This window comes from Ruditapes philippinarum, unplaced genomic scaffold, assembly GCF_026571515.1.
Source record: "Ruditapes philippinarum isolate M1 unplaced genomic scaffold, ASM2657151v2 ctg3916_1_1_1_1, whole genome shotgun sequence".
Lineage (NCBI taxonomy): Eukaryota > Metazoa > Mollusca > Bivalvia > Venerida > Veneridae > Ruditapes > Ruditapes philippinarum.
In genome coordinates this window covers 13,309-75,136 of record NW_026865752.1, presented here as the reverse complement: position 1 = coordinate 75,136, position 61,828 = coordinate 13,309, and the positions used below count along the sequence as shown (strand labels likewise).

The 61,828-nt window shown below is 32.1% G+C and overlaps 3 protein-coding genes across 4 annotated transcripts; all 3 read left to right on the top strand.

The window, feature by feature from the left end:
* Positions 1-22,675: 22,675 nt before the first annotated feature.
* Positions 22,676-38,091, top strand: LOC132730175 (uncharacterized). The gene is made up of 5 exons (XM_060716032.1): positions 22,676-23,009; positions 23,473-23,656; positions 24,397-24,498; positions 36,283-36,414; positions 37,498-38,091. The coding sequence occupies exons 1-5, from the start codon at positions 22,676-22,678 to the stop codon at positions 37,760-37,762; spliced, it is 1,017 nt and encodes a 338-aa protein (XP_060572015.1). The 3' UTR covers positions 37,763-38,091.
* Positions 24,511-30,397, top strand: LOC132730173 (uncharacterized). 2 transcript variants are annotated; one of them, XM_060716029.1, is made up of 2 exons: positions 24,511-25,414; positions 30,153-30,397. In XM_060716029.1, exons 1-2 carry the CDS (start codon positions 24,913-24,915, stop codon positions 30,251-30,253), a joined length of 603 nt encoding a protein of 200 aa, XP_060572012.1. In that variant the 5' UTR covers positions 24,511-24,912; the 3' UTR covers positions 30,254-30,397. The 2 variants fall into 2 exon arrangements, with proteins under 2 accessions (XP_060572012.1, XP_060572011.1); XM_060716028.1 differs by lacking the exon at positions 30,153-30,397 and adding an exon at positions 29,191-30,127.
* Positions 38,092-39,757: 1,666 nt separating the features above from the next.
* On the top strand, positions 39,758-41,840 carry LOC132730174 (uncharacterized). The gene is made up of 5 exons (XM_060716031.1): positions 39,758-39,947; positions 40,130-40,187; positions 40,541-40,733; positions 41,039-41,128; positions 41,584-41,840. The coding sequence occupies exons 1-5, from the start codon at positions 39,901-39,903 to the stop codon at positions 41,838-41,840; spliced, it is 645 nt and encodes a 214-aa protein (XP_060572014.1). The 5' UTR covers positions 39,758-39,900.
* Positions 41,841-61,828: the final 19,988 nt, after the last annotated feature.

Sequence of the window (61,828 nt, the reverse complement as noted above, 5' to 3'; positions counted from 1 at the left end):
AAGAAGAAAATTTACTTTTCAAAAGAGTTGCTGATTTTTGAAAGGGTGAAATTTTAAAACATATGTTACACCTTTAAATTTAAAAGTCAAAAATAAAACTCCCAAAAAATTAATTATTGTACAAATTAAAAAAACTTTTAGTAGGTTTATAAGGAAGTGGCTATCGAGGGGCCCGTACGGCACCCAAAGTTTTGGGCCGTAGTGAGTAAAGGGTACGCTGGGAAAGGCCGCTTTTTGGGCTACCCCGTAGGGGAAAATTTTTAAAATTTTAAATAAAAGTGAAAATGCATATTTTTATTTGAGCGAGGTTTTAACCCAAGAAACGCATAAATTTTTTGGATGTTAACTTTTTAGAGATTAATCGCCTTGATCGCTTTTAAAATTACCCTTTTGTCATCGCAAGAGGCAAAAAAAATACCCTTTCTTTTTTACCCCAAATTTGGAAAAAAATTTTAAACAAAATTTTGAAAATAACCCTTTTTTTGTTTCATTAATTTTTAATTTTTCGACAAACCTTTTTATGAAAAAAAAAAAAAACACTAAAAATGATTTTTTGTTGGGCTTTGAAAATTGCGAAAATTCCCAAAAGGGGTTTTTTTTGTATAGAAGTTTGCCCATAAAGGGAAAAGTTGCTTTTCCCGGGGTGAAAGGCATTCTAAAATTCTATTGTCAGTCCCTGGTTTTTTTTTAAATTTTAAGGTTTAAATTAATTGATTGACTGGGGTTTTTTTATTTTCGATATTTATCAAAACATTTTAAAAATTTTTTTAATTATTTTTGGGTATTTACCCTTTTTTTTTTTCTTTCAATGTTCTTTTTTTTTATTTTTCCCTCCAAAATTTTTTTTCCCGTCCTTTGTGCTTAAATAAAAAAATGTTTTAAATAATTATAAAATTTAAACAACAAATAAATAACCCAATGAAAATAAAAATTTTATAACGTTCGTTTCCATTTTAATTTTAAAAAATCCCGGGTAGGCTAACAATACGTACATTTGCTTTCCTGGTAGTTGTTCTTTGTTTTCACTTACGGCTAGAACTTTTGGCTACCCCGTACGTTTCTTTTTTATTATTACTATTTTATTTTTTTTTATATTGTTTCGTATTTTTTAACCCCTAAAAATTTTCCTCTACACCTTTGAAAAATTAAATTGTCTGTCCAAAACTTAAATTTTTATTAAAAATTTTTTCCTTTCGACAACTAGATTTTTTTCATAAAATTAAAAAATGTGGGGAAAAGACATCACGCGCACCTTTTTTAAAACGGCCAAAAACACAAACTGGCCCCGCTTACTGGGTTTGTAGAAACGGTGATTTAGCGATTTAAAATTTTTTTTTATCATTTGTTTAATAAATTTTTATTTGGGGGCAGAAAAATTTGCAGACCCTTATTATTTTATAGCATTCTTTTTTGAAATAAATTTTTATTCAAACCCTTGCCCTTTCCCCTTTTAGGTGGAAATTGTAAAAAGTAGTTTTTTGATTTCCCAAACTAATTTTAATTTTAAAGTTATTTTAACAAATCCCCAAAAACTTTAAAAAAAAATACCATAAGAAAAAATTTTATGTATAATTGGCAAAAAGGGTTTTTTTTTGGAAAAAACTGTAAACGTTTTAAAATTTTTTCTTTTAAAAAGTATTAAAAAATGAAAAAAAACTGATAAATTCCCAAAGCGAAAAGGGGCCTTTTATAACCAATCTTTTCACAATTCTTGATATTTAATATCAGTTTAAAATTGCAAAAACAGTTTTATACATGTCCCTGAAATATCAAATTTAAATCAAATTTTTTCAATGATCTTTTTACAAAAAAAAGAAAAATTTAAAAGGAAACTGAAATATTTGACAGTGGTTTTGGTGAAAATTTGGGGTTTTTTAAATTTCCCAAATTCTAATTGTTAAAACAGATGCCAGATTCTGTTTGGGATGCAACAAAATTTCCTTTTATTTTTCCTTAAAGGCCGGGAAACCAAAATTTTTATTAAAATGCTTTGGGCAAGTAATGAGGGGGGGTTTTTATCCTGCTTTTTAATCACAAATTTAACCCACTCTGTCCCCCATACAGCCTTTAATAAGGTTTGGGGAAATCATAATTCGAACTATTGAAGCCCTTTAAACATCTTTGCCCTTTCAGAACACCCCACTGATAATCTTTCCGGAGATTGATAAATAAAAAGCCAAACAGTTGTGATTGCCCCTCTTTTGTCTTGTGGGTTTTTTAAATAGCGATACCTGAAAAAAAAGGAAAGCAAGAAGTCAAAAATTTTAAGATCAGGGTAGTAGGATTACCCAATTTAATAGTATAATATAAAAATTTTAAAGGTGTTTTGAATTTTGGTTTTTTTTCCTGTCAATTTTCAAGCAAACCCAAATCCAAATGTTTTTTTGAAAAAACCCTAAAAATAGATTGTCAATCTTTTCTGTCTAGAGGGAAACCTTTCCACCATTTTGGGAAACATAAAAATATTTAAATATTTATCCCCAGCAGTTTCGGTGGTCTGCATTGGTCACAGGGGGATAAAATTTGTTCCCGGCCAGGTGACTTAGAGTTAAAAAACGAACCGGGAGATTTTCAAGAAAGATTACTGACCTTTTTTGAAATTGAAATTAAAAAAAAAGTTTTTGGGTAGTCTAAAAAAAACTGAAAAACCCATCACATAAAAAATTTTGGGGGTTTTGGGGCGACCGTTGTTTTCTTTGAAAAAAAATTAATTATTACAAAAACAGCGCGGGATTTGAAATAAAGCCTTTTAAATAAAAAAAAGGATATTAAAACACTATGTGAAATAAAAACTTTGACATGATGTCATTTGCCCCCCCCCCTTAATTTTAACATAAACTTTAAAAACCGTTTTTTAAGTGTTAAAACCAAAGGGCCCCCTCAAAAAAAATTTAAAAACTTTTTTAACATTTTAAAAATTTCCCTTATTTTAAAAATATGCGAAAAATTTGAATATTATATATTCGGGGTAGATTCAAACAAAATTTGAACTGTTAAATAAAACAATTTAAATGCTCGCCAGGGGGTTTTGCATAATAAAATTTTTAAATTCTACTGGTTAAAAAATTTAGTTTTAAACCTACAATTATTCAATACCCTCTATTTAATCTTTTGAATTTTTCGTCAACCCAATTCCCGAAAGTTGAAATAAAATCAAATATTTTCCCTTTATAATCATCAATGAAACTGGTTTGGGGAATGCAAAAATTAGAAAAAAATATAAAATTACTAGAAATGTCCCCCTAGAAAACAAGATAAAAAATTAAAAAAATTTTTTACTTAATAAGGGCAAAAACTTTTACTAAAAACCCGGGCCCGAAAATAATAAAAGTTACAACAATCATGCTGATCAAAAACCCCTTTAAAAGTTTCATGACTCCTGGGTAAAACTTCTTTTTACATGCGACAAAAGTTGATTTTGCACTTTTTTAATTTAAGTCAAGGGCAAAAAACTCAAAAAGATACTAAAATTTTCCGGGAAAAAAGAAATCCAAGGCACAACTAAACATGCTGATAAATTTCAGGGTTAAATTTTCCCATGTTTTCCCGGTCAAAATACTTTTGAGTTACTGCGCCCAAAAAATAAAGGGATAAAAGGCGGCCGAGGAAAAGGGGTTATCAAAATGCCCGTCACAAAAGGGGGGGCCAAAAATTGGCACTCTAAAACTTTACCATCTGTACCCGTTGATGGATTTTATTTTTTTTGGTTAATTTACATTTTGAAAAGGGAAAAGAAAAATTGAAAAAATAATTATGATACAAACACTTTTTTTTGTATAGGAAATAAGAAATCATTTATATTTTTAAATATATTTAATCACATAATTTTGCATGACACCAGGGTTAAAATAGATGTTATAATACATTTATGCTCTAAAAAAAAGGGCAAAAATTCGGGAGTCTTTTCCCTTTCAGAAACAAAAGTGATAAAAAGAAATTTAAAAAAAAATTCTAAATTTAAAAGGAAGAAATTTTCTCTTAAAATAAAAAATGTTGGAGTTTGAACCTTGTTATACATGTCGGAATAAGGAAAAGACATTTTTTATAAAATTTCTAAATTCATAGATCCTTTTAAATATAAAAAAAAGAAATTTTTTAAAAAATTTTTAAATAAAAAATTAAAAGGGACCACTGTTTTTTTTTGAAATGAGGGAACTGAAAATATTTTTTTTCCAGAAAAATTTGTACCTTTAAATTGTTTTTAGACCCAAATTTTTGTGAAAAAAATTTCAGATAAATTTGCCCCCTTTTTAGAAAAAATTTTTCCCAAATTGTAAAAAAAATTCCAAAAAAATTAAAGCGTTTAAACGTTTTTTAAACAACAAATCGATCTAAAAAACCCATAAAAATACGTTTTTTAAATTTTAAATTTTCAAAATAATATCTTGACTATTTTTTGTATATAACTCTTTTAAAGTCCCCAACCCCTTTTATGTAAAAAATTAAAATTTTATGTTTTAGGTTTTAAAAACATCCATCACAAATTTGAAGTTCAAAAAGAAAATTTCGCTTTTATTAAGTTTTTTGACGGGAAACACAGTTTTTTTTTCAGACTGACTGACAGAAAAACCACTCCCGACCAAAAAACCCTGTTTGAAATTTAGTCACTTAGTGCAACAAAACCCCAAATTTCTCCCCTAGGGGGCCCAAATTATGTTAAACCCTTTAAATTAATTTTACTGGTTTAAATTGGCGCGTTTTAAATAAAGATTTTTTGTAAATTTTTTTAAAAAACAAGGGGAATTTTTTTAAAATAAAAATTAAAATTAAATTTTCATGGGCTAACCGAAACAAGAAAAATTTTTTGGATCTTAAAAAAAAATTGTCTGTTTTAATTTGGGAGGGAATTGATTTCCATCTTAAAAATTTAGTTTTAAATTGTGAATAAATGACTATTCTGGTAAATGGGTATAAAAAACCCCATCTATTTTGAAACATGAAAAAAAGGGGCAAGGCAACCAGAGCATGGAACCGAAAAAAAAATTAAAAAAATTGTCTTATACCATTCAAACCATCTCATGTCTTCAGTTTGGGGGAACAAAATGGTGAATGGTGAACATGCCTAAAAATTTTTAAAACCCATATGTAAAGGGACTTTGAAAAAAATTTGAGGTGCAATCCCTTTTTTAAACCCCATATATTCTAAGTCAAAAAAGGGGCAAAATTTTGAAAAATGCTTGATAGAGTTCCCTCCTCCTGGCTGCGGGTTTAAGGGTTTGATGGTGAATAAGTGTGAAAAGAAACAAACCCTAAAATTAAAGGGGAATTTTGAGAAAAATTTGAGGTGGAAACTAAAACTTAAGAAAAAAATTCCCAAAGTAAAAGGGAAAAAATTCTGTAAAAATGTTTTAATAGAGTTACGTCTTCCTTTTTACATGTTTAAAGGCATGATATAATAAGTGGAAAAAGTAAAAACCCATTTTCAAGGATTTGGGGAAATTTTTTAAAAGGTGGAAACTCAAACTTATTAATAATTAAACATAAATTCTAAGTGCAAAAAAAGGGGACATAAATCTGTTCAAAATTGCTTGATAGAGTTACCTCCTCCTGTCTACATGTTGGGGGTAATGATGGTGAAAAGTGTGCAAAGAAATAAAGCCATATTGTCAAGTGGACGTTTTCTTGAAAATATTTGAGGTAATATGCAAACTTTAAAGCATAAATTCTAAGTAAATTCTAAGTCAAAAAAAGGGACATAATTCTGTCAAAATGCTTAATAGAGTTTACCTCCTCTTGTCTACATTTGGGGGGCATGAATGGTGAATAAGTCTGCAAAAGTAAAAAGGCCATATGTCAATGGACTTTGAAAAATTTTTTGAGGTGGTACGCAAACATAACAAAAATTCTAAAGTCGGAAAAGGTGGTACTTCAAACTTAAGCAGTAAATTCTTAGTAAAAAAGGGACATAATTCTGTCAAAATACTTAATAGAGTTACCTCCTCCTGATCTCCCAGGGGCCCGGAAAAATGGTGAATAATTTGGGGAAAAGAAACAAGGCATTTGTCAATGATTTATGAATATTTGAGGTGGTATTTCAAACGTAAGCAAAAAAGGTCTAAGTCAAAAAAGGGACAAAAATTCTGTAAAAATGCATAATAGAGTTCCCTCCACCTGTCTACAAAATTGGGGGAGGAGGGTAATGATGGTGAATAATTGAAAAATAACACAGCCAGATTCAATAGACTTTGAAAATTTTTTTAGAGGTAGCTATTTAAAATTGTTCATAAATTTCATTTTCTTTTAATAAGTTTTTTTTAAACTATAAAAAAAAAATAGGGAAAAAATTTATAAGTGGAATTTCTTTTTAAATAATAAAAAGTTTTTTTTTAAATTTTAAAAAATTTTTTATATAATTCAATAAGAATACTCTATTTATACTTAGGTTGTAAATGAAAAAAAATAAAACAAAAAAATTTCCCTTATAAAAAAAAACCCTTTTTCCCTGTTTAAATTTTTCCAAATTCCCTTAATTTTTCCCGGGCTTATCCTTTTTAACTTCCGGTTTAAATTTTAAAACCAAAAATTTTTTAATTTCCCAATTTTTTTCTTAAAAATTTTTTTTATTTTTTTAAATTTATAAACAACTGTAAATTTAAAAAAATTTTAAAAATTTAAATAATGTTTGTAAATTAAAGGGCCCAAACTATACAGAACATGTATAACATAGAAAAAACCCCCTTTTTGGGTTTTTTGTTAAGTGCCCAAATTTTAAATTTTTTTTCATTTAAAATTTTTAAGTTTTTTTTCAGTTTATTTTAACAAGGGTTTTTCCTTTGTTTTAATTCTTTATTTGGGTTTTGTTTTTTTGCCTAAAACCCAAACGAACCCCATTTCCGTCGTGTCGAAATCACATGAAAAGTTTTTAAATCCGAAAAATTTTTTTTCCCACGGTCATTTTTCTGTTTCCGGTGTAATCCCTCTCATTTTACGTAACTGACTGGGCAGATTTTCCGGGCACGGTAATAAAGTTCTGAAAATTTTTCTGCAGACATTTCTTTTCTCGCCCAAAACACACTTTCCCAATATTCCCCATGTCACGTGACAGTAACAATAAATTTTAAATCTAGTTTGGGATAAAGTTTCAACGAACATTAACAAATGACGGTGTTTGTTTTTTTAAAATTGTACTCCCAGGTAAGCCCAAAGGGGTAACTTTGAAAAAGTTGAATGTTGAAACAAGCCCAAATTTTCAATCTTTACAATCATGGCGGCAGTCCCAGTCAATTTTTACAGTCAAACCCCCTTAAATTTTAAACTTTTTCTTTGATTTTTAAAGCGGAGATAAAATTGAAAAAGTTTCCAGTATTTGTGAAATAACGTAAAGTCTTTAACACCCAAAATTTTTGTAAGTTTTTTTCTCGCGCAAAATTTTCCACCCCAGATTTTCTCATAAATTACCCATTTTCCCAAAACGAAAAAGTAACCTGTAAACGGGAAACAATATCCGGGTTATCTCACCCTCCTTCTCCCTACCCCATAAAATAGTGAATTTCTAAAATTATGACTGAGATCTGTGAGGAGAATAAATTTAATTTCCGAAAACTGCTGGAAAAGGTGAATGTTATATAAAGTGTTTTATTTTGGGTTTTTTATTTTTTTTTAAAAACAAACGTTGTAACTGGTCCTGTGCACGGTGTCCTTGTCAATGAAAATATCTTGTAAAACATAAATTTAGTATTTTTACTTTTTAAAAGGGATTTCTTTTAAACACCCTATGAACATTTCCTGTATGTTATACAATGGTGGGTTAACGGAATGTACAAGTCACCTGTCCTAGTTTTAGTCGCGTGTTTTTTCGTTTCAAAATTTTCAAGCATCCAATAATTTGATTTTCACACAAGGGGGGCCCCGATCCCTTCCCTTATAAATTCACAAAATTTTTTACATGGGCCCCGAAAATTGGCAAGTTCTACATTTTTCCCAGAACACTGTGAGAACTTATTATATGGGGCAAAATTTTTGTACTGTTTTTGTGGAAAACGAAAACTTTTTATAAATTTTTTCCTTAAAGTTTTTTTTCTATTTTTTGCAGTAAATTTCCCGGGGAGAAGACTTAATTTATGTCTTTTGCCCTTTTAGATATATATCAGCAACCAAATTTATCAAAAAACCAGCGTGGGTTTTTTCTTGTTTCGTTAAATAATGTTTGGTAAGCTAGTTTTTGTAATGATGTTATAAGACCCGAAAAATTTTTACAAAATTTATGACTTTTGAAGTAAATTTTGGAATTTCACTGGCGGCCCATTTTACGGATGGTTGAACTTTTCCGGGGGGTTTCTTTGACGTTCTTGATAAAAAATTCAATGATATTAGTGTAAATTTTATGTTTTGAATTTTCCCATAGGAAAGTTGTTACCCTAGGGGAAGCATATACATGAGGAGGAGTGGAATCCCCTTTCATTGCTCTGGCGGGGGTCACGAACCACTTTATTGAAGTTTCCCGTGTTTTACTCCCTTTAGTTTTTCTATCGTTTGGACCCGGTCAAATTTTTCCCTTTCGGGATTTTTTTCCAGTTGCCGCGTAGAAAACTGAAATTAAATTTAACCCAAATTTTACTTTTTTTTTTATTTGACTTGGGTTTTGAAAATTTCCGACTCCGGCTTCCCCGGGCGAGTTGTGTTAGGATAACACAATTATCACGTACCACCGATGTGGGGTTTTTTGCTGTTTTCTACGCTAACAGCTATTACCAGGGTGAGTCCATTCATCAAAAACCTTCCAATTTAAGCAAGCCCTTTTTCTCCCCTTAAAACTTCATTTAGTTTTTTCCCCTAAGAAAATTTTTAAACTAGTGATTTCAATAAGGAAATGCAAAAAAAAATTGCTGTTTTAAACATATCGTCAAAGTGAAAAAAAAAACAGAGGTAAAGATCTCTTAAGAAAACCCCAAAAAAGAACTAAACTTGATAAGCCCTTTAACCCTTAAACCTTAAAACACTTATTAAATGTATTGTTCTTTTGGGCGATGACCCTTTACCCCCCCTGATTGCAAGATATTTTTAAAAACCCGTTTTTCCAAAGCCCCCTCACTGATAGATAAATTTTGCTGATCTGCACTTCCCGGGTTTAAAAAAGGTCTTTTAAAGACTTTATCGGGGTTCCCCCTCTTCAAAGACAAAATTTGGGACTTCTTTTTTTTTCGGCGACTAAAAATTTTGGCATTTACGTAGAACCCAGCTAGAGGTGTCTTTTTTTCTTCAAAAAGCGGGGAGAGAGATATTGAACTCACTTTTTCTGTAGAATTTAATCAGGTGCCTTGAATTCTGAAAAGAGAGTAGAAAAAAATTTTTAAATCAAATGCTGAGGGGATCAAACTTCAAATTTTTTTATGGGTTTGGAACTAATAATGCATATAAGAAAAAAAGAATAAAAAATGTTTTTTACTATTGCGGGTGCTATGTTTTAAAATTAACAATGCCCTAATTTTAAAACCCAAAATTTGGTTTTTTTTAATTGATAAATTATATAAAAAAAGAAGTATTTCCCTCGGGTTTTGATTAAAAACTTGCGTGCTTGAAAAAACATTTTTTCTTCTTCCCTTCTGAAAACCCAAAAAATTGGTGGGGGAGGTGGACAAACTAAAAAAGAAAAAATTTTTTTTCTATAGTTCATTTTCATGAACAAAAACAAAAAAACGATATATGTTTTTAATGTTTGAACCGTTTTTTAAAAAAGATAAATTTTAATTAAAAATTTTGAAAACCCAAATTTTTTATCAGGAGGGGAAAAAAGAAGGGGGGAATTTTTTTTTCGAAACAGGAAACCGGAAAGAAATTTTCCCGATTTCCCCCATCATTTTTAATTTTTTCCTAATCCGGGAAATTCCTCGGCCCATTATTCATAATCAGCCTTAATAGGGCATTGGTTTTTATTTTTTCATCTGATTAACGGGCAAAGACACAATATAAGATTACTGTAGATTTTCGGCAAAAACCTTTTAGCATGTGATTTCATTTTTTTGTTTCTGTAATATACATGTAGCTTAACGCAATGGGGAGTACCACTAGCTGGTTTGTTCTATATTTCTGTAATTCTATTGAAATACTTAAAAAAATTAAAAAAAAAAAACTATGAAAACAGTTATCCACTGACCACTCGTATACTAGGCAATCACTTTAACAAGATGTGATTACGACTTATATACTGTGACTTTTAAGAAACATTATTTATATGAGCCGCGTCACGACAAAACAAACATAATGGGGTTTGAGACCAGCATGGATCCAGACCAGCCTGCGCATCCGCGCAGTCTGATCAGGATCCATGCTGTTCGCTATCGGTTTCTCCCAAATTTTTTAAAGGTTTTTTAAGCAAAAACATGGGTTGATCAGAAATGCGCGGAAAGCGCATGCTGGGCCCGGATTCCCTGCTGGTCGAAACCCACTTTTTCTGGTTTTGTCGTGAAAACGGTCATATATTCCATATTAATTATGTTTAATACATTTGGGCAAAAACCGAAGGTGGAATGAAAATTCAAAATTTAATTTTTATAATGTATTCATTTTAAAAGGTAATTTAAAAATTAAAATAAAAGTTTTTCTATCACGTGATTTATATGTAAAAACCCCGAGTGTTTAAACTTTGAAAAAAAGAAACGATGTTTAAAAAATTTTTACATTAAATAGTCTTTTTCGGTTTCAATTTTTATTGGGAAAAAGTCTGCAACCAGTTAAAAAATAAAAATTAAAAAAACATACTGGGCACTATGGGTTAAAAAGGTTTTGGGATTTTTTAACTTTCGATTTCCCTTTAAATAAACTTAATAAAACCCTTTTTTAAATTTTAAAAATCTATAATTCACTTAATTTTCGGTAGACTTATACTTGATATTGGGAGAGAAAAAACTTAGTCATCAACTTTCAGCATTGGATTGCTATTACATGCTTTAGTTAGCTTTTAGGGTGAGACCTAAAAAATACCATATACATACTGTTCAAGAATGATAGAGGATGTGTTTTAAAGTAGGCAAATACATGTATTCAATTTTTTTCCGCATTTTTTAATTTTAATGGCCAAAACACAATCCATCTTCGTTGCCCTTTTCCACCCAAACTTTGGATAAAGGACCTTGGACACAATAATTGACTATTATGTGAGAGGGACATTAAAATGTCTTATTGAATAATTGTTCTACTTTAAAAACGCGTTTCATCTGATGAGTCACCGTACTGGTGCTGACCAACCCATTGCTCGACCAATACTTTATTTGCGTACGATATCATTGCGTTCATTTAAGTGAAAAAAAAAAAACCGCTCGGATATTATGTTTAAAAACACCTGGTCGAGCACTGGTTAGCGTTGCTTTAAAAATAAAGTTTGGTTTAAAGGGCCTAAACTCCGTGGGAAAATTGGGATCCTGCTCTATTCATTAAAACTCTTTTTTTTATTTTTAGTTTTTAAAGGGGCCAGTTTGTAACAAAAATAAGTTTCCGAGTAATTTTTTTGTTTTTAAAGAAGTTTTTTTTGGAAATTTGTGAAATACTGGTTTAGTACTGGTACGGCGACTCTAACCTAAATTTTATGTTTACCTTCATTTTTCTGATTTTTACTTTTTTATAAAGATAATTTAAAAGTAAAAAAATGAAAAAGTTAAAAACTTTTTTTAAGGGTTTAAATTTTGTCCCGGGCCCCCTGCATGTTTGAAAACTTTTGTTTTTTTAGCGTTTTAACCCCCAGCTTTAAAAAAAATTGGGTGGGAAAAAATTAAACGAAAATGTTAAAAACAGTGGAAAATAATTTACATGTAACATTATAAGTCACCCAACAATTTGAAATAAAATAAAAAAATAAATTGTTCTCGTTCTGCTATCACTTCCATGACAAAAATAACATATTGTAAAGACATTTTTTTAAAACATTCAAAGCTAGAATAAACATAAATTTTCAGTAAATCAAATCTTTACCATTTCTATCACTAGCTACTGTATACTTAAGAAATAACATCGGCCCTGAGAGGTGTATAATCGGGTATTAACACCCGGTTTGGAGTTTTGGAAATGCGTAGGAATTGACCACGAAGGCCGTAGGCCTGAGTGGTTTTAATTTTTTCGCATCAAAACGACAACTTAGTGTGCCGAAACAAATTACATTTTAATGGATTGTGCAGCAAAATATGAAGTAGTATGCACTAAAATTTATGTTGGGGTCATCTTTCAGGTATTCAACTGATATTTTGAATTCCTGAAAGGTATTAATTTTTGCCATATAGACGTAGAAAAATTTTGAAAAAGAAAATAAAAAATCCCAAAATAAGTCCCTTTTAAAATTAGATGGTGTGAGTCCCCTTTAAGGTTTTTATGTCGTTGATCGACCCAAAGTCCAAATTTAGCAAATTACGTGATGTACAGAAAACTATTTTCCCATCTGACTCTTTGGGCTTCCTACCCGCCTGACTTACCTACCTGACTGCCTACCCGCCTAAATACCCATCTGACTGCCTACCCGTTTAAACTACATGCCCCGGGCTGCTTTCTTTCCTACCTGATGCCTACAAAGCATGAAATCCCATTAAATACAAAAAATTGCCTGCCTTCCCGCCACCCACCCACTACCTCCCCACCCACCATTTACCTACCTGACTTTCCCACCCGCCCTTTGGCCCCTAAGCCCCTTTGTACCGGTGAAAAGATAATGCTCCCTTTAACTTAATCTGTATATATTTTAACAAACCCAAAAAAGGGAAATGACGTTTTTTTGTAAGTGGGGCGACCCCCCGTTATTGTGTTGTATGTTTTGTTTGTTAGTGTTTACTCCCTTAGGTCGATTTTGCTTTTAAAAAATATTTTTTTCCCCCTTTCGATTGTTAATTTTTGGGAAATTTCTCGGGCCCCTACAGTTTTCGTGCAATAAGTTATTGTCCCTGTGATAATTGAAAAAAAAAATGAAATTAAAATTTTCACTTGAAGGGGAAAAACTGTTTCAAACATAAAAAAACAAAAGAAAAAAAACCGGGGTAACCGGCGGGCCGTGAAAAGTTCATTACAGTTTCCTTAGGTGAAGAAAAAGTGTGTAATAAAAATTTGGTTTGTTCATTCCCCTTTATGCATACAGTATCTTTAAAACTACATTTTAAAGCGTCAAAATTCAGGGAAAAGTGTGTGTACTATCCCTGAGTAACTAGAAAATATGACTCATTTGCCCTATTATAAGTTTTAGTTGTGGTCGTCAAACAGTTGAATAAATTGGTATTAGGGTTCTCGTATTTTTTGTAATCATTTTTTTTTTAAATCAATAAATCTAATAAATGGCGCCGTAACTTATATAAAGAGGGTTTGATAAATTTAGTTTGGTACACTATATTTTTTCTAGACATCAAAAGGACAGCTGAAGGGACGGAATTCAAAACACTTAATGGTCTTCAAAATGCATGTGGTCTGAAAAATACTTTGTACAATTCCAATCTTTCTAAGAACAAACTTTTTATTGATGTTATATCCTTTTAACTAAAACAATTTTAGCAATTACATGTTTTCATTTATTGGAAGGTCATTTGAGCCGTGCCATGAACAAAACAAACAGACCCAGCATGGATACAAGACCGCCTGCGCATCCGCGCAGTCTGATCAAGATCCATGCTGTTCGTTTTTCCCAACCCCCTTTCAAAATAGAGAAAACCCTAGCGAACGGCATGTATCCTGATCAGACTGCGCGGATGCGCAGGCTTGCCCGGATCATCTGGTTTCCCAAAAACATTTTGTTGGTTTTTTCATGAGCGGCACTTTTATTCTAGGAGGGTGGTTAATTTCCTTATTTAGTGTACAAGAATTAAAAAACTTTATATAAATTACATTCTTTAAAATAAATTTTACGTCTTCATTTTAGTTTGGCGGGTGAAGAAATCGGTGTACATAAAAAAAAAAAAAAAATAAAAAAATAAACCGCCTGGGGGGAGTCCAAAATAAATTTTTTCTACTCATCGGATGACAAAAAAGAAAAGAAATACTCCAACAAAACTTAAACAACATATTTAGAACGGAAGGGGAACGGAACATGATTTTTCCCGCAAAAGTCAATTAAAAAAGTACAGCAAACTGGAAATAAGGACCTCCAAAAAAGAAACATGCATGGCTTTAATGACAAAAAATTTTTTTTTAAGGAAGCTTTTAAATAAAGGGTTTAAAAAGTGGTTTTTAACTAAGGGGGGTTTTAAAAATCGGAGTTTGCTTAAAAAAAGGTTTGACGTTATCAATTTGAAAGCACATGCAAGCTTTTTAAGAAAAATTTTACTTGTTTTCATCCGGGTTTTTATAACGCTCCCTCAAAAAAACCCTAAAAAATGTTTAAATTCCTCTGTCTGCCTGCTTTTTTTTTTCATCTGAAGAATAATTGAAAATTAAAAATTTAAATAAACGTTAATAAAATTTTTGTTACTTTCCCAAAAATTGAAACCTTGTTATTGAATTTTGTGTTTAATAGAAGTACCCTTTATTTTTTCAAGTGCACAAAATTTCCAAAATTTGAAAAAAAAGGATGGTAGGGAGATTGTCCCCTTTCTTTTAAAAAATTTTCTCAAACGAAAACATTTTTGGGGCCTAATAGGGTATTTTGTCACTGTTTGAGGCCCCTGGAAAAAGCCGTCAAAACACGTCTATATGGAGAAAAGTTAAATAAAAAAATCAGGTTGATTCAGAAAAAAAATATGTTATCTTTTTTTGTTAAAAACATCGGCTTTAACAAAATATAACAAACAAAATTAATTCACCTCCATAGGTGACATAGATGAATAAATAATAAAATAAATAGAATTGTCAAAATATTGTAAAAGCATGGTACATAAAAAAGGTACTCAAATCGCCATCTACATTAGTATAATTGTGAATTTTTCCTTTTTTGGATTATTGAAGGAAATATAGCAGTTTGTATATTTGGTACTGTCCAACAATATTGAATCTGGCACTTCATTAACTTTCGTTAAGATTCATTTGGATAAACACAGGTATTCTTAACGAATATATTGATATAACTTGTTAAGCTTCACACATCAGTGGGCTGGGGTGTGTTGTATAGTTCTCTGGTTCTATTCCGTAACCAACCCACAACGATATGAGAGTTTCTTTTTTTCCCCCTTTTTTTGAGGCGGGGGGTTGCTTTACTAGCCAAGAATTAATTTTGAAACCGTTTTTACTATACATTGTGGTTTAAAGAATCCTTTAGGTTTTTTTAATTTAACAAATAATACATAGGCATTTGAGGGCAAAATATGCAAGTTTATGGACTGATTGGGTCGAACTGAGGAAAGGTATATGGGCCCGAAGTGCAACTAAGGCATTATATTATATACAGAATCTAAATCCTTTCATCCCTTTTTGTTGCTGACATTTTTACTATAATTTACTTTCAAATAATAATTTATTGTTTCAGTGTTGTAAAATATTTTCAAACCCTTAGTCGGAAATTATTATTTTCAAGCGATACAGCAAAAAAAAATCATGCTCTTCTTTTGTCATTCAATTTTTGTTAATTAAATTAAACAGGCAAAAAACCCCGAATTTAAGATTAAATATTACGTCATTCAGTCCATATAAGAATTATTGACCGCACCCGGACTGTATGCGGTTTATGGACCGGATGACGTCATATATAATATAGAAGGGTGTATGCAAATGAGGTATAATATTCACATATATCATTATATCATTTTTACTAAAAATTAATGCGAGTTTAAAATAGTCAAATAAATAATAAATAAATGGTCGCCCCGCAGTGGCGCGGGGCGAGATGCAAAAATTAAAAGGCGGGAGCGCTCAGCGAAAACAGGCTCATTAGCAGGGGCGCGAAAAGGCGGGTTGCGCTCATTAGATAATTAGTTTAATAAATGAAACGTCGCCCCGCGTCCCTGCTAATGTGCGTGTTTTCTCTCCGCGCCCTGGCCATTATAACTTGTTAATTTTCGACTTGTCGCTTGTCAGGGTCGCGGGCCGAAAGCATGATAGATAGATAGATATAATTTATTGACGTATACATATTTGTACATAGTCATAATACAAAAAAACATAATACATAAATCATAAGTCATGGTACGATCATATTGAAAACAAACATTGTTTAGCAAAAGTATATATGGAGAAAGTTCTTAAATCCATATTTAAACAATACAAAGTTGGCATTGCCCTAATTAATACGTTGCAAAATGACTTTCATATATTTAACATGTAGTGAATCAACGATTCAAAATACATGATAAATACCATACTGCCTCTTTTAATGAGCAAAATTATCATACACATACTGGTAAAAATAGTTTTTTAAATGGTAATATTATTAGGTCATATCGACGCTTAGTAGCAGAGATTATGTATTTTAGCAAGTCCAATTAATTCGGATTTATTTTTTGACTTCAAAAGCTGCAAAAATTTAAGCATACTCTGCCTTCTGTAAAATATGGCTTAATGAACTCCCTACGTAATGCAGTATAACAATTGCAAATGATAATAAAATGAAATTCATCCTCAATTTCTTGAATATTACATAATTCACATTTTCTTTCTGAACGAAGATGTCTATTAGGGTCATGTATCTCTCTGCCCCTATCTTTTATTTATGAGAAGATAACCTAATACGAGATTAATTTTGTCTGTAGGATTTAATGAATAAATTATCAAGATAAAATGCAGGTTCAAATTTGTCAATCAAATGTACATACAGATTAGACAAAAGTGGACTTGACTGAATGTCCGCATTTACCTTTTGTATAAAAAATCAACTTATCTACGTTTGAATATTTTCAACAAAACTCTTTTGACTGTATTGCAATGGGTTGAGCCATACATCTGTGAATCCATATTCATTTAAAATAGGAATGAAACTTTAGCTGCCCAGGAGTTATATACCCATTATCATAGGACTTATTGATAAATAAAAAGCAGACGTGAAGATATTATTATTGGAATGAATAATAGGTAACCAGAATCTTATTATTTGAACATATCTTTGAACATAAAGAGGATATGATTATCGGCCTAACTCCGAATAAACTGCTGCAGTACGTGTACTGTGTTTTACGCCTAACAATGACTTGCATAATTTCAAGTGAATCCTTTCTTTATCCTTAGATTTTTTAAAACCCCATATTCCACAAGAATAAATTAATGTTGAAGCAACAAATGCATCAAAGAGTTGGAGTGAAACGGAAGGGGTCACATCATATTTGTTAATATTAAACATTTTTGGATTTCATAGCTTTTCCTATAGCATACTGATAATGAAGTTGAAAAGACCCCGTATAATTAAAGACTACACCCAAATAGTTGAAATTATCAACAGTTTCTAATAAAGTATTATCGTATGACCATTTTTCATTTTTTCGGATGCTTCCCCTCTTCCTAAAAACCATTGTTTTAGTTTGATCAGTGTTGACCATCTAGGCCCATTTATCACAATAAAGCTTTAAATATTTAGATTCGATTGCAATTCTTCAATTGACTTTCAAAATATGACCATATCGTCGGCAAACAGAAAAATAATCATACTGATTGAGTACATATATCATAAAAAGTGAAACCCTTATCTTTATTATTATCATCATTCCCTAAGTATTGTTCTAGATATTCCAGAAATAAAGCAAACAAAATCGATGAATGGCACCAATCAGCCACCATAAATTACACAGGTAGCCCCTTATAATCGTTAAACAAAATCATGAAATGTCACATGTGCACATAGATGAATATGATCATGATGGTGTTGTCGCCGCTGCTCCTGCTGATTGATTATGATAATCATGGATAATAGTGATGATGTCAAAGATAATTTAGATGATGACGATGATGACGATGATAATGTTGATGATGACTAGATTAAGGAAAAACATGACAGGGCCTGCACTGACCAGAATTTTTCTGTAGCCAAATTTACCTTATTTATTTTTAATTTTGCACTCTATACAACAAAATTGGTTACAAATTAGCAAAATTCTGTTAGCAACTTGTCAATGAGCAACATTTCAGCTTTAGACAAAGTGAGCCCTGTATTGTTATGAAAATGATGTTCAGTTTCATAACAGTTTTCGTACATTAACATATTAGCATTTATCAGGAGTGAATACACCGGAAGCTTCTATAGTCTGTCCCATTAAAAATGGAAATGAATTTTTGCCTGGTATGAAATAACAAAACGACGTTGAATAAAAAATAAAACGTTTTTGTAAACTAAAAAAAAGTCACCCTCGAGATTTTTCAGGATTTTATTCTAAAGTGTCTACTTTTCTTGTGAAAGCAAATTTTGATTTCTCTATAGTAAATCTCTGTTGTTTATTTTCCGTAGCCATTGTCGAAATACTCTTCATTTGAAGATGAACGGGAGAAAGCACGTGTCATGTTTTTAAAATATACATGATGTTCTTGGGGTCGTTTCATGATAATTTTGCAAAGCTGGATCTACAAGATGTAACAATTTAGTTGCAATGTGTGATGTAGATCTAAAACTTTAAAAAAAATAAAAATAAGCAACAATAACACCGAGTCACATGGATTAGATCTAGAAATTGCACTTACTTTTAAGCTAAACAGAATCCCTATGAACTGTATAAACGTCACGGCAAATGTGCATTCTGAAGTTTCCTACATTGCCAGTTTCTATCCAGTTCCGTAGATCCCATTTTTTTTACTTTAAAACTCCTGAATGACATGACTCCTACACTTTTGATGCTCCAGATTTTTTAAACTGATAATCTGTCTCATTATTAAAACATTGTTCAATTTGTGGAATTATCTGGGTTAGCAAATGAAATATGTAAATGAAACACATCATAATTCAGCATGTTCCAAATCCATAATTCAAGAACGGCCCATCAATTTTAGTGTCAACATCACAATGCTTATGGATTCCTGACGAAAAAAAATTATAACGTCAACAACAATTGACGAAATATATGACGTAACAAAAATGCCTCGCGCTTTTTATGGATGATTCCAGTTGCGGCATTGACAGAGGGCGGTTAGGCATATGTAACTTCAAACAGATAATTTTAAGGGTTGAGATAAATTTGTCTTGATGACATTTAAAATAATTTTGTATACCCAGATTTTGCAACTTAACTGTAAAAATTACACCTTCAATACATGTATTAATAATATAAAACTTTTGATAACATTTAAATATAATTTTAAACACACTTAATTACATGAATCTACAACACGTCGCCTTATTCTAAAAATTTCCTAACTCCATTTTTACCAAAAATGAGATAACTGCACATTTATTTTAGTATTAGTTTGTTCTATCTCCAAAACAAAACTTGTGAAGATTTACGTCATACTTTTGTAGATATAGCGTCTGTATTTTGTTCTATGTCCAATGGAAAGCTTTGCTGTTAGCCTTTTTTCGTCGTATCTCCAACCACATGTAACACTTTTTAGGCTAATCTTTCGTGCCAGCCAATCAAGTTGAAAAAATATATGTCATGTGACCTGAAGGGGCCTGACAATATAATTGTTCTAACTCCAGTGATAACAACAACAATCGTATCTTAATCAGCCAGCTAACTAGGGAAAGTAACAGTTAAAAATGATTTCTGAAGCATGTAAGTAATATATTTTTAGCTTTTATACGTTTTATAAGTGAATTTATAGTTTGTATTAGTATTTGTTCATAGTATTATCATTATTTTATATATATTTCTCAAAGTTTCACAATCACATAGTTTCGGGATAACTATATTCGGATATTCGTATGAACTATTTGGAACCATTTGGAGTATCGAACATTGTTGTTGTTTAATTGTTAATGATAATATTTTGTCCATTTCAGGTCAGACTTACTTTACATTATCAGACGTTGTCCTTACAGAAATGTTGTCTCTTAGAACTTGTGACTGCAGTTAGCAGAACTTCCACAAAACTATGGAATTTTATATCAACAACATCAAGTCTGTGGGGAAGTTTTGACTTGCCATCAGTTTCAGATAAAATCATTGTTTTAAGTCTTAAAATATTCACAAAATAAATAGATATTTAACATTCCAATGGGATCGGAATACCACTGTCTTGTCAAAACATAGATTTTAAGTTTGCATGCGAGTTTCAGTGTTCTCCGGGTCATCAATGATTATATTTATTAGATAATAGCAGAATTCTTAAAGCACAATACGGCATGATCTAAAATGTTGCCGGGCTCGGTTTGATTTAGCCTGTTCATGGAATGTCCAGTATCTACGTTGTGCGACAAAAAACCAATATGGGAGATCGCAAAATTCACTGGATGTAAAATCTTGAAAACGACGATTTTGCAATTTTTAAAAGATTGTTAAGAACTTGAGCAGATATTTTTTCATACGTTGATATTAAACCACAAACAATACTTGAGACTTTGAATGCATGTGGTATTGACTTTTAATGGTGTTGAATTAAAAAGAATTATTGGTAACATTTTAACATTGATAGAAACGATGGCAAATGTAAACTATGTATATATAACTCTATTGAATCAGAATACCACTTCCTTTTATGTTGTCCAATTTATACTGTTACAAGAACCAAATATTTAGGAAACATTTCATGGCCTACTATACAAACATTTTCGACTACATGTATATTGTCCACTAAATAACAAAAACTTATTCTTAAATGTGCTCACTATGTTCATAATGCATTTAAGTTGAGGCAACAGTCTCTTGAAGATGGTAGCTGCTTCTTAATTAGTTTCATTCTTGTTCTCTTTTTGTTATATATTGTATGATGTAATGTTTTGTAACTATTTAACTTTTGGCCATATTTTTCATGATACTCTGTTAATGGCCGAAGGTAATGTTTATTTGCCGATTTGCCAATAAAATGAAATTGAAAATGGTAATATAATTTATATCTGTATCATTTAATCACAATATTAGAGATGGTAACAATTCATTTCATTTTTCATAATGGTTCAAAATATGTCAGTTTGTTTTAGCAAGTTCATTGATTTAAAAATTTTGTAAAATGTTTGTTTTTTCTTTTTTATGGCACAATTTTATATTGTTATTATCGAGAAAGGCCCACGTTGGAGATCACGTGAATGAATTTACACTTTGACATAGTAATTTACGAAGATAAAGTGATTCAGTGACAGCGGTTCAACCACTCTGGCTGAAAATGTTCTTTAGAATTGTAAAAATCTACTAATATTCTATAGTAAAATTATTACTCTTAAAAAAATGCTAACTCAAAAAGTATTTACAATTTTTAGCCTTACTTTGTCATATCTCCGCAAACTCATTTTTTAGAGTAATTTTTTAATCTAAAAATAAACATTTTTTTGGTCTATCTCCAAATTTTTTTTTTTAATTTTTTACAATTACTGCAAAATTATAAAGGTATATAACAAAGTGCTTTCATCACATGTTGACATCTATAATACCAATCCAGAAGTCCACACTGTTAGGAGTTATTAAATAAAAGTTACAACGTCTTGAACCTTTAACCCCTTTTTCCCAAAAAAGAGGAAATTGTAGATACACCATTTTTAGAATAGGGCGACGAACAGTACAATATTTTTTCCATTAATTACATATAACATTCGTTTTGATTTTATGTTTTTAAACTATTTTATATATTTCTCAGAAATAATTTCCCTACATATTATCTCGTTATTCAAGACTTCAGTAAATCCTACTCTTTTAGCTACAAAATATACAATACGCGGTATTTTTTCTGCCGCGAAAAATATGCTAGAACTATTGTTTTTTTCACTAAATATTTTCAAATTTTAGGAAGGCTAAACTGATTGAGAACGTCACTCGGTGTTTCTCTTTGACTCATATAAACATAATAATGATATGTTACACTTTGCGTCTACAAAAAAAAAAACAAAAAAAAACACACTTATTGTCGCTTATTGAACACTCCAATTTAAACTTACTCTTAATAATATCAAATCACTGCCGGTATTTCTGGACATTTTGTTGAATTGTGAGACGGAAAGTTACATCTGAAATTACGAGCTTAAAGTGTGCTGTATAGGCCTACGTTTGATTGCTTAAACTAGAAAGCATGATATTATTTTCTTATAATTTACATTTTCCTCGAACGCGAGTCTGTGTTCTCTCGTTAGCGAGGGAGTTAGATAAAGTAGACACTGTGGTTACAAGCAAACCAATGCTCAACGTATAGTGAATCAGTTTTCCTTTCTTTATATTTTTGTCAGATTTGCATGATAATGTAGTATTTGTTGGTGATTTCTTGTGAAAGTTTGAAACCTACGGAAAAGTTTAGCGCACGAACATCGCACCCGAAATAAGAAGGGTAACATATTTTTGTATCCCATCGAACCTGGTCAATTTATTTATTTTTGAATAGATACTTATGGACAGAATTCAGACTACAGAACTACAGAATTATAAAACATTAATTAGCGAAGAACCATTTTTATAGTCTTCTAGCTAGTGTTCCCGCTCCCCTACGACGCGTTGCGGTATTCAAGATGCGCACTTGATTGAAAAGCTATCTAATATCAAATCACTTCATTGTTCTTTTTCTCTAAAAAATATATATTAAACGACAGTATATCATGGTAATTAAGGTAGACCAACCCTAATGCCTTCGGCAAAGTTCGTTCGATGACGGTTATTTACGTGTTCGAATTCGGCTACGGCCGGGAATTTCCGTTAATTTCCGAAAAGAACGTGACATGTAAACTTCTGGTAAGCGGAGTCATGAGTTTACGCGACAAATATGGACGCTTTTCGAGTAAACGGAAAAGAAAATGTGGAAACATGTTATAGGTACCGATTTTGCTGATGAAATTAAAGACCAAACATCTGAATTACACAAGGAAAACAGTCAGACCTGGAAAAATGGTAGGCGTCTTGTGGAATTCGACGTTTTACTCACCAATCTACGATTGTGTAAATCGTGCCGACATGGACCTGTGCCGTTTATAGAAAATAATATATGTGGCGAACTACAGCAGGGACTAAGTGGCTACCTTTATGTTAGGTGTTCTGACTGCGGATATGTAAACCGTGTTGCCCACGGGAAAACACACCGTGTGAAAAGGAAGGGGATGCCCTGTTTTGATGTAAACACAAAACTTGGAACAGTTAAACAAATTAATTATGCGAATATCTTCAGTTTTGGTACTTTATAACCAATGTGTCACTTTTTACATTATGATACCTATGGAATTTTCATAGTTAGTAAGTAACACACGTCACCATTTTATGAAACTCGCATTGTTTTTAACTGTTAAACAATTAATGAAATTTTGATGTAACTTAAACACTGAGTAAGTTGGTTTCTTTATTGTTAATTCATTGATGATTATCTGTAAACTATTATTTGTATACGATGTATTTGATACGCTGAAGGGATTGATTATTTTGTACACTTTATATTCTTTTCGTCCTTGATCATTTCGTAACTAACAGTATTGCATTTTTATTATTTTATGACACAAGAAATTAGCTAGCAAGAAACCAAAAAGCTTGTAATTTTTGTCATAATTTTTTGTTGTGGTTGAATTTAATTTGCGTGTTTATATTTTCTAATGAATTATGTTTTCAGCAATGATTGATAGCTTAGGTGGACCCGTCAGAGTGAACAATGTCCTGTCAGCATTGAATTTGAAGACCATAAGCGATAAAAACTTGCAAAAGATGGAGAAACGTGCTGGTGAAGTGATTGAGTGTTTGGCAGAGGAATCGACTAGCACTGCTGCCAAAGAAGTGTACAGAAAGGAGATGGAGTAAGTACAAAGATATTGTATTATTGCACTCTCAGTTTTCTTCTTAAACCTCATTTTAATTTTTTTATGTATTTCATAATTACAAAGAGCAAACATAATATCAGTGACACTTGGCGTTTGCAAGGGCTGCTTTGATGTTTATAAATATATAAACATGAGGAGTTAGTTTCATATATTAAAAGGTATTCTGTCTCTGTTCTGTTTAGAGTGACTGTATAATATTTTGATTGTTAAATACAGCATAAAATTGTGCAATTGTTTGTTAATATTTTATTAAGAAATAAGTTATCCCAAATAGTGATTTTATCGCTCATTAACATCACTGATTGGATTTTGGATGCGAGGAATTTCATCACAAGGGCATAGCCCGAGTGCTATTATGATGCGCATCCGAACGGCAAACAGTAAATCAAGCGATAAAATCACCAATTTGGATATATTATTTTGATTTAAACACGACATCAACAAATAAATGCTGCCGTACCTGATATTTAGCTAAATTGCGCCTGATTTGTTTCCGTACTTATTTGCAGCACGTCACATTATTAATGGTAACGTCAGATTATTATGATAACGACACATGTCTAAATATAGAATGTCAACCTGTGATTTTATTGCATAAGAACACGTATTTTTGGTTGTTCTATGTTCAATAGGGAAAAATACGGGTTGTGTTAGAATATAAAATGATTAACACTTTCCAAAAATGTAAACATCTATTTTGACAATTGCCTTAACAGGGATATTGCCCATCAGGAATCAGTAGAAGCATTGACAGTTATGAAGGACATTATAGAAGACCTAGGAGTGTGTCCACTTCCTGATAGTTCTCCATCAGTAAGGTATACCTTTTGCTATTTAGAGTATTTTCGATTTATCTAAAATCTATTAATTACCGATATAATACAGAAATTTTTATTGGTTAATCTGTTGGGTCATTCTTTAGGTGTTTGTATTTTTCGGGTCACTGATTTAGTTGTATTCCTACGCGTTGTTATAAATTCAGTCATCTTTTCGCGGTCTTTACAGTTCTTAGACACATTTTGGTTGATACAGATCTTTTTTCGCTAGTCTGTTTATCTAGTTACCACAGGGTTTTACTGTGCCCGTCTTGTGCTAAAGAAGTTTTCATTTGTTTGTGGAGCGGTCTACATATATCACGATGAGTTAGAAAGTTGCAGGGACCAGTTATTTATATATTGTTTTTGACTTGCTTCTTATTAGGAAGGTAACTTTTTATTTGTTTGAATTGAACAATGCCTCAGGAAAGGAAATCAGAAAGGGTTAAAGATAACCCAGACTATAAAGCTTTGCATGAGGGAAGAGATGTTATAACACCTACTACAGATGTTACGAAAATTTCAACCGCCTCCAAATTAACTCTTACTCCCCCGCCAAAGAACCCGGATAAAAGCGGTGATTTTGATCCAATTGAACTTGAGAAAAAAGCTCTCAACGATAAACTTAAAAGTTTGGCAACTGCTGAAAAGCGTTTGAAAGAACAGGAGGAGTTATTTGCTTTACGCAGACAAGTTCACGAACGGGAATTATACATACAATCTCTAGAAAAATCCGTAGCGACGGTTGCAGGTGTTTCGGATGTTTCCAATTCGGATATGGGTATTGTCGGCGGTGCTAGGCCAAAGACGAAAATTCCACTAATTTCATCAGGATCTTCTACTGAGGTTCGTGGTTTTCATGGGACAGTTCTGGGAAGGAAAGGTACAACAGAGCAAGCTGACACATCTGGATCCAAAGGTACGACTCAGTTTAACATTAACACTCTTCGTGATATGCCTAATTTGAGAAATAAGGCAAGAAAAGAGCTCAAATCTTTAGGAGTAGTGCTTCATTCGTCATCTTCAGATTCAGATTCTTCTAATAGTTCAGAACGTTCAATCAGTTCTGGCTCTTCTGACGTGCAGGATTTTGACAATATTACCAGGAACAAAAAACATAAAAAACATAAACACAAAAATAAATCTGGTATCACTTCCAAAGCTTCAGATTCAGTTAAAGTCAAGCAAAAATATTCTCATTCAAACTTAAGATTTGATTTTGTTAGTAGAAATATCACTTTTGACAAATTGGAATTTAATCTTTTTATAGCTGGGGAGTTAGAGATAATATCTAATTCAAAAATTAATCCTGTTGAGAAAGAAGGGAGAATTTTGTTGCTTAAAAAATTGATGTATCTCAATTCATCTTATGAATTTTCAGTTATTAAATCCCTCTATGCAGCTATTTTGCGGGAAATAGAATTAGGATTAGGCAGTTGGGGTGATGATTTTACTTATGTTGAAACAGCCGTTTTGTCCAGGTACAGGATTCGAACCAAGAATCAATCTGAACCAGTCTTACAGTTGAGACCTCGATACTCCTCTTCTCAAACAAATGTTTTTCAATCAAACTTTGGAGGTCATGATGATACAAAAATTTGGTTTTGTTCAAAATATCAGAGGAATAAATGCTCCTTTAAGTCCTCTCATGTTGTTACTACAAAAAATGGAAAATCAAGATTTGCCAAACACATATGTGCTTCTTGTTGGCAATTAGATAAAAAAAGAGCTTGATCATCCAGAGTGTTCATCGGCATGTCCTCACGCATCTGGTTGACTATCAAATGGTCTTTGGTCCAATAGTTATTTTCATGGTAATGGAATAATTGATCTGTTTCTTCCTAGTTTTTGTCTAAATCCCCCTCATAGAGATGAGAAGAATAGTATTTCTTGTTTTTGTAAACATTCTTCCAAATGTGAGGTTTGTTCTTCAGTAAAGGTTAATTTGACGCAGTCTTCCCTTGACAAGGTTAAAATTCATAATGAAGTTATCGTTTCAGGTAAATTCAATTATGCAGGTTGTAAAATTCCAGTTAATGAAAAAATTGATACTCAGTTTATGAGAAGAATGTTGCAGGGTTATAATGACTTATTAGTCTGTGACTTATTGAAATTTGGTTTCCCAATTGAATTGAATCAAGATGATAGTTCTAAATTATTTTCTTTTCAAACACCAATTGTTAAAAATCATTCAGGGGCAAAGAATTTTCCTAAAGACATGGTCAAATATTTCAAAAAGGAGGCTTTACATGAAGCCATAATTGGTCCATTTAGTGATTGTCCTTTTTCAGATGGAATGGTTATTTCACCTTTGAACTCTGTGCCAAAATCTAATCCTAGTGAACGCCGTATTATTTTGGATTTAAGTTTTCCTAAGAATGGCAATGGAGTAAATAATTTTGTTTCTAAGGATTGGTATTTGGGAGAAAAAGTAGATTTAATATTTCCAAAAATTGATGATTTTGCTGCTTTAATTAAAGCTAAAGGTTCAGGGTGTTTAATGTATAAATTAGATCTTACTCGGGCTTATAGACAAATTAGTATATGCCCGTCCAGTTACAATCTTGTTGGTTTCTCTTGGAATGGTCACATTTTTTTGACACTGTTCTTTCTATGGGCTTGAGATCTGCTGCTCATATATGCCAAAGGGTAACAAATGCGTTTGCCTTTATGATGTATAATTCTTGTTTCTGTACATTAAATTATTTAGATGAATTTGGTGGTGCTGAGAATAAAGAAGATGCCTTTTTGCCTTTTCTCTCCTTAGGAGTTTATTGTTTAAAAGTGGTATTGAGGAAGCTTTCGATAAAGCTTGTCCCCCCTCTGAGATTATGGTATTTTTAGGGGTTTTATTTAATAGTCGGAAGATGACTATGGAAGTGACAGAAAAGAGACTTGCGGAAATTAGATTATTGGTAGATATTTGGTTATCAAAAAATACAGCTTCATTAAAAGAAATTCAGAAGTTGTTAGGTAAACTTAATTTCGTTGGAGCATGTGTAAAGTCTAGCAGAGTTTTCATAAACCGTATTTTAAACTGGTTAAGAGATTGTTATGCTAGTAATGAAAGTCACTCTGCTAATCATATAATCCCCCAAGAGGTCAAGAAAGATTTACTTTGGTGGTCTAGATTTCTTCCTTTGTATAATGGCATTTCTTTAATTGACTATGGAGAATGGTCACTAGTGGATGAGGTTTTCAGTTCTGACAGCTGCTTAACCGGTTGCGGTGGCATTTGCGGCAATCAGTATTTTCATTGTGTTTTTCCAGAATTTATTCTTCAGCAAAATTTAAGTATTACTTGCTTAGAAATGTTGGCAGTAGTAGTAGCTGTTAAGTTATGGTGTGTTAGATTGAAGAAAAAGAAAATTGTGGTGTATTGTGACAATCTCAGTGTATGTATATTGTTGAATACAGGGAAATCTAAAGTTGAATTTCTACAAAAATGTCTGCGTGAATTATGTTTGGTAACCTCATTATATGAATTTCAATTAAAAGCAGTTCATATAAGTAGCACTGAAAATCGTGTGTCAGATTGTTTATCTAGGTGGCATTTGGATGAAAAGTATAGGTCAGAATTTTATCAGCAAGTACCGTATACTTCTATGGAAAGTATCACTCTTGGTGATATTTTCTTTAAATTTCAATATGATTGGTAATTAATTTGTTTTTTCAGATTCAGAGATTAATACATTGAAAAAGGATCTCAGGCATTCTACAGCTTCTGCATTTGCAGTTGGTTCTAACAAGAATTTGAAAATTCAATGGGAAAGTTTCATTCTTTTTTGCTTGTATTTCAATTTGTGTTTTTTGCCAGCATCTACTTGTACTTTGAGGTTATACGCTCAATTTCTTAGTAGGTCATTTAAGTCGGTAGACAGTATTAGAAATTACATCAGTGGTGTTAAAACTCTTCATCTAATATTGGGTTATGATATAGATCATATAAATTCATATTTGTTGAATTTATCTTTAAGAGGCATCCAAAGACTAAATCCTCATCACATAAAAAGAGCTGAACCTATTACTTTAGATATTTTATTTTCTATTCATAAAGTTTTGGATTTTACAGTATCTGATAACGTAGTTTATTGGTGTCTCTTTCTTTTTGCCTTTTTCCTAGCTGCCAGAAAATTAAATCTGGTTCCTTCGTCTTCTCTAGATATTTATAAAGGAATGTTTCTTAATGCCAAACATGTGCATTTTCATGGTAATTATATTCTTGTACATTTCAACTGGTCTAAAACGATTCAATTTGAGGAAAGAAAAATCATTTGTCCACTTGTTAGATTAAAGGACAAAAGGATTTGTCCTGTTTTAGCATATGAGCGTTTAATTAATCTTAATATAGAACAGTGTAATGATGCATTGTTTTCCTTGTCACATGATTCTTTCATCTCTTATTACATGTTCCAAAAGAAATTGCGTCAATGTATTTCTTTAATAGGTTTAGACCCTAAAAAAATTTTTCCACTCATTCCTTTAGAAGGGGTTTTGCGACCTTAGCCTTTAAATCTGACATTCCACCTGAACATATACAACTAATTGGTGATTGGAAGTCAGACGCTTATAAGCTTTATCTTGAATTAGATTGGTCTGATAAAGTTAATATTCTATGTAAAATGTTTGATACCTTGGATGGTTAAGGTTATGTACATGTACAATAGAATTCATAGTGTCTCTTTACTCTTGCAGATATCACGGTCTACATCTTGTCAGATTCAATAGCTAAGAATATAGAGGGAATTAATCGTGCTGAAGTGATTCCTTTTCCGGGGATTAATTTGTGCAGATTAACGGCTAAAATTGACAAATTTCATGCTCTGGTGTCTAAACCTGTTACTATTATTCATGTAGGTACTAATGATATCCAATTTTATTCAGCTGATGAAATCATTAGTTTGTTTTGTAATTTAATTGCCAGAATTAGAAAGGTTTCTCAGACACATTTGATTTTTTCGAGTATCCTTCCTAGACCTTGTGATTATGATATTTCCCATTGTAAAGTCAAGGAGGTCAATAAGGGTTTACAGGAGCTTTGCAAACGCAAAAAATGTCAATTTGTAGCTTCCTACAGACCTTTTTATAGGTTTGGTCTCCCTAGGCGAGAATTATTTGCAGTTAGGGATAAAGGTTTACATCTTAATTCTGAAGGAGATGCTGTGCTCAAATCTGTTTTTATTAATACAGTGTCTCATGTTCTCAAGGGTAAATTTGCTATGTAATATATTTATTTTTCATAGTATGATGTTATTTTGTGATTGGTGTTCAAGGAAATATAGTTTGAGTTTGTAGAATATTATATATTTACAAATGTGTTCTAGAATATGTTTCCTTTGTAAATTGTGTTGGTGACAACCTTTTGAAATAGTAATCATATTTCATGGGTTTTAGTACTGTGTAACAGTAGTCATGTTACCTGTATGGCTTGATTTCTTGAGAAGGAATTAACTTCTCAGAGTCTCGAGAACCTGTGGTAAGGACCGTGAAGGGTGACTTTACTCTGGTTTTCTCTTAGTCATATAATTTGTATTCAATTGCTTTTGTATAATGTACATATGTATATTGTGTTAACTTAATTTATATATTTGCTTAATTTATATGTTGGATTCTTAATATATCCACATGTATATATGTTTAATTTTTTCTTTCATTAGGTATACAGAACTTTGATGACTTTGTATGTAAGTTTGTAAATCATTTTGTTTTGTTTGCTTTGCTTTTGCTTTATTTTTGGCCTGGGTTGGGCGATTTTTGATCTGTGTTCATTTAATTCTATATTTTCATTGGTCTGAAATTAATCATAATTATATCTGTTCAAGTTGATGATTTGTCTTACCTTTAGACTGATTGCATAGTACATTTCATTGTTTATTCAGACATCACTTTAGTGTTTATTTGATATATAGAGGAGGAAGTGGAGTGCGCATGCGCGCGAAGAAGTCGTGTTTTTCACGAGGGGAATAAAAAATCCTCTTATTTAATTAACTTCTTGACTACAAGTGACTTTTAAATACACCAATTACTTGCTAAATATCCCTTTTAATATAAGAAACATGTTTTTTTGTGCTCACGTAAGTCAGGTATCACCATGTGAACGTTAAAACCCCACGAGGCTGTGCACCATACCCCACCCACTTGCCCACAACGCTACAAGATGGCGCCGACTCTATCGCCAGTTTTCGTTTCCTTTTACTGTTGGTATTTTCTTGAGAAAAACCATTAACTACAGCCAACAACAGACCCCAAGAAACATTATATCAAACATGGGATGTGTGAAATGTGTCTTAAACAACAATGAGAATTTTCCACCATAGAAATAGGCCCTTCCTAGACCCGAGGAAGACTTTACCTGTCTTTATTCTATTACTGGCTGGAGACATTGAACAGAACCCTGGCCCAGGTGATAAAAGTACTTGGCCATGTGCATTGTGTGACATGCCGGTCACATGGACCCAGCAAGGAGTAGAATGTTTTGATTGTGATATCTGGTACCATCAGTCCTGTTTATCTATGTGTAGTGGTGACCGAAAAAACCTAGACAGACCTAGCGTAGTATGGAAATGTTGTAAATGTGACAGTTTAAATTGTGATAGTTTTACATTCCACAGTTATGAACTACAGTTATCCAATACTTTTGAGCCAATCTCAATGCTAGATTGTACTCTAGACTCAGTAAACAATGAAGTCTTCTCCCCTCTCCACACCAGCAGTCCTAAGCAGCCGAACACCAGTAACAGTATACCCATAAGCTCATTACACAGAACCAGGTCTAAAAAATCAACTCTACATGAGGACCCATATAACTTACCAAAGAAACAGAACCTTCGTATCCTTAACGTTAATTGCAGGAGTATTCGTGATAAAACCTCGGAATTTAAAGCTGCTGTGAACTATATAAAACCAGATGTAATCTGTGGAACAGAGTCTTGGCTCCATGGAGTAAAACCAGGCAAAAACCCAACACTAAATGCAATTAAATCTTCAGAAATATTCCCTGAAAATTACGTTATCTATAGAAATGACAGAGAAACTAAAGGAGGTGGTGTTTTCATAGCCATACATACTGACTTATCCTCCACAGAATGTGTTGAATTTGTGACGGATTGTGAACTTTCTGTGGCAAAAATATGTGTAAAATCCTTAAAAACTATATACGTTAGCACCTTCTATATGCCTAAAAGGAACATTAAAGACATAAATAACCTGAAAAAATCACTCGACTTGATAAATGAAGGTAAACCAAAAGAAATTATACTATGTGGTGACTTTAACTGCCCAGATATTGAATGGGATAGGCTGTGTGTTAATACCAAAGATGCCCAAGACAGAACTGTACAGCAACAATTGATTGATATAACATCAGAACACAATCTCACACAGATCCACAGAGAACCAACAAGACAAGGAAACCTATTATATCTGACTTTTACTACAAATACATCGCTTGTGAAAGCATCCTCTAACGTACCTGGCATATCAGACCACGACCATGGTAGTCCATTGACACTGAAATCAAACCCACGTATATAAAAAAAGAAACCTAGGAAAATTTACAAATATAATAAAGCTGACTGGGAAACCATAAAAAAAGACTGCCTCGAGCTGTCCGAGGAGATACAGACTATGTCTCATACAGGACCACACAAAATTGAAGACCTATGGACATTGTTCAAAAACCGAATTCATTCTAGTATTGAAAAGAATGTACAATCGAAAACTCAAAGACACATCAACAAACTACCCTGGCTCAACCATAACCTCAAAAAGAATCTAAAGAAAAAAGATAGGCTTTATAAACAAGCAAAGAAAACAGGATCATGGACTAAATTCAACAATTCCAAAAAGAATGCAAGAGGGATATGCGCAGGGCTGAATGGGACCATGTAAACAGGATCATCACTGAGGGTATGGAAAAGAAAAACTCTAAACCATTTTGGAACTACATCAAGTCGAAAAAACAGGACAACATTGGGATTGCTCCCCTAAAGAAGAAAGGAAATCTCTTCTCGGACTCTAAAAGCAAAGCAGAAATACTACTAGATCAATTTAAATCAGTATTCACCAAAGACAACAGTAATTATCTACCTGAGATGAAAGAGAAAAACAAATACCCTACTATAAGTAAACTTACTATAAAACCAGATGGTGTGCTGAAACTACTTAAAGACATAAACATTAACAAAGCAAATGGCCCAGACAACCTACCAAACATTATTCTCAAAAACTGTGCAAATGAACTAGCGAATGGCCTAAGTTGCATTTCTCAGCTCTCTATTGACACGGGTGAACTCCCAAGGGATTGGAGGGATGCAAACGTTACCCCAGTCTTCAAGAAAGGCGACAGGCACTCAGCTGAAAACTATCGACCAGTGAGTCTTACATCAGTTCCAAGTAAGATCTTAGAACACATCATATGCAGCCACTTACTTAAACACCTGGAAAAACATCGTATATTAACGTCACTTAACCACGGTTTTCGCTCCGGTTTTTCAACAGAAACACAACTACTAGTAACTATGCATGACCTACTTTCATCTTTCGAAAGAAAACAGCAAGTAGACGTCGCCATTCTGGACTTCTCCAAGGCGTTTGATACCGTCCCCCATGATCGTCTGCTTTGGAAAATAGAGAACTATGGAATTAAAGGAGAACTACTAACCTGGCTGTCGTCCTTCTTGAAAGAGAGAACAATGAATATAGTAGTCGAGGGAGAACATTCCAAGAGCACCCATGTTGAATCGGGCGTGCCCCAAGGTACTGTACTAGGACCACTGATGTTCCTTTTTCACATAAATGACCTACCATTAAGCGTTAAATCACAAGTCAGACTGTTCGCAGACGATTGCCTCCTCTATAGAGAAATTAAAAACCACAAAGATCACATAACTTTACAAAAAGACCTTAAAAACCTTGAGAACTGGGCGTCAGAGTGGGGAATGAGGTTCAACGCTGGTAAATGCTATATACTGAGCATCAAAAACAAGACATCACACTTCTATGAACTCGATAATACTATCTTAAAACACGTGGACTCAAATCCTTATCTTGGTGTACTTATCTCCAACGATCTGACATGGACCAACCATATTACAAATATATGTAAAAAAGCAAGTTCAACCTTGGCTTTCTTAGAAGAAATTTGAAACATTGCCCTCTAGATTGTAGAAAAACAGCCTTTATAGCCCTTGTACGTTCGAAAATAGAATACGCTTCAATCATCTGGGACCCGTTCTTGAAAAAAGATATTGATAAACTGGAAAATATACAAAGATTAGGAGCAAGATTCATTATGAATGACTACAAGTCAAGAAAACCAGGATGTGTTACAGATATGCTGACCAGCTTGAAACTCGACTCACTACAAGACCGTAGGACCTACAACCGTCTTGTAATGCTCTACAAGATAGCAGGGGGTATGGTGCCAGCAGTGGACCCTGATAAATACCTGACTCAGAAAGTTGAGGGACGCTTAATTAAACCAAAGAGATTCAGTGACTGTGAAACCACAAACATTATAAGAGTAGCCAATAACACTAGATCATTTAAAACTATAAACGCACAAACAAATCAATTTAAAAACTCTTTCTTTGTGAAAACACTTGAGGATTGGAACCATCTGGAAGATTCAGTTGTGCATGCAGTTACAATAGAGGGCTTCAAATCAGCCCTTCAGAAACTCGACTAGAGTTCCTCCACTCCCCGTAGGACATATACCAGAAGTGGTCCTCCTACGTATTCACACAGATACAGATACAGACAGATATATTATATATGTGTGTGTCTAAGCTCTGATTAAATCTATATCTATTTCATCTGTGTTTTTTCTGTGTTTGAGATAATTTAGAGTATTTTCGATTTATCTAAAATCTATTAATTACCGATATAATACAGAAATTTTTATTGGTTAATCTGTTGGGTCATTCTTTAGGTGTTTGTATTTTTCGGGTCACTGATTTAGTTGTATTCCTACGCGTTGTTATAAATTCAGTCATCTTTTCGCGGTCTTTACAGTTCTTAGACACATTTTGGTTGATACAGATCTTTTTTCGCCTCTCCCTCCCAACCCATTTTATTTTTGTTTGCTTGTTTTTGTAAAGTCAGTAAGACTTTCTTATTTTTGTTTAATTTATGTTTAATTTAAAGTCAGTTCGACTTTTATTTTATGTTATTTTCTGTTATGTGCGATTTTTGATCTGTGTTCATTTAATTCTATATTTTCATTGGTCTGAAATTAGTCATAATTATATCTGTTCAAGTTGATGATTTGTCTTACCTTTAGACTGATTGCATAGTACATTTCATTGTTTATTCAGACATCACTTTAGTGTTTATTTGATATATATCATATATGTGTGTGTCTAAGCTCTGATTAAATCTATATTTATTTCAACTGTGTTTTTTCTGTGTTTGAGATAATTTCCATCCAACCACTTGTATGTAGGTAGAACTAACTATAGAAATGCCAGTTTTAAAGCAGTTTTTAAACTGGATCTTCCATTTTGTCTCTTTTTAAAGACATAATTTTCTATGATATATTGTGCAGCAATGAATTGTTCTTAACACAACCAAGGGATCAACTTGCAACAAGTTAATGGCTGTGTTTATAAGTTAAGTCATTTTTTAGCTTGACTATATCAAGTATATGGAGAGCTGTCATACTCGTCCCGCATCCAGATTTCAGATTAAAGTTTTGGTGCAGTAAAATAGTTTTCTCTACAACTTTTTCATTTCTTAAGGTATCAACTTCAAACTTCTAATATATGTACCTTATCATCAACCACATCTGATGTGACAAGGTTCTTAACTCTAGCACCAATATTTTAAGATTTTTCTCCCCTTGAAGTTACAATTTTTCTTAAAAAATATTATTTTTTACTTGTTCTTCTTTATTTCTTAAGGGATCAACTTCATACTTCAAATATATTTTCTTTATCATCAACCACATCTTATGTGACAAGGTTTATAACTCTAGCACCAATATTTCTGATTTATCCCCCCTTGATTTTAGAATTTTCCTCAAAAAATATTTTTTTTACTGTTACTTCTTTATTTCTTTATACTTCAAATAAATGTTTTTTATCATTAACCACATCTTATGTGACGAGGTTCATAACTCTAGCACCAATATTGCAAGAACTATCTCCCCATTTACTTAGATTTTTTACTTGAAAATGTTATTTTGTACTATAATATCTTTAGTTTAAAAGGTATCTGAATTAAACATCAAATAATTGTAAATTACACCTTGAAATTTTATAATATTTTTACATGATACGATTAAATAACATTTTTTCTCTGTAAAATCAATTTTTATTTTGTCATTGAACAATGCACGAATATAAAATGAAGCTCCTGAATCTCGGACCTGTTTTCAAATATGAGCAGTAGATTTTTATCTTGACACCGGGAATGAAAAATTCCTAACTTCATTGCAAATCTATAAAATTGTTACTTTTTAAAGTAAAAACTGATAATATAATGTAGCTAGGGTTAGTTTTTAGTATTTATTTGATTGATTTAACAAAACATTATTGTATAATTTGATTTTTGAATTGTGATGTACTCTGCCAGGTTACTGCCGGTAGTTAACCTAATTACGTGACTCAACCGAGGCATCTTTTTTTCTTTAAAATTTGTCAGACTCCAGACCATTCTATATGAAAGACCCTGGTCTTCCTTACTGAGTCCAGTATTTAATTAGTCGAGCTTCCTTGTCTATTGTGACAGCTCTTTTTTAGTTGTAGTAAACAAAAAAATCTAAACATGTTCTGATGTATTTATTAGGTTACATTTACAAGGAGATCTATGTGATGACAAAGACAGTTGGTCAGATGACAGTGAAGACAGCAATAGTCACATTCAGATGGCTTTTCATGTAGAAACTAATCATGATGTTATGTCACTTAAGTTTGAGAAGTAAGTATATTTGCTGTTGGACACTATTCCCCACAAATTAACTATTTATTTAATTTATTACTTAGAACCTTTAATAATTGGTTATACTCCCACCTATAGTCTTTAATCGTAACCAGTTATTCTTCATTTGATTAGGTTGTTTATGGCTTTACTTTTCAGTGTCAAATAATTGAATTTTGGTTAAATTGTAGTAATTTTGTTTTTATTTTTGGATTTTAATTATGCTCGGACAAAACAAGATTTGGTACAAAAAAAAAGAGTCTCTGGAGGCCAAATTAATGAAAATCTGACACTCATTGAATTTAGCACTGTGGCCCATGGTCAGTGAAAATTAGTTCGGGTCAGTAAAAATTGAAATTTTTTTTTTTTATCAAATATATAGTAAAATAAATTCAAAACTGGAATTCAGGCTAGTAATTACAAAAACTAAAATACATTGACTGAAATCTCGTTTTATTTTGTAACTCGCTATAACTTTGTTATTAATAAAGGAATAAATCTCATATTTAGACACAACATCTTTTAGGTCAGGACCTTGATATATATTAAACTCATATTGACCTTGACTCATGTATGACCTTGACCTTGAAGGTCACATTATTTAATTTTCGCTGATTATCATTATACATGTTATTGGCCGTAATTTGGTAATTAATCAATGAATTATTTTCATACCTGGCCAAACAGCCTTTTGGACAAGACCTCCTGAAAGATTGAACTGACCTTGACCGTCAAGGTGAAAGTATTGAATTTCGGTTAAGTGGTCATTATTTTGTTATTTATGTACGAATTTGATTCATACATGGAGAAAACAATGATTATGACCAAGCGACCGTGTTGAATAATTTAAATATGGCCTTGACCTTTAAATGACCTTGTCCATCAAATGATTGAATTTTAGTTATATTTTCTTAACTTTGTCATTTATTTATGGAAATAATTCATACTTGAACAAAACAACAATTTCAGACAGTTGCTCTTGTATAAAAATGCAACCACATTTAGTCATTTAGATATTGGACATTTCTGTAATACATGTATTTATAAGACTTGAAATTTAAATTATGTTGTTTTTTAATGCAGGAATGCCACCAAGGTATGTCAAACACCAGTAGCACCTGCCAAGCAGCAAAGCTCTACAATGAAAACACCTGTAACGCCTGCCAAAGAGCAAAGCTCTACAATGAAAACACCTGTAACGCGTGCCAAAGAGCAAAGCTCTACAATGAAAACACCTGTAACGCCTGCCAAAGAGCAAAGCTCTACAATGAAAACACCTGTAACGCCTGCCAAAGAGCAAAGCTCTACAATGAAAACATCAGCAGCACTGAAATACAGACATTCTTAAGTCAAACTAGCTTCAAGATTTCCATGTCGAACTAGGACAGGAATGAGTTGTGCAGTTGACACCGCATGGCCGAAGCGTGGCTTTGAAAGTTTGACTGGTATTTATCCATTTTTGTATATTGGGTGTTTTATTAAATTACTGAATAGTATTGAATACTGACCAGTGAGTAGTTCAAACATTGAAGCAGTTGTTTTTGGTCAGTGTTATGTATCTATACAGTTACTGAATGACCTGCCAGGCATTTAAATAATGGTTTAAGAGCATATGCTTTTTATCAGAAGATAGTGTTGAATGTTAAATTATTTGTCATAAAAGTAGCAAATTGTTAACAAAGAAGCATTTTGATTTCCATACAAAATACTATATCAGTATAAATGTATTAATTGCCAAAAAAAAAGCAACTGAAGCAGTCCAGGTAAGAGGCAAATTGGAACCTTTTAAGAAACAGTAACAGGACACCCAAAAGAAACAGCTTCTGAGAAATAAAACTATGATCATTTCTAGGGCATAATGGGCCTTTAACCATGATGAGCATTAAACCAGTTAATAGCACAAAATATTGATGAGCAATTTATTTAAGAAATCCTGTCATAGTCAGAAGTTTTGCACAAAGTCCAAATACTGGATGCAAAAACGTTTGGTGAGCCATTCATTGAGTGTTATTTTTTTACTTCTGATTTCAGCTCACACATTCTTTATGAGCAAGTCCTCTTATGGTAAACAAGTTGTTAAGACAGTTGTTGGTCACAGAGCCTGTGGAGTTTGTAATTGGTAACAGGCCATTACTGAAAGTACGGAAACACTGTTGTGTCAGAAATCATACTGGAAGCGCCAGGTTAATGGAAAGTGTTTGTGGAGTTAAAGGGGTTAAAGAACTACATGAGCAAAGGACACCTGTAGAGATTTTGGAGGGAGATGGTGATAACACACTTATAGCCAGACTCAAAAATGATTTGAATGTTAATATGAAGAAACGATTTGATAAAAATCATGTTGTTAAGAATGTTGGAAAGAGTCTGTATGCATTACGTTCTGACAAAAGTGTTAAACTGAGTAAAAACGTTATAGTTCATATTGAAAAGTGTTTAAAGTATGCCTTTGCAAAAAATCAAGGTAATGCTGAATATTTACAGGAAAACCTGAAAGCTTTAGTGCCCCATCCGTTTGGGGACCATTCTCACTGCAAGGAACGTTTCTGTGGCTTTATGAAAAAGGGTGAAAATTACGAACATTCTACCATACAAAGTCCCATTGCAGGATGAAGCACTGCGTGCCAAACTACAAACAAGTAAAATGGTTTCCTGCGGGGAACATTTTTAAAGATATAAAGATATTTCATTTAACTATTTTCAACATTGTTTGGGGGGGACAAATAAACGTTTGTATCAGGAATATAGTTGACAATAATCGATCAATATAGAGGAAGGTCTTTGAAAACTGGTGATCGTTGAAGACCGGAGAAGGCCGAACATAAAACAATTATTTCTTTTTTAAGAAAATGATTAAATATGCCTACCATTTTATGAATAATTCCGAGCAAAGAAAATTAATTTAAAAACACAAGTTTACGCAGAAAATACCTCTATTTATTATGGCAGATGCCACTACGAATATTTTAATTTTGTAGATTTTCAGTATAAACAATTTATTGTTTGTACAATTTGAGATAGATATTAAAGAAACATTGAAATTTTCAAACACATCATTCAAGTTTTTTCCACCTTAAACGGTAAAATAATTATAGAAAATTAGAAATACAACGTAATAGTTTTTTGTTCTTTATTAGGTGTAATTCGGACTATGACCCTAGAGGTAAATCCGTAACGTACCGGCACACGGTATTTAGCTAGGTATTCAAAAAGGTCAATTAACCAATATGTACGGTTTACAGATCACATGCTCCTCCATGTACCGAAAACAGGTCACGTGCTCCTCCATGCCTCAAAAGTTAAACGCGTACCAATACCCTGCGGTCTCCAGACCGCAGGGAAAAATCTTTGACCCACTCATTCACAACGCCCATCAATATGCAGATCTTGGATCCTCACAGCAATGTGAACATGCTAACAAAGAGGTCACGCTTAGGGCCCCAAAATGTCACTATTATGGAAATACCAAAAGCTTAGACTACCGTATTCATGCGACTGCAGCCTTCATCAACGAGGGTAGATCCTACATATCTAAGGTAATTTTTGTTAATACAGATCAGTTTAAAATTAGTTTTTATTGTAAATGTTTTACACTGAAGAGAAAAGATTCTTGATTTCATAGGATTTCTTTTTTATTGTTACAAGTTATTGATATTGATCAGTTTGTTGTTTATTTTGAATTTGTTTATATTTTCTTTTGTTTTGTTCTTTAATTCAGTTGTTCCATAGTCCTAGAAGATTTTACAACTATATTACTAACTGTGAATATTCATAAGGTAAGTTTGCACAGTTGAATTTACAACATATACATGTATATTACTGGCAGAAATGGTATCCTTGGTGCGCTATTGGATGTTTTATAGTTGTAACTGTACTTAGCATAAAATATTCAAGAAACATGATTTAATATTAAGTGTATCATAAGTATTGAAAACATGATTGAACATAAACACAATACAAAGTTTAGTCATTTTAACTTCAGATTGTTACATGAAGCTTATTTTATATATATAATTGAAATTGTGGTAAACTGTATTGCTGTAGGTATTTTGTTTTAAAATAAGAAACATTTATAGGCAAACAGAATTGCCTAAAGTTATTTGTTAATTTGAAGTTACTTTTTTAATAGGGATATTCTAAAGCTGGTTTGTCACCAGGAGTACATACTAAAAAGTATGCTGACAAATGCATGAAGCGGAGATTATACAAGCAGGAGAAAGCAAAATTACCGTCAACAAAACGGAGGCGTCTATTTCTTAAGAAAGAACGAGCTATATGTCAAGGAGCTAATGAGGCCTTGGAGGGTGTGTCCTACCAGTCAGGTATGTAAGTTAGGTCATACTTCTACAAACATGGAATATTTCCAAAAGTTTCTCTCAATAATTACATGGTAATATCATTGTATCATTATCTTTCCATTTTCATGCAGGTATTTGTACTGTAACAATATGTGTAATAAACTAAATAACTGGTACAGTTTTTCAAAGTAATGACGATTCAAACACTGACAAAGACATAGCGGTATTATCTGCTCTTGTTCTTTAAAAAGTTGACCTATTCAAAATATCCGAATTTTTCGTTACGTTTATTTGGCTTTATTTTATCTTCCATTGTTTACATTTTATAGGAATTGGTCACGAAGTAAATGTTGATGTGGAAAAGCTGCCAGATCCTATTCCTCGTGGCAACTTGCAGCCAGTTGAAAAACTTCTGTCTGGCCAAACCCAACAACTATATTCTCCTTGAAACCTAGAAACTTATGACCCTTAGTAAAGTGCTTCAATATTTTGTCTCGAAACCATTTAGTTCCACTTTCCACAAAAATATTTTTTGGTAAAGTATTTGTTTATTGCCGAGTTTCATTTAGCACTTTTTTTATAGTAGCTTATGAATTCATGAATTACATGCTTGTTAATTTGTTCCAGCATACAGTGCTCTTATTATAAATTTGTTTACCTAAAAATAATAAGGTCATACAGAAAATGATATGTAAATGAAATTACTTAGCAATAGTTCCAGTCTAAACATATTGCATTTTTTTTTAACTTTGTGCAAATTTCTTTTTATCTCAATTTTTTTTTTATTATCTTTTTTCCTAATAGATTTTAAAAAGACAATTTTTGTAGTTTAGTAGAAACAACTTTATTAGTACACAAAACTGTTATGTTTCAGTTGGTGGTGGTATCATGCCACATATTACACAAATAGCTGCAGTAAACATACAGTCTGGTCAGAAGTTCAACTCCTATGTTATACCCAGATTACCAATTACAGCAGAGGCACAGACTATCACAGGCATTTCCATGGCGGACAATAATACAATGAAAGTAAATGGAAGCATTGTTGAAGCTGTTCCCATTCAAACAGCTCTGCAAAATCTCTGTGTCTGGCTTGAGAAGTTTTCTCATGGTTCCTTTGTGGCCAAATAATTTGGTAGAAAGATTTGGACCTTTTTCCTTCCTCATTTTTGTCACTGGATAATTTTTTGGATTAAAAAAAATAGATTTTCAGTTTGTTGTACAGGGGAAAGATTGACCTCTTTAGCATATTCAAGAAAGCGGTATCCAAACCAGTTCATAAGAAGAAGATTAGTGAGAATCTTTACTTTGGTATTACATATGAATGCTTCATAATGCTAGGGCGAATGTTGTGCCTCGGGTCAACTCTTTGACATTTTTGAACTTACCTACAAAAGATATTCTGTCTTACAGCTTCACACCATTAGCTGTTCGTAACAGTATTTTGTGTAATAAACAGAAAGGCTTGAACATGAAGAGCCTTGAACCACTAATTTTTAATGGGATATGTAAAAGGCCAACCGCAGAAAATATTGCTGGGTCAGGGTTGCGGTTGTGCCATTTAACAAGTATATATAAGCGTGCTGGTGAGGATAGCTTGAGAGACACTTTCACAGCCAAGAACAGTGAAGGTCAACCAAGAGTCACTAGAGTGAAGTCACGCTTGGATGCATTTTTGCCAAAACTTACTGACTTTCTGAGCAAACTCTAATTATTTCATGCTTTCCAGTGTTTTACTATAATGTATCTGTAATGTAAAGCACTAGTGAAATTTATAAAATATAATTTTCACTGTAGCCAAACTATATCTGATTGCGGATGAAATTACTTAAAAGCATGAAATAAAATGAAAATTTATTTGTTTTACATATAAGATTGAAATATATTTCATTCGTGAACACCAGCTATTCTATTTTCATTTGTTGCTACGCCACTTGTGAAAATATTGCATCTGTGTGCACTCAGTGAAATATATTTCAATCTTACATGCAAAACAAACATATATACTCTATTTGTTCGATGTTCAGACTCGGCTCAAACTTTCATACATACACAATGTAAATGGATCATAAATATCATTTTGAGTGAATGGACTTAGCTCATAATTTCATACCATAAGGAAATATAATTAACATTGCTATATCCATTGATCACTGCCATATACTGAAAACTTTGTTAAACATTTCTTTAGAGTTTGTTAGGTGTGAACTGTAATTTCCCTATATTGCACAAAATACTGTTATGAACAGCTTGATATAGTTTTGCTTAACACATTATGTTAACAAAGTAATATGTCTTTATTTTTTTAGCGCCAGACATAAAATATTAAGAGGATATTTTTTCGTTTTTTTCGTGAAATATGGAATATATTTTCACGAAACATGATAAAATGCCACATATTTTCATGAGCGGTGACGGCGAGTGAAAATATGTAGCATTTTATCATGTTGAGTGAAAATATACACAATATTTCAAGAAAAACGAAAAAAAATAACCTTTTAATTTAATTTTCATTATCAAAGAAAAATGGTTACAAACCCCCTTGCTTGCTTACCGCAACTGGCAAATTGTACCAGCGCGCAGTAAATATAATTATTGTCTTGTTTTGCAACATCATATTTAGTGCTACATTTTGACATCACGTAAACAAATCTTTAAACGTCTGTACTGCGATAATGACTGAATTAAAGATATTGGTATTCGGATAAATGTTCTAAGTTTATCATTCTAGATAGATCTAGTTTTCAAAACAAAATTCAACAAAAAGTTGTTTTTGTATTTATCAGATTTTTTAAACCAAATGGCGGTTGATAGTTACTTAAAAAATGAGTTTTCTGACTCCACCCACTTTTTCATATTTATATTCATATTTATTTTTGAAAAATATGAAATGTATTTGATATAGCACCATATTTCATGGGTAAAATTACGTAAAGTTTTATATACATATTAAAAGAAGACATTGTAGCTCGTTTATTATTTCCTTCCTTAAATATTTAATACAATGTAATATCAAATTTTCAGACAAATTGTAGTTTACGTGCTTTTGTACTTGCCATAAAAAATTAAATAAAAAGTTTCCATTTTTGATGATTTTTTGTCAGAAATGCATGAGTTTGTGCATGTTTGATTTATTTTTATTCTAACTATTAACATTCCTGAAAGTTTTAGAATAGTCATGGCAAAAAATAAAAGTTACAAACATGCATATGGGTGTTGGTTATGCCTGAATTTTTTTTTTTCAAAATTCCAATCTTTAACCAATATATGTACTTGGTAAAAACTTAGATATCGTTCAACATACTTTGGAGACTTAAAAAGTGAAAATTAAAAAATCTTAAAATGAACATCTTTATTATTTCAGTGGTAATCTATTTTTACAAACAAAAATTTTTTTTTTCATTCATGTGCAATTCAAGCTGATTAATTTGAATAATGTGATATTGTTATTTTCAGTTTGGTTCATGATTCAATATACATGTAATAGCTGGTTGAAAGTGTTCATACTATGTATGTATGTATGTATGTATGTATGTATGTATATATGTATGTATGTATGTATGTATGTATGTATGTATGTATGTATGTATGTATGTATGTATGTATGTATGTATGTATGTATGTATGTATGTATGTATGTATGTATGTATGTATGAATACAAGAAAAACAAATCATACGTTTAGTTTTTATTAACATCCTTTATTGAATTTTAAATAATTCCACATAATTTAATTTAAGAATATGGAACATCTTACACTTTGGTGGTGAAAATGCTTAACTTCTTCAAGAAAATTAGTCCTCAGTTTTGGACACTACTTAAATTGAAAATGTTCTTACAAAATATCTAGACGGTAAAACATTCCCATATTTAAACAAAATGTGGAGAATAGTATACTTATAAAATTTAAATATCCAAAAGTGATGCCCCAACAGTATTTTTGTGCAAAATTGTAGAGTTTTATGTCTGTTGCATAGCAACTTGGGCTAAATTTAAACAATTTTATGTTTGATCTAAAAATGAAAAACATTAATTTTGAATTCTCATGGAATAATTTTTATATTTATATTCTTGTTGTAATTCTCCAATGTATACATTACATTTTGATATCAAATTTGACTATTTTGATGTATAGTCAAGATCTGTTATTTTCGGTTTACCTTTGGTGGGTGGGGTAAGCAAAATTTGCGTTTTCAGAAAAAGGGGTGTGTCAAAGAAACATAAAAAAAAATTTTTTGGGTGGTGAAATTCCTTAAAAATTTGTAAACAGATGAGATAGATGATGTACTTTTGGAAAATAATAAGTTTATTTATGTTTGGAATAGTGCCCATTAGGGGTGTACTACCTTAATTAAATCTTTGCGTAGAATTTATAAAGCTTACTGATATTTTCACTTTGAACAAATGATTTTGATTATTTTAAATAATGGTCTGCTAGTACAATTGCCTTTTTGACACCAACTTTGTTGTCATTTTTCATTTTAATGATAATATTAAATTTTTAGCTATTGATCAGTAATTAAATAAGAATTATATTTTTTTTATAATTACCGAGTACATTTCACGCTAATTGTGAGACGAACCCTTAATGACGTCTATATGGGCGCCGCCATTTTGAAATGTAAGTCAACGGGAAAAAATATAAATTTTAACTTTTTGACCATATTACTGACTTTATGAAAGAAATGAAAACATGCATAGAGATATTGACGTCAGTGTTAAGATGACATTATTTAAATGATTTTACTATTAAATTAAATAAAAAATGGAATGTTCAAATTTGATTTGACAGACTATATAGCACGGTGACGTGTAGCTTATCATAATAATGATAGCATGACGTCACAAGAGTGATTTTTGGGAGTACTTTAATTTTTACAGGAGAGTAATATTTATAAAAAAACAGACATTTAGCGTTAACATTGCAACATTTAACGGTCCTGATTTTTTGTGTGTGGCATTCAGCGCTCAAAGTTCAATATTTACCATCAAGGCGATTGTGACATTTATAGCCATCCTTTGAAATTTAGAGGCGATGCGATATTTTACGTTGATAGAACACATTACAAAGTTTGAAACAGACATCTTAGTGGTCATACTATTTTGTAAGTACTTTAAATAACGTTTCCTGGACAGTGAAGTGTATAATAAAACTAATTGCGATATTTAGCGTTGATTTTGCGACATTAAGGTAAGATTTCCCTTATGCATAACCTCCGCCTTGAAGATTATTCAAATTGGCTAGAATTAGATCTAAGTACTGTCCATTGATTGCACTAAAACTGTGAGACATGAGTTTAAACCCCAGAAGGGGCATTTTTTCCTTATTTTTATTTTTTTAACATTATTCATGTATCTCTCAGATCCCCTTTGGAAAGGAAAATCGTTTGATTTTTTAATATATTATTATTGTAGACCTGTATTTATTGGTTAAATAATGCAAAATTTAATAGCAATTATGGTACCTGATATTTTCAAAGTATAATAAAATAAAAAATAAATAAAGTATTTTATATTTTGGAAGATCAACCAAAATATATTCAAGAAAATTTAGACAGACCCTCATTGTTGTAAATTTTAGGTATATTTAGACTTTTTAAAAGTTTAAAGTGGGTGGCGCATGGAAACATTTTTATACATATTTCAAACATATTGTACAAACAATCATTTTGTTTGTGTGATTTGTTATCTGAATGCTAAAATATTATTTGTTTCTTAATAATGATCAATAGGAAAATATCTTTCATAATGATTATACGTTACAGATTATTTTAGAGTTTCCTTATTTCTGAAAAAGAGCCCTTCTAAAAGCAAAGTTTTAGTCATAACTCATAAACAGTAAACTTAAACGTTGGATAGTGGAATCCTTTAAGACATATTACTGTCCTATGTTGTCAAATTTACAGTTCCTTATAATGTCCATTAGAGGTGTCTTACGTTCAGTCCAGTTTGTGAAAGTGCGATGTGTAACCTTAGGTTTATATAGCGTCATTTAGCGTTATTGCGACATTTAGTGTCAACCTTGCAACATTTAAATTCAGATGCGACATTAAGAGGCGACTCGACTTTCAACGTTGCTGTTCAAGATCTTCCAAAATTTAAGGTACACACTACTCGATAACGTTAACAACAACTGTTTGAAAATAACCATTATAAACTTCCAACACTAAAAATGTTTTACGTCACTGATTAACAATAATAGAGATAAAAAAATCAACAACAACAAAAAAAAACCAACAGCGTGCTTTATTTTTCTCAGTGATAGAGGATATTTAATTGTTTTGCATGTAAGATTGAAATATATTTCACTGAGTGAACACCAGATGAACACCGATATTTTCACTAGTGGCGTTGACACGAGTAAAATTTTAATAGCTAATGTCCACAAATGAAATATTGATCAATCTTATTTCTAAAACAAATATTATTTTTATCTTTTTATTTCATGCTTTATAAGGTGTCGGCCTGGTGAATTTACGTATTCTTTGTTCTATAGTAAATCAGTCACATTTGAGGCTTAATTCTGGATTCCACTGTTCTCGATGAATTATATACTGTCTTCAACTTTAAACATCAACACTATCTAAGTCAAATGAGGCCCAACATATAATAGGTTAGCCATCTACTTTTTTCAGAAATCTTCATTCTGTTGTAACACAGTTTAAATTCACCACTTTAAAAACTCCTGACTGCTGTTGGGTGGTACATCTTTAATTCTTCCGCCAACAAATGAGTTCCTTGGGAATACATTTAAACTCATCATATAACACACAAAAACTACACACATGCAATAAATACACTTTAATTATGACCAATCTAATTAGAGATGACTTAAATTGGGCCACTTCAAAATTTTAAATAACTACTTAAAGTTTCTAGACTACAACGGGTTCGGTCTAATTCCGTACTGAGTTGAGACCATAAGTGATTTTAAGTTTTTTCTACTGCCGAGTAACGTTTCACATTCTCCTATATGACGTTACCACATCATGACGTCACATCATCAATTTTGAAATATAGTTCTGTTAAATTTCTCTAATTTTTTAACATGATATAGATTCTAAGATGAAATCGACTTTCTTTCTTAAAGAAGCAATATTTACGTATGACGGCATTTATTATTGCTTATTATTCCATTAAGTTATAATATTATTTTCCCTAGTTAGACTTACACCGGCTGCCGGTACAGACCGGAATATCTAATCCCATAAGCAGTGATCTCCCCTTATCAGTACAGATATTACAATTATGCCAAGGGAGGTAATCACTGTGAGGAGTTTGCGGAATATCTAGCTCGAGGACAACAGTTTTCTGTTTACGGCGGTAACGAGGCTTTGCCGAGCTTCCGCTAAACAGTTACTTGAGAGCTAGACATTCCCGTCTGTACCGACGACCAGTGTTTGATTCTTTTTCTTGCATATTAAATGTCATTTATTTTCGGAACAGAAATTATGAAAACTGATATTTTCATTACATACTTTTTTCCTATACATGTAGTAGCGTATAAACTTACAAACTTCATTCATAACGGTAAAATGACGTCGTCCCTTAAACGCTATTCATTCATAAAAAGCGCGCGGCAATGACGTCATTTAAAGCGGGGGGTAGCTTGAAAGAAACTAATGTGTAGGCACTTGTGTTAGGGGGGTTCGGGGGCTCCCCCGGAAAATTTTGAAAATCTACATTGCCGTAGCTGCATTCTGGGGTATGTTAAGGCATGTTCTGAAGGAAGAGTATTTATAATTTTGCTGAGTTTTGGTTACATTTTTTTCCATCAATTTAAAGATGACCATACTTATATCACTAACTCAATGACATTTTGGCAAAAAGTGTTTTTTTTTGCCGTATATAGTTTTGGGTAATAATATATGAATCCAAAACTATACATTTAAAAAGAACATTTTTTTTGCAAATTTTTAAGCAATCATTAAAATTTCAAATTCAAAATAAGGTTGTCTAAACATATAATTAGAAAATAATGAAAACAAAGATCAACAAGATCGAACGCCATAACTAAATTCACCCCTTTACACATGACAATCGGTATTTAAATACCAATTGATGATGAAATATCTAATGTCACACGAACAGTATCGAATACATTTTCTCAGTAAGATTTTATGTTCCCATAATTTTATGAATGAAATCCTTAGTGAAACATATACATAGAACATAGAATAGACTGTTTACGTGAAGTCGAGCATATAAAGAAAGTAAAGACAAAGCAAACTTACAACTCCAGTACGTTACCTACAGTAATGTGAGAAAAAGAATTCCGAAGAACTTTTATTATCAAACATTTTTGTAATTTCAATGAATTATTTCGCGCGAAGTAGTGTCAGAATGTTCAGAAATCTATTTCACAATTGTAAGAATTATTATCAGTGCGAATGAACTTGGCATGTCAGAACGGTCATATTCATTTACATGTACATGTTTATTTTAAAAACTAAAAAATCGGATATTTTCAATCATGTTTTTCCTTACATTCTTTCTTTCTTCTAATATTTCTCCATAAGTTCCCTAAGTCTCTCTATAGTGATAATTCAACAATCAATTATTTTCTTATTTTTTCGCTGTACATTTAAAGAGCTTACATCTATCCGCAACATTTTGTACCTTTATTTTGCTGGAGAGGTATTGTTTCCAATCTGAATTACATTGTTGTGAAATGTTTGTAAATGTTACTTTGTGTGCAATTTAATGAATAAAGTTTCATTAAAGTATAAATTAAAAAAGAGAATTAAATCGCCAGCTTTATAAGCAAACTCTCCACAAGTATGCTAATTAATGAATATTTTAATGTGTATTCGAAAACATTACTTGTATATATATATATCTATTATATATAATTAAAATAAATTTTAAAAATATTATGTAATAACACAGATTATGTTTCACGTTTACTTCAAATCGACTTGTGCTCAAGATTTGACGGAGATGCAGTTTGAACAGAATAATGTACAACTAATTAAATCATGAATACCTTAAGAAGGGAAGAGAATATAAAAGTCAAGATGTCTAGGCTTCATTCGAAAAATATCGCTTAGCTTCCTCATCAGTTATATAAAGCTAGCACTACCGATATCTGGATATGGCCAATCATTGTCGTGCATACTTGTAATATATATATTTTGAATCGAAGCGCTCAAAAACTTTTATATTGTCAAAAACTTCATCCGTCTCTGATTTTACCACAGAACAACTTTATAGCACGGCAACACTTTAGTTATGAAATAAAACTCGATATAAAGAGTATAAAACTCGATTGGTGGCATGTAATGTTCTAATATTAGGACCTACACATCTACCGCCCTTACCCTTAAATTTTTATCGCATTTTTGTAATAATTTAATTTTTCATTTTTGAGGAAAAAGTGTAGGCACATGCCTACAGTGCCTATAGGAAGCTACGCCACTGACTGTAAGACAGGTTTTTCTAGTACCGCCGTAACGGTAGATAACCCTAGCTGTATGATATTCAAGAAATAGAAATATAGTCTGGCTACATTGAAAATTATATTTTATAAATTTCACTAGATCTAGTGATTATCAGAATATAATTATCTGATATATTACAGTAAACGTTTGAAAGCATGAAATAAAGTAAAGTAAAAGCAAAATAGAATAGGGAACATAGCTCTGCAAACATGCTTATCAGATTGTCTGCCCTTAATAGTAAACAAATATTTCACACAAGTTTGAAATGACTACGTTTCAACGGTATTTTAGAGAAAATCAAGAGACATAATAAAAAGACGTTTTTCAGGATTATCCACCTTTCAACTTGTTTTAAAATTTAATAGAGAACAAGAACTCCAAGTACTTGTTAAGTTGCGGCTTGGTCGAGTGGTAAACTAGTAACCTTTTGATCGCTAGCCGCATGGGTTCAAACCCCGTCAGGGGCGAGTCGTTGTTTCCTTGAGCAAGAAACTTTACACTCATTGCCAAGTACTGGTTGGTTCCAGGAACGAATTCGGAAGAGTGTCTATAAGCTTAAAGCTTCTTTCACAACCGATCTAAAACAAAAAATGTATAATTTAAGTACTCCGATTAAAAAGTAAATATCTTTGATATCATTTTGAGAACATTTTCTTAACAAAAAAAAAATCTTAAAAAAATATACTTAGACAAAATAAAACTTGTTAACTTGCTTAATTTATGTTTGTTCTTAGTTTTCCATGGAAAATAGTAAAGAAATGTTAGCATAGTCTGCATAACATTAACGTAATAATTAAACGTACCGTGAAACATTAATCTTGAAAATGTTACACTTAAAGATGTATGTATTTCTAAACTAACCTGTCATGTCTCGGTAAGTGAACCCAGTTTCTTACAACAACATATATATAGTCGGTAGGCAATTACTTTTATAAATACTTGAGGATTTATGATAGAAAAATCAACAATTATAATACGTGAATTTTGATTAATTGTTATTTATCAACGTTTCGGAATACGCCTTCAACACGATAATTAATCAAAAAGAAAAACAAATGACTTGACCTAATATAAGTTACGTAATGTTAACATGGCGAAAAAAGTACATGTCAAATATGCGTATTTTCAATGGTTTTAATTAAACAAATAAGGCAAAAGCCAAGTAATGTTTTTGGATAAAAAAATACATAAATTTCCTTTAGAGAAATATAATATATAAAAAAAACCTAAATAGAAAAAAAAACACAACAAAATATTACTATAAATAAGCATACTTATACAGAGTATTATATTAAAAATGCAATTTGTATCAATCGGCAGAAAATAATTTTTGTATTCAAACCAATGGAGGTTTATTCAAAGTGCGCATGCGTGCTTTCCAATCCGGGTAAGTAAATTTTAGGAGGCCTGCCAAGAAGAAATTAGTCGTTAAGAATTATAGAATGACATTAAGTGTTCGATGTTGCAATGAATGAATAGGATGAATGAAAATGAGAAAAATATGGGAAAGTGAATAGGAAAATTATATAGGACATGTACATAATATATATGATATAACAAATTGACAAAAGTACAGGGGATATAGACCTTTTTACACTACAATTTTTGCACTACAATATTATCTTAACTTGCCGACAGAAGCTTTACATACCGTCTTATCCAAGTAAATTACACGACTATTATATATACAGTTGTATTCCCATTGCTTACATACTGTAATTATCCAAATGACAGAAGCTGTGCATATCGTTATATCCCACTTGCCGAAAGAAGCAATATAAAATGTTATTTCCCACTTGCAGACAGAAGCTATACATACTTTTCTTGCATATCAGACTGGCGTTTCCATGAGTTTTACCCATGTCGGAAATTTCATCTGGCATGGGGGTGCCAGATGAGTCACGTGCCATACAACAACGTCATTTAACACACTTTACCAATGAACTGCGTTGGAATGACGTCATTTTAAAAGGAAAATATGTGCTTAGGATGCCGTAATTTCGCCGTTGTTATTTAAGTTGTAAGTTCATACGCTACTGTAAGAAAATAGTTATGGCTGAAATGACTTTGATTTCCATGAACATATATCATATTGAGGTAAACCATTTTAGATATGAAATAATATGGCAGAATAAGCAAGAAAAAAATATCTAAATATCTGACATGTCTGCGGTTCGGATCGGAATATCCGTCCCTCGGGAACCCGCCCGTGGGCGGTAACTCGGCAAGCCTCGTGACCGCCCAATGGGTGGGTCCTCTCGGGACGGATATTCCGGTCCGAACCGCAATATATGACAGATATTATTAATAAATTCAACTTGCCGAATGAAGCTTTATTTCACTGTTATTTTAACTGTCCGACTGAAGCTATACTTATCGTTATATTCAATTTAGCCGAAAGAAGCTTTCTTGCACATCAGACTGGCGTTTCCGCGAGTTTACTTGTGCCGGAAATTTCATCTGGCTTGGGGGTTCCAGATGAGTCGCGTGCTGTACAATGGCACGTTTAGGATGACGTCATTTTACCGTAATGAATGAAGTTGTAATTCATACGCTGTTGTAAGAAAGTAGTTACGGCTGTAATGATATAAATTTTCATTGAAAATAAAGATAAAGAATTTAAAATATAATGGAATATGGTAGAGTATGCAAGAAAAAGTATCTGACATATTGTTTCGGTTCGGATCGGAATATCTGACCCTCGGTCACCCGCCCATTTGCGGTAACTCAGCAAGCCTCGTTAACTGTATAGCTTAGTAAAAGTTTTAGTTCATATTTTAAAAAAAATATGGGATTTATTGCAAGCGTAGCGTAGCGGAGCGCAGCAATAAGTTCTATTTTTTTTAAATATATAAATACTATAACTGGCTAACCGTTTGACCTTTGTGGAATAAGTCACGTACGAAGTATCGGTACAGTACGGAATACCGTTAAATATACGTTAAAATACAGAGGGCGACAATGCGAAAGTGCGACAGTGCTATGAAGACAATGCGACAGTGCGATGACGACAATGCGACAGTGCCATGGCGACAATGCGATAACGCGATAGTACGATGACGACAGAGCGATAGTGTTATCGCACTGTCGCCATCGCACTGTCGCATTCTCGTCATCTCACTGTCGCACTGTCGCATTGTCGTACTGTCGTCATCGCATTGTCGCACTGTCGCCATCGCCCTGTCGCACTGTCGTCATCGCGTTATTGCATTGTCGACTCTCGCCTACTGGTGGACGGTTCTAAACTGCTGGCGAATAAGCTGACGGTATAAAATATGGGATGATTTTATACTTTTGTCAATATATTTTTTCTTGTTTTTTCTTTTTATTGTTTATTTGTTTTTTTTCCTGTATACTTATAATGTTGAAATGAAATCATAAATTAATAATAATTAATACTGAAAGAGTAATACATAGACGGAAAAAGTAATAAATTGTGTGAAACTTTAATATACAATGCAATAGAAATATTTCAGATGAAAATGATCTTATGTTGACATTTAAAAGATGCAAAACAAATCATTGTTTATTACTTGTATAAAAAAGACAAACAAAATATATTCATAGATCGTCATCAGTGGTTTTATTGTTTTGTAAGATGTATAATTTATTATATTACTAACATTGTAAATAAAGATACATGTAATTAGAAATTTACGTCAACACATATTTTTTCTATATATCTAACATAAGTGGTCAACAATTTTCACTTTAAGATTAACTTAACAGCAGATCCTACTACAATGTATAAGTTGAACTGGTCAGCATATTGTACTATAGCCAACTGATTCCGCTGGTGGACATAGTGAGACAATGTGTTTCAATGTTGAAAAACACATCTATCCATGATATTTAATCCGGAAAAATTCTTACTGTTTATTTTTTTTTGTAACAGTTGTTGTTTTTTTTTTTAAGGGAAACATGCAAAATTCGAATTACCAATTACCAGCTAGTAGGTAGAAGGTTATTCGAATATCCAACTACCAGCTACCTATCAAATTGACGCTTCTTAAGATTTTTATCAATATCTAAGATCGAGCCATTTTTGGTGCTTGGTGAACATAGCACTTAAATATTTCTTAGAGATAGTAGGCCTAAATAAATATGATTAAATAAAAAAAGAAATATAAATGATATACTAGATTTCTGTTTCCACTTGTTTGATATATAGCCAAAGTGATTTTAGCTCAAACTGCTTATGAACAGAGGAAAATGATATTTACAGTGAAGTTTTAATTTATTTTGCAATGTTAGTAAAAATTGGTTAATGGTTTATGCCATATTTTCTTCTTATACTATACGGTCAGCAGACTTAACGTACGGTGCTTTAGGTATACATGTATATTAGAATCTGCTGACCAGTTAACACATTCCCGCATAAGCATTTTGTGAAAAAATGGCTGTTTTCATTGAACCCTCATCCCCCACCCCTGTTACACAAGTTCAAATTGCAATGAAACTATAATGTCGGTAGTTCTACTCAGGTACCCGTTTGTGCCTAAAATATTGCACGGAGGGGCACCTGAGGTCTCCCTTCACCAGTAAAGCTGGAACGTCGCCATATGACCTATAATGTGTCGATGTGACGTAAAACCCAATCAATCAATCAATCAATCAACTATGAAACTAGAAAAAAAAGCTTTAATACTGATCAAACTTGGCACAAATGTTTACTGAGCCATAGCTGGTAGTCGGTTATTCTTAATCGCCAACTACCTACAGGCAGGTAGTTGGTAATTCGAAATTTGCATGTTCCCCTAAAAACAACAACAACAAAAAACAACAAAAATAAACATTAAGATTTTTTCCGGATTAAATACATGTACAATATGCTGACAAATTCAACTTATACATTGTAGTAGGACATGCTTTTAAGTTAATCTTAAAGTGAAAATTGTTGACCACTTATGTTAGATATTTAGAAAAAATTATGTGTTGACGTAAATTTCTAATTACTTGTATCTTTATTTACAATGTTAGTTATACAATAAAAATTCATTATAAGCAAATTATACATCTTACACAATAATAAAACCACTGATGACAAATTCAATGGAATTGTCAATTTGAAGTGTTTGTCTTTTTTATACAAGTAATAAACAATGATTTTTTAAAAATCTTTTTAATGTCAACATAAGATCATTTTCATCTGAAATATTTCAATTACATTGTATATTAAAGTTTCACACAATTTATAACATTTTCCGTCTATGTATAACTCTTTCAGTATTTATATATAAAATGTTTCTTATTATTAATTAATAATTTTAATTAAACAAAGTATTCAGAAAAGAAAGAAACAAAAAAAAGAAAAAGAAAAAAACAAGAAGAAAAAGATTTATTGACAAAAGTAAATGTTTCCCATTTTCTATACCGTCAGTTTATTTGCCAGCAGTTTAGAACCGTCCACCAGAAGGCTACAGTCGACAATGCCATAACGCGATGACGACAGTGCGACAGGGCGATGGCGACAGTGCGACAATGCGATGACGACATACGACAATGTAACAGTGCGATGACGACAATGCGACAGTGCGATGGCGACAGTGCGATAACACTATCGGTCTGTCGTCATCGTACTATCGCGTTATCGCATTGTTGCCATGGCACTGTCGCATTGTCGTCATCGCACTGTCGCATTCTCGTCATCGCACTGTCGCATTGTCATCATCGCACTGTCGCACTGTCGTACTGTCGTCATCGCATTGTCGCACTGTCGCCATCGCATTGTCGCACTCTCGTCATCGCACTGTCGCATTGTCGTCATCGCACTGTCGCACTATCGCATTGTCGCCCTCTGTATTTTAACGTATAACCACGATGGCCCTAACAGTATTCCGTAGTACAGCGGTTGATGTAATACGAGTCCCGCCTAAACAAGGATAGATTGACAGGCCAACACATGGTCGGAGGGTTTTGGCCTGTCAATCAAAGCATTGCGTTTTTGTGTATTTTTACATCATTAGTCATCATGAGATCAGGTTGTGTTTGACATAATGAATATTGAGGATGACTTTTACAAGAAACATATTTTTGAACCATTTCCTATCGAATGTGCTGATGTGGTCTCGGTTGTTTAATATTGATACGCAGGATCTATATGCAGACGCAAGCAGAGGCAAAAGCTCAGGTAAATATGTTATAAAAAAAATATTCTCGAATTCTCACAATATCTAACTGCATCATTATTTGAATGAAATTACAAATAGTAACATGACCAGGCGCTCAGATTTTCCACGCCCAATAAGCACCGAACATCGAAGTAGATGACGGTAAAATATTCAAACATTATATGGTTAATCTGCCTAAATTGCCATTGCAATTATTAAAAAACTTTGAAAATCACATTTAGGTCATTTAAGATTTCTTTGATATTTGCAGGCCGATTTGAAAAGCTTTTGTCGTCTGATGACGTTAAGAAGAAACAGAACAGTGCCCTATAATACAACGAAAAACAACAACTGGGCAATGCACGTCGTGAGGGAGTGGGATGAAAACCGCAACCTACAACCGGAGACTAAGCAAGAACATGGTTATCCTATTCCCGTTGATTTAGAGCAGTTCCGTTCATATGCAGAAATGGATTTTTGGTCGCAACGATTCATCTGTGAAATTGAAAGGAAAAAAATGAGAATTCTATCTTCCAACAACTTTAGTAAACATTGCTGGAAAGCTACAACGGTATCTATGAAATGAAAAATCGATGAACGTGAACTTTGTTAGAACTGAAAATCCTTTTTTTGTGAACTTCAGAATATCGGATTCACGCATGCGCGAGTTGACTAACAAGAGCATAGGGATCAAAGTCAACTATTAAAAAATTGGAGATTTTTACAAAATGTGGGGAAAAAAACGTTTGTCATTGAATTATGAAAAATGATTATTCTGTATGATGTATTTTAAAGATATGTGTTAGTTTCGAATTTTGAGATTTCTCTCACTTCATGTCTATTATTTTCAGTGATCAGCCACAAACTGTTTTCTAAAGTCTGAATTATTACAATGACGGCATAGGGAATAAAATTCTGTTTCAATATTTTTTAAACATGTAAAAGCTTGGATTGATAAATAACCGTATGAAATCTCTTTATTATTTGTTTACTATATTCGCATGCTACATTCATTGTCTTATTTAAAACTCCGTCCATATCCATAACGTCATATTTGCCAGATACCACGTTAATACCAGTTAAAATAAGTCAACTTATTGTCCACATACACCAGTCCCGGTATAGTGTATGCAATATATTTCAAATAAATTGGAACATTTAAAGCAGTATATTTCATGGGTAAAATTAAATAAAGCAGTTAATTTCATGGGTAAATTAAATAAAGCAGTATATTTCATGGGTAAAATTAAATAAAGCAGCATATTGCATGGGTAAAATAAAATAAATCAGTATATTTCATGGGTAAAATTAAATAAAGCAGCATATTTCATGGATAAAATTAAATAAAGCAGCATATTAATGGGTAAACTTACATATATTTCTTACACTGTTCTCAATATGTAATTGATTCCATTATATCAATGTTGAAAAGGGATTATTTTCAAAGCCCAATGAATATTCCAGTACAGCGACATTACATGATAATAAATGAAAAATTTGATTGCTTTATTTTATGTAACAGTAGATAATTTATTCTAACATTCCACTATAGAAAAAGAGGAAAAAACCTGTGTTAAACTGCCAATAAACACTGGTTAGGGACTACTTGTTCATGTGACTGTTTTCTCCCTCGACTATATAGTTTCCAAAGCCTTTTAAAGCAACAATTAAAAGCATTTTTGATTTATATTTTCAGTTTTTACAGACAATACTAAAATAATATCTCACATGTATACACTAACACCGCAGATTTGATCCATATCAGTTGGTAAACGGCGCCAATCAATAAGCAGAGTCATGACGTCATCCCAATTATATAAATCTTTCATCAACGCTGATGTCATTTCAAACATACAACAAGAATAATTGGGCACTGATGTAAACACAATAAATCCATTCTAAGACGTAAGATTTTTGTTGTTGAAAACGTGATAAAAAAACCTTTTTTTCTTATCTTTGCAACAGCAGGGTGCGAAATCGAATACTGCAGTAGCGCTATACGAAAATCGGCTTTTAGTTTCAATATATGATCTCCCATTTCTACATGTAATTCGAACACTGTAAATGACATGGTTCGATAATATGTAGCAAGGGGTCAACTTTGTTTTACTAATCAAGCACCCACCCCAGCCATTTACAAAGGTCATGTTGACATATTTTAAGTATGTTAAAACGGACACAATACATGTCTCTACAGTCAAAAACTTTACTAGGTTTAAAGAAGTTTAGCATCCAAAAAATAATTACAGTTAACTGAAATTATTGCTCGAGAGATTGTACAACGAGGCTATGTTATGTTTTGTATGGTGACTGATTTGGAATGCTTTTGTGCGTAGTGATGGCGCTAGCGACAACAGGACAAAGCGCAAAAGGCGCGTTGTCGGACTTTATTCTTGTCGTCCTGTCGCTATCGATGTACGCCAAACGGCGCGTTGTCGTGCGGCGTATTGTCGCCATGTCACATTGTCGCTCGGTTCAAATCGAAGGATTGGCTTACAAGCCATGCGACAGGGCGACATCGCGATAACACGCCGCACAACAACGCGTCGTTTGGTGTGCTTCGCTTTAAGCATGACGACAAGACGACAGAAGACAACGCGACGACATCGTAACGCGCAATGTACCAAATCAGCCACCATAGTTTTGTGATAAGAGTGGAATGCTTCTTTGATACCTTATACCTTATGGATTTACTGTCAATGCTGACTAGATATTATTCAAAGGTATTCTTTAATTACTTATTTAAAATGATTTCATTTCATGATTTCATGATCACATGTTGTCTAATCAGCCGTATGTAGTAAATAAGGAGCGTGTTTCATTACGCATGATGATAATATTTATACCAAGACGTGAACTATCAATTAACTGAAAAGAATGATACACAAATTAAAATAATATAATATTTATATTTTATTACCTAATGCCATCTATAAATACCAATTTCTTAATAACAACTGTTTAATTGAAACGCTGAAAGCACGTCTTAGCTATCACGTGCGCACGTGGTAGATAAAATATTTCTGATGGCCAATTTATACCACCGTAACTATATATTTTAAATAGAAAGTATATCGTCATCACCCCAGTAATACATTAAATGGTTGCCGTATGTACAGTGACGTAAAAATATCTTCTGCCATGATGCTGAATATCATTGATCGAGGCTTATGACATTTACTATACGAATCATTGCAAGCCAGAAATCACATGTTTAAGTGGGTGTGATAAGGTGACATACATCTCTATCAGGCCACAGAACAATATATGAAAAAATAAAACAAACAAAAACACGTCGCGCGATAAGATAAAGACACTGGCGTGAAAATAGGCAAATTGTTCGCCATACTAGGTTTGAACACAATCCTATAGCATTGTGGATACCTATTTAACTATAAGCTTGAGTAACGTATGCATTACTATGACAAATACTGTCAGGCGGTAGTAAAGCCTTTTCCCGATATTAAAACTAATACACTTATAAATACATATATATATATATATATATATATATATATATATATATATATATATATATATATATATATATATATATATATATATATATATATATATATATATATATATATATATATATATATATATATATATATATATATATATATATAAAGAAGTTCGATTCCTTGTGTGGATCTCATGTATAAAAAAAGTATGTTTTGGGAAATGCAGAGTACAAAGTTCGTTAATTTTTATACGTTTATTTCTGTTAGCGCTTTCAAATGTTTTCACATATCTTCAGACAGTAACGTATAATATAAACATAACAAATATAATAATGACGTAACGTTATAAAAGTGCGGGAAACGTAAAAATACGACGTTGCGCTGCAAATGAAATATTCTTTTACTCTCTCTATAAGAAATATTGAATTGCTACAAAAATACATAGGGTAAAAATATTCTATAAAGGGAGGTAATAAATAAGTATTAAAATTCAAAACATTGACTAATTATAGAAGTAGATACAACGTTTGTATTACTAATAAATACTTTTAATATTAGTGAGCTAAGCGAGTAAAAATATGTCAGAAAATGTTTTACTTGAAACCATGTGGAAATGGAAAAATATTTACATCTTTTATGAATCTCATAGACTAAATAAAGGGAGGTAATAAATATGCTTTAAAATTTAAAATCATTGACTTATCATAGATGTAAATGCAAAATTTATATTACTAATAAGTACTTTTTTATATGAATTAGTTAAAAGAGTAAAAAAATATCAGGAAGAACGTAACTTAAAACCATGTGGAAATGTAAAACAATTGTTATATATAAATACCCAAGTTCATTGTAGTGCATATATCTATAGGTTAACAAGAGCTGTTTAATTGTGGCTTTAATATGCTTATAAAAAATAATTCTTTTTCATCTCTGAAATGATCATCAATCTTCAGAACTTTATAAAGGGGAAATATATTAAACTTCCCCCCTGAACACTCATGTAGATGTTTATTCACCTTAAGAAAACGAAGTGACTCTGTATTAGTTTGTTGTCTATGTAAATTCATTCGTAAGTTTAATTCATTTCTAGTTTGCCCGATATAAAATTGTTGACAATTTGGACAAATAATACTATATATTACATTTTTAGTTATACAGGTCATACTTTGTTTAACTGTGAACTGTTTGCCATTTGTAAACTGAATTGTGTTACCTTCGATAATTGAAGGACATGTCTTACACCTGGTTCTGTTACATTTTGTTAGATTTGATACATATATATATATATATATATATATAAATATACAAATAATCTATAAGCAACACTTAAGCAACACGTTGTTCACTTCGGTGTTCAATATGGCCTGGTAGAGCTGGCACTACAATAGGGCATACATTGTTGTATGTATCTATGTCGTAAAAAAGTCGTCTGCTTATCAACAGCATAAGACACATACCCATGGGTCTTCAATATTAACAACGCGAATCATTAACAAGAAAAGCATTGATGCAAAGCAGCAAATGCGACGCCAAAATTTTTTATCAAGTTTTGCACCTAAATACTTAACAACAGATGTGTATTTTATAGCAGTACAGTTAAACCCAGAAGAATAGACTCTGTCTTGCCAAGATGCAAAGACAATTTATAGTCAATTAACCAATCTTATAAGACTCATGCCATAAGAGAGAATTTCTTCAGATTTATTTTACCAGATACAAGGATACAATGATACCTGAGTCATCAGCATATAATAAAAGATTATTGGTTAGGGTTGCAGACATGTCAGTGACATATATTAGACATAAAAGAGGACCTTGAATGAACCTCAGTGGGACACCATATAGGTACTCGGAGTAGTAGTAGAATGAGTACCAGCCACATCCACCAGCTGCTGTCTATCAGAAATAAGACTTGAACAATGTAAGAATGTCATTACCTATGGCAGATGCTTGAAGTTTCTTGAAGAAGAAGAAGAAGAAGAAGAAGAACTGCTTCATGTGCAGTATAGTGTGATCAACTGTATCAAATGCCTTTTGTAGATCTAAAAGTATCATGCAATACTGCCTTTGTCCATTTCAAATTTATCACAATCTGTTACATGAATC

Excerpts from the sequence above, each read along its gene's own strand:
- LOC132730175 (XM_060716032.1), top strand. The coding sequence starts at position 22,676 with ATGTGGAAACATGTTATAGGTACCGATTTTGCTGATGAAATTAAAGAC. Across the intron at positions 23,657-24,396 it reads GTGTACAGAAAGGAGATGGA|GGATATTGCCCATCAGGAAT; the intron begins GTAAGTACAAAG and ends TTGCCTTAACAG. Across the intron at positions 24,499-36,282 it reads GATAGTTCTCCATCAGTAAG|GTTACATTTACAAGGAGATC; the intron begins GTATACCTTTTG and ends TGTATTTATTAG.
- LOC132730173 (XM_060716028.1), top strand. The coding sequence starts at position 24,913 with ATGCCTCAGGAAAGGAAATCAGAAAGGGTTAAAGATAACCCAGACTAT. Across the intron at positions 25,415-29,190 it reads TGACACATCTGGATCCAAAG|ATATCACGGTCTACATCTTG; the intron begins GTACGACTCAGT and ends TTACTCTTGCAG.
- LOC132730174 (XM_060716031.1), top strand. The coding sequence starts at position 39,901 with ATGCGACTGCAGCCTTCATCAACGAGGGTAGATCCTACATATCTAAG. Across the intron at positions 39,948-40,129 it reads GTAGATCCTACATATCTAAG|TTGTTCCATAGTCCTAGAAG; the intron begins GTAATTTTTGTT and ends TCTTTAATTCAG. Across the intron at positions 40,188-40,540 it reads TAACTGTGAATATTCATAAG|GGATATTCTAAAGCTGGTTT; the intron begins GTAAGTTTGCAC and ends CTTTTTTAATAG.